At 34.8% G+C, this 62,464-nt stretch overlaps 1 protein-coding gene across 1 annotated transcript; it reads right to left on the bottom strand.

Moving 5' to 3' along the window:
• Positions 1-3,036: 3,036 nt before the first annotated feature.
• Positions 3,037-33,947, bottom strand: LOC143234697 (PDF receptor-like). The gene is made up of 12 exons (XM_076472255.1): positions 33,693-33,947; positions 30,778-30,891; positions 26,910-27,073; positions 26,565-26,668; positions 25,298-25,460; positions 21,075-21,228; positions 20,532-20,595; positions 20,034-20,103; positions 15,566-15,651; positions 14,988-15,171; positions 13,740-13,806; positions 3,037-4,513 (listed from the first exon to the last, which is right to left on the bottom strand). Exons 1-12 carry the CDS (start codon positions 33,760-33,762, stop codon positions 4,464-4,466), a joined length of 1,290 nt encoding a protein of 429 aa, XP_076328370.1. The 5' UTR covers positions 33,763-33,947; the 3' UTR covers positions 3,037-4,463.
• Positions 33,948-62,464: the final 28,517 nt, after the last annotated feature.

The raw sequence follows: 62,464 nt of genomic DNA, 5'->3' as shown, positions 1-62,464 counted from the left end.
GAGAGGTAATTCAGAAGTCTGCACAAGTTATTATCAGCTGGAGGTTATTGTCATTTACAATATGGATCATAAGAATGTACACTGGCTGAAACGATTTACAGCTGTGATGTATCACATTATGACCTTCGGGATGATATAAAAATGTATTATAGCTATTCCTAAGTTTAAAATACTTACCAAATTAAAGATAGCCAAACAGCAGCGTTGCATCAAAAAGGTTTTGTTCAGTTCCTCATATTTACAAACAGGACTGATTGTCACTTTTATAAAGCAACAAATGAGCTCCACAGTTTAGCAAATTTAAGTTTTCTCATGTGTCAGTAATAGACTTCCTTTTCTCGGTATTTTTGTTCATTGTTGAATCTACTGAGGATGTTAAACAGTCCTTTAGTATTATGTTTCGGAATTTCGCACAAAGCTATTCGAGGGCTATCTGTGCTAGCCGTCCCTAATTTAGCAGTGTAAGACTAGAGGGAAGGCAGCTAGTCATCACCACCAACCGCCAACTCTTCGGCTACTATTTTACCAACGAATAGTGGGATTGACCGTAACATTATAACGCCCCCACGGCTGGGAGGGCGAGCATGTTTGGCGCGACCCTCGAATTACGAGTCGCACGCCTTACGCGCTTGGCCATGCCAGGCCCCTTTAGTATTAGACAGGAGAGAATTTACTTGAAATACTTTATTCATGAATTACGTCTGTCTAGAAACTTTGAGAGACGTTTACATCTCCTAGCGATATAATCTCGAAACACAAATCAAAACTTCTGAGGCACATGCAGACTGCTAAAAATGCTTTTCAAGTATTGCATGTTTTTATATGCGAACTGCTTATCACCTAGTAGAGGAACCAATACAATATAAAAATATTTGGAATAATTTTATTATCATATACTACATTAAAATATTCAAACGTGAAATTACGACCTTATACTGAAATAGTAGTGTTATCACTATACTCAGTTCCACATGAGGGTAGGTATGCTGAATGATACAACTTGACAATTGATTCCTAATGAGTACAGTCTGTTCCCCTGTATATGGTTGGACAACATATGTTTTATGTTTAACAAAAATCTTGTTACGTGAAGTATAAAGATTGTTATGTAAAACGGCTGATAGAGAGATTTATGTAGAGGAACAAAGTTCAAACACTACATAAAGCTTTCTATCCGCATTTTTTACATATATTTTTTCTCTACAACTAAGTTTTCTCGTCATCACGAAAGATTGTTATTCCTTAAAAAGTTTTTGAAATACTTAATTTATATGGGTTATTAAATAAACTATGTACTGAGGTCAAGGGACTTGCACTAACGTTACAGCAGCTAAGCAACTGGTTTTTTAGAATGACTGTATACTGAGGTTATTGATGGGGATTGTACTAACGTTACAGGAGCTAAGCAACTGGTTTCTTAGAGTGACTGTATACTAAGGTTATTGATGGGGATTGTACTAACGTTACAGGAGCTAAGCAACTGGTTTCTTAGAGTGACTGTATACTAAGGTTATTGATGGAGATTGTACTAACGTTACAGCAGCTAAGCAACTGGTTTCTTAGAGTGACTGTATACTCAGGTTATTGATGGAGATTGTACTAACGTTACAGCAGCAACTGGTTTCTTAGAATGACTGAATACTGAGGTTATTGAAGGGAATTGTACTAACATTGCAGGAGCTAAGCAACTGATTTCTTAGAATGACTGTATACTAAGGTTATTGATGGGGATTGTACTTACGTTACAGGAGCTAAGCAACTGGTTTCTTAGAATGACTGTATACTAAGGTTATTGATGGGGATTGTACTTACGTTACAGGAGCTAAGCAACTGGTTTCTTAGAATGACTGTATACTAAGGTTATTGATGGGGATTATACTAACGTTACAGCAGCTAAGCAACTGGTGTCTTAGAATGACTGTATACTATGGTTATTGATGGGGATTGTACTAACGTTAAAGCAGCTAAGCAACTGGTTTCTTAGAGTGACTGTATACTGAGGTTATTGAAGGGAATTGTACTAACGTTAAAGCAGCTAAGCAACTGGTTTCTTAGAGTGACTGTATACTGAGGTTATTGAAGGGAATTGTACCAACATTACAGGAGCTAAGCAACTGGTGTCTTAGAATGACTGTATACTATGGTTATTGATGGGGATTGTACTAACGTTACAGGATCTAAGCAACTGGTGTCTTAGAGTGACTGTATACTGATGTTATTGATGGGAATTGTACTAACGTTACAGGAGCTAAGCAACTGGTTTCTTAGAATGACTGTATACTAAGGTTATTGATGGGGATTGTACTAACGTTACAGGAGCTAAGCAACTGGTTTCTTAGAGTGACTGTATACCGAGGTTATTGATGAGAATTGCACTAACGTTACAGGAGCTAAGCAACTGGTTTCTTAGAGTGACTGTATACCGAGGTTATTGATGAGAATTGTACTAACGTTACAGCAGCTAAGCAACTGGTTTCTTAGAGTGACTGTATACTGAGGTTATTGATGAGAATTGTACTAACGTTACAGCAGTTAAGCAACTGGTTTCTTAGAGTGACTGTATACCGAGGTTATTGATGAGAATTGTACTAACGTTACAGCAGCTAAGCAACTGGTTTCTTAGAGTGACTGTATACTGAGGTTATTGATGAGAATTGTACTAACGTTACAGCAGTTAAGCAACTGGTTTCTTAGAATGACTGTATACTAAGGTTATTGATGGGAATTGTACTAACGTTACAGGAGCTACGTTTTTTAGAATGACTGTATACTGAGGTTATTGATGGGAATTGTACAAAGATTATAGGAGCTAAGCAACTGGTTCATTAGAAGGACGATGTATTAAGGGTATTAAAGGGACTCTGTACCAGGGATAATATTGGGATAAATCAACAAAACACTTGAATGGACCAAGGCTATAAGAAAGAACATAATTATATGAATACTTGATGTTGATTATTTTCCTGAAATGGCTCGTTTTCATAATATCCGAACCGTACAGACTGTTGCATAAAAAACACTTCCAACAATTCATATTAATTATGTGCGTTTTATTGGAATTACAAAAACAAGTCAATTTGAAGATAATATTACAAACAATACAAATAGAAGTTTTAGTTAACAGGTATGAAGTACCCGAAATACAACATTCTTGGAAAGCTAAAATCGAAAGAAATAAAAATGAAATATACATAATATATGAATATAACAATTAATATTATCTTTTCATCCTTAATTTGGTAATTAAACATGTGATTAAATCAATTTTGTTTAAGTAGTCCACGAATGACACATGCAGAGAATAGTTGAACTGTACATAAAATTTGAAACCTTTACTGGTCTCAGTCATTAAATCTATACACTCTACCTGCACATGTATTTACTTTATTTCAATTCTTGTAGGTTTTGAATGTCAAGTGAACAGTTGAGAGAAAATGTTATTTTCAAATAGATGTAATTCTCCAGAAAATGGTATTTCTGTTACAAGTTTGTCTTAGTAAAATATAGTTTTTATTTGTAAGTAATGTTAAAGTAATAAGTGATAGCTACAACATCGTGGAAGTTGTTGATAAATTACAACTAAACAGAAATTTCTTCAGAAACTATTTTCTCTTATACAACGTGAAAATATTCGTAGTTGTTTAAGAAGACAACAATTGTTTTATAAATACCTGGAAAGTACTTGAATCTGTAGAACCCACGAGTAGTTAGTTAAACAGTAAACAGAGATATATTTATTCTGTTGAACAAGCAGTAGAATATGGTAGCAGGGTAATCCATACTTCAAGATAAAACAATCTAAATTTCTAATGTAAAATATCATGTTGTTTACTTCTTATATATAAAACTATATGTTGTTTAAAATCCATCTTCATCACAACAACAAATGAGAGATTCATACAGAAACACATCCATCTCTAGATACAAGGTCTTATTTTGAGAGAAAATCCTTTAAACGTGTAGGCGGGTGGGGAAGAAACAAACGTGTCCCGAAATTCCATCTACATAGGTATAAAACGAACTATATTGAATGTAAAAACAACACCACAATCCACTCATTTTAGTGATAAACCGTTACCAAGTGTACATACCCCTAGATCTTAGGGGCTACTCATGTCCTCTTTCCCCGTTACTGATGTCTGCTTACTCAAACGTTAATAAATAAATAACTACACAATAAAATGTCTCTTAATTAAACCTTTGTAACAACACATGAAAAGTCAACTCAAGTAATTAGGAATACATTATTAATATTTCACTAACCGATATTTATTTTAACAAACACACATGTTTTCCCCATTCTACTTCAAGTGGTTGAGTTGTAGGTTTGGGGTTTGATATTCCTGGTAAGCACGAGTTGTTACTCAGTGTCTAGCAAAAAAAACAACAAAAAAAACAGCACTTTTCAGGATTTTTCCTAAAGTTGCTTTCCACAATTTGCTGTGTCCTCCAGATGGAGCCTCTTATACGATTCTTTCTCCAGGAAGATGCTGCTCGTCTGATTGGTTACCTCCTGTATAAACAAAGACCGATGAAATATTGATATAACTAAATACAGAACGTGACAGTAGTTGAGCTAACTCAGTTCTTATTTTATAATTAAAAAAAAAACTGGAGACAACTAAGAATTACAGGAAATATTGTTGTTTCATTAGTTGTTTACAAACTGTAAGTTCTTTGTTTCATTAGTTGTTTACAAACTGTTAGTTCTTTGTTTCATTAGTTGTTTACAAACTGTTAGTTCTTTGTTTCATTAGTTGTTTACAAACTGTTAGTTCTTTGTTTCATTAGTTGTTCACAAACTGTAAGTTCTTTGTTTCATTAGTTGTTCACAAACTGTAAGTTCTTTGTTTCATTAGTTGTTCACAAACTGTAAGTTCTTTGTTTCATTAGTTGTTTACAAACTGTTAGTTCTTTGTTTCATTAGTTGTTTACAAACTGTTAGTTCTTTGTTTCATTAGTTGTTTACAAACTGTAAGTTCTTTGTTTCATTAGTTGTTTACAAACTGTTAGTTCTTTGTTTCATTATTTGTTTACAAACTGTAAGTTCTTTGTTTCATTAGTTGTTTACAAACTGTTAGTTCTTTGTTTCATTAGTTGTTTACAAACTGTAAGTTCTTTGTTTCATTAGTTGTTTACAAACTGTAAGTTCTTTGTTTCATTAGTTGTTTACAAACTGTTAGTTCTTTGTTTCATTAGTTGTTTACAAACTGTAAGTTCTTTGTTTCATTAGTTGTTTACAAACTGTTAGTTCTTTGTTTCATTAGTTGTTTACAAACTGTTAGTTCTTTGTTTCATTAGTTGTTTACAAACTGTAAGTTCTTTGTTTCATTAGTTGTTTACAAACTGTTAGTTCTTTGTTTCATTATTTGTTTACAAACTGTAAGTTCTTTGTTTCATTAGTTGTTTACAAACTGTTAGTTCTTTGTTTCATTAGTTGTTTACAAACTGTTAGTTCTTTGTTTCATTAGTTGTTTACAAACTGTAAGTTCTTTGTTTCATTAGTTGTTTACAAACTGTTAGTTCTTTGTTTCATTAGTTGTTTACAAACTGTTAGTTCTTTGTTTCATTAATTGTTTACAAACTGTTAATTCTTTGTTTCATTAGTTGTTTACAAACTGTAAGTTCTTTGTTTCATTAGTTGTTTACAAACTGTTAGTTCTTTGTTTCATTAGTTGTTTACAAACTGTAAGTTCTTTGTTTCATTAGTTGTTTGCAAACTGTTAGTTCTTTGTTTCATTAGTTGTTTACAAACTGTAAGTTCTTTGTTTCATTAGTTGTTTACAAACTGTAAGTTCTTTGTTTCATTATTTGTTTACAAACTGTAAGTTCTTTGTTTCATTAGTTGTTTACAAACTGTAAGTTCTTTGTTTCATTATTTGTTTACAAACTGTTAGTTCTTTGTTTCATTAGTTGTTTACAAACTGTAAGTTCTTTGTTTCATTAGTTGTTTACAAACTGTAAGTTCTTTGTTTCATTAGTTGTTTACAAACTGTTAGTTCTTTGTTTCATTAGTTGTTTACAAACTGTAAGTTCTTTGTTTCATTAGTTGTTTACAAACTGTTAATTCTTTGTTTCATTAGTTGTTTACAAACTGTAAGTTCTTTGTTTCATTAGTTGTTTACAAACTGTAAGTTCTTTGTTTCATTAGTTGTTTACAAACTGTTAATTCTTTGTTTCATTAGTTGTTTACAAACTGTTAGTTCTTTGTTTCATTAGTTGTTTACAAACTGTAAGTTCTTTGTTTCATTAGTTGTTTACAAACTGTAAGTTCTTTGTTTCATTAGTTGTTTACAAACTGTTAGTTCTTTGTTTCATTATTTGTTTACAAACTGTTAGTTCTTTGTTTCATTAGTTGTTTACAAACTGTAAGTTCTTTGTTTCATTAGTTGTTTACAAACTGTTAGTTCTTTGTTTCATTATTTGTTTACAAACTGTAAGTTCTTTGTTTCACTAGTTGTTTACAAACTGTTGGTTCTTTGTTTCATTAGAAACATATTTTGAGATTTAACTAATCAATAATCAAATTTAATTAAATGCTGCTATCAATAAAACAGTTCTGGGATTCTAACTATAATCTACCTTGGTGATCTATGAGTCATTTTGATTGAATTAAAGCCATGTAGATCATAGATGGCAGCACGCTACCGTCCATCATTCACCACTGGTGTGTGTGTGTGTTTTCTTATAGCAAAGCCACATCGGGCTATCTGCTGAGCCCGCCGAAGGGAATCGAACCCCTGATTTTAGCGTTGTAAATCCGTAGACTTACCGTTGTACTAGCGGTGGGCCCATTCATCACTGACCATCATCATTCACGCTGTTGGCTCGATTATTATTTTAGTCTTGTAAAAGGTTTTTTTTTGTTTGTTTGATTTTGAATTTCGCACAAAGCTACTCGAGGGCTATCTACGCTAGCCGTCCCTAATTTAGCAGTGTAAGACGAGAGGGAAGGCAGCTAGTCATCACCACCCACCGCCAACTGTTGGGCTATTCTTTTACCAACGAACAGTGGGATTGATCGTCACATTATAACGCCTCCACGGCTGAAAGGGCGAGCATGTTTGGCGCGAAGGGGATGCGAACCCGCGACCCTCATATTACGAGTCGCACGCCATAACACGCTTGGCCATGTTGTAAAAGGACCATGCTAACAAAGAGAAAGTTAACTGCGTTATCTGTCCGTAATGTAGCAGCGCTACATTAGAAGAAAGGCAGCTAGTCAATATTACCCAACGCCTACTATTAGGCTACTCTTTTATCAGTGAATAGTGGAATTAATCGTAATATTATTATACCCTCACGACTGAATGGGCGAGTATGTTCGGTAATGTGGACTCGGACATCATGAGGCCAACTTGGGGATTCATTATTACTCTTGTGACGCACCAGCAAGCAACGTTTTTATTTTATCAAGCTTCCTTTTAGGTACGAATACATTTCCTGACAAAGTTTTAAAAATATTTAAATTCAGATTGAAGAAGTAATTGTTCCAAGAAAACTAGACAGAAATCAACATATAATATAAAATAAAAAAACAAATAATTGTTTTTAATTATTTGCACCTCACACAAGTCAAGTCCTATTGTTTGTTTCTGGTTCTAACTGTTCTCTTAGTCTTTAAAATATTGTTCAAACATTTTCTTTTATCTCTTCTGTAAGAGACGTACGTTCCCTTCTAGTAATCTCCTTTTAAAATAATAATATATTTCGATTAACCCAAAATTGTAGCACTCTCGAACACAGATCACTCCTGTGGTAGAATTATTGATCTCGGAACTCGTGAAAATGGTTTTAATCCACGTGACATCACTTAATTTTCCACGCACTTTCAGCATTACAACAGTGTCAGTCGATCCCGTAAAGTGAAGAATGTAAGGTGCTGCTAACTAGCTGTCTTTCTTGTAGTCAGTAATTCAAATTACGGACATCGGTAGAGAACCCAAAAAACTATGTCAGGAATACAAGACACAAAAATGTACTTTGTGCAGTTTTGTGGAAAGTTGAAGCTAAATCCGTATGGACAGTAAGGTATGAACCCATTACACTTCTACAGTAAAGTCGAAAGTCATTTCAGTTAAAACAAAACTCTCTCAAGTTTCCCATCAATGACAAAACAATACCAGACTGAACAACCTACATGAATTTTACACTAAGACGAAAACATTAAAAATAGTATTTATTTAAAATGTTCTCATATTAGGATTAGAACTGGTAAAATATGTGAGAAACATACACTGAACTGTTCGTGATATGGAGCATGGTTTTTCAAACTGTGCTCCGCCATAGTTATCTGGGGCTCCGAGGAGAAATTTTAGAATGTTAATATTTTTTCTTAAAGCTATAGAATTGAATCAAAATACGCTGTACAAAAAAAGTAAAAAGTATTGAATAACAATAGTTTGCATCCAGCAAAGTTAAAACGACATCTGGAAACCAAACACTTCCAATTAAAAAATCAAACTTCCGAGTATTTCAAACGAAAGTGTTTACAATTAAATAGAAGAAAAGCTATATTTCGCTAGTTTGTCCATCAGGACAACAAAGGTGCTATTATTACTTCATATCATGTTATTTACCGTATTGCAAAGTTAGGTGAAGCTCATACTAGTGCAGAATATTTGATAAAACCAAGCGCAAAAGATTTGGTAGAGTGCACGATTGATGAGAAATTTCTTAAAAAAACATTAACTCTGTGCCTCTTTCTGACAACTCGGTTTCTCGAAGAATCAGGGATATGTCAGCAAATTGCTTAACGGAGTTAATAAGGAAAAGAGAGTCCATCTTTTTCCCTTCAGATGGATGAGTCAACAGACGTCGCAAGTTATACGATGTTGCTTGTGTTTGTTCGCTGTATTCACAAAACTAGTTTTGAAGAAGACATGTTTATTTGTAAACCTTTGCCTACTCAAACAACAAAGAAACATTTAAACTGATCGATTTATTTATCAAAGAGCATGAGATCCAATATCAGCTTTGCTTTAATAGTTGTAGTGATTGGGTTGCAGCTGTAACTGGAAAATTATCCGGCGCAGTGTCACGCATCAAAAATAAAAACCCGGACATCGAGAGTATCCACTGCTGTCTTTATCGTCATGCACTTACAATGATACGAATGCCAGAAGACTTAAAAGAGGTATTGGGATATGTCATAAAAGTAGTTAATTTTATAAAATCAAGACCACTCAATGCGAGGATTTTCAGTTTATTCTGTGAGAATATGGAAATTTCCATAAAAATTTGCTGCTTCATATTGAAGTCCGATGGCTTTATCAGAGTAAAGTACTTGCTCGGTTTTACGAACTGCATGAGGAGATAGTTTTCTTTTTTATCTGAATGCCATTTTGAAATTGCATACAAATTAAGGGACAAATGCTGGATATAGAAAGTGGCTTACTTTTCGGACGTATTTACCTATCTGAATGAAGTGAATGCTATAATGCAGGTTACCAGGGTAAATAAAGTTCAGAGTAAAATGAAAGCGTTTCAACGTAAGTTAAAACTTTGGGGTGAATGTATACTTATGGAAGAACTTGATTATTTCTAAAACCTCAGTGGTTTTTCACTTATGTTCAGAGTAAAATTAAAGCGTTTCAACGTAAGTTAAAACTTTGGGGTGAATGTATACTTATGGAAGAACTTGATTATTTCTAAAACCTCAGTGGTTTTTCACTTATGTTCAGAGTAAAATGAAAGCGTTTCAACGTAAGTTAAAACTTTGGGGTGAATGTATACTTATGGAAGAACTTGATTATTTCTAAAACCTCAGTGGTTTTTCACTTATGTTCAGAGTAAAATTAAAGCGTTTCAACGTAAGTTAAAACTTTGGGGTGAATGTATACTTATGGAAGAACTTGATTATTTCTAAAACCTCAGTGGTTTTTCACTTATGTTCAGAGTAAAATGAAAGCGTTTCAACGTAAGTTAAAACTTTGGGGTGAATGTATACTTATGGAAGAACTTGATTATTTCTAAAACCTCAGTGGTTTTTCACTTATGAGTAAAATTTCCTTAAATGAAGATACAACAGTTTCAGTCTTGCAGCACGTATCTGATTTGTGTACAACTACTGTGGAGTACTTCCCTCCTCATTTAGAAAAATTACTGTGGATTCAAAATCCTTTTGTCGACTCTGCCTTTGAAAGAGAAAGAACAGCTTATAGATATTTCAACTGATAACAAAAGTTCAGCAGAAAGAAATTACACAATTTTGGATTCAAATAGCCATGGAATACTTTGAAATAAGTAACAGGGCTTTGAAAATTGTGATGCGTTTTCCAACAACATATCTTTGTGAGCAAACATTTTCACTGTATACAGCTACATAGACCAAATTCAGAAACAGGCTTAAACCTGAAGATGATTTGTACTTAGAGGTAACAACCATAACCAAAAGCAAGCCCATTCAAAGCAGTAATAAATAAATCAGTACACTATACTTTTACTGATATCAATTTTGTGAGAAGAATTTTTTTAACAAGCAGAAGAAAATATGTTTCTTTAAATATTGATACTTTTAATAAATTTATATTTTAAAAGTTTGAAGTAAACTTTATCTGATGCTAGTGACCGATTGTTTTTATTGAAGTAAACTTTATCTGGTGTTAGTGACCAATTATTTCTATTGAAGTAAACTTTATCTGGTGCAAGTGACCGATTGTTTCTATTGAAGTAAACTTTATCTGGTGCAAGTGACCGATTGTTTCTATTGAAGTAAACTTTATCTGATGTTAGTGAACGATTGTTTCTATTGAAGTAAACTTTATCTGGTGCAAGTGACCGATTGTTTCTATTGAAGTAAACTTTATCTGGTGCAAGTGACCGATTGTTTCTATTGAAGTAAACTTTATCTGATGCTAGTGACCAATTGTTTCTGTTGGAGTAAACTTTATCTGGTGCTAGTGACCGATTGTTACTATTGAAGTAAACTTTATCTGATGCTAGTGAACAATTGTTTCTATTGAAGTAAACTTTATCTGGTGCAAGTGACCGATTGTTTCTATTGAAGTAAACTTTATCTGGTGCAAGTGACCGATTGTTTCTATTGAAGTAAACTTTATCTGGTGCAAGTGACCGATTGTTTCTATTGAAGTAAACTTTATCTGATGCTAGTGACCGATTGTTTCTATTGAAGTAAACTTTATCTGGTGCAAGTGACCGATTGTTTCTATTGAAGTAAACTTTATCTGGTGCAAGTGACCGATTGTTTCTATTGAAGTAAACTTTATCTGGTGCAAGTGACCGATTGTTTCTATTGAAGTAAACTTTATCTGATGCTAGTGACCGATTGTTTCTATTGAAGTAAACTTTATCTGATGCTAGTGACCGATTGTTTCTATTGAAGTAAACTTTATCTGGTGTTAGTTACCGATTGTTTCTATTGAAGTAAACTTTATCTGGTGTTAGTGACCGATTGTTTCTATTGAAGTAAACTTTATCTGATGTTAGTGACCAATTGTTTCTATTGAAGTAAACTTTATCTGATGCTAGTGACCAATTGTTTCTATTGAAGAAATCTTTATCTGATGTTAGTGACCAATTGTTTCTATTAAAGTAAACTTTATCTGATGTTAGTGACCGATTGTTTCTATTAAAGTAGACTTTATCTGATGCTAGTGACCAATTGTTTCTATTAAAGTAAACTTTATCTGATGCAAGTGACTGATTGTTTCTATTGAAATAAACTTTATCTGATGCTAGTGACCAATTGTTTTATTGAAGTAAACTTTATCTGGTGTTAGTGACTGGTGGTTTCTATTGAAGTAAACTTTATCTGATGCTAGTGACCAATTGTTTTTATTGAAGTAAACTTTATCTGGTGTTAGTGACTGATTGTTTCTATTGAAGTAAACTTTATCTGATGCTAGTGATCAATTGTTTCTATTGAAGTAAAATTTATCTGATGCTAGTGACTGATTGTTTCTATTGAAGTAAACTTTATCTGGTGTTAGTAACCAATTGTTTCTATTGAAGTAAACTTTATCTGATGCTAGTGACCCAATTGTTTTTATTGAAGTAAACTTTATCTGATGTTAGTAACCAATTGTTTCTATTGAAGTAAACTTTATCTGGTACTGGTAACCAATTGTTTCTATTGAGGTAAACTTTATCTGATGCTAGTGACCAATTGTTTCTATTGAAGTAAACTTTATCTGATGTTAGTAACCAATTGTTTTTCTTGAAGTAAACTTTATCTGATGTTAGTGACCAATTGTTTCTATTGAAGTAAACTTTATCTGATGCTAGTGACCAATTGTTTCTATTGAAGTAAACTTTATCTGATGCTAGTGACCAATTGTTTCTATTAAAGTAAACTTTATCTGATGCTAGTGAATAATTGTTTCTATTGAAGTAAACTTTATCTGATGCTAGTGACCAATTGTTTCCATTGAAGTAAACTTTATCTGGTGTTAGTGACCAATTGTTTCTATTAAAGTAAACTTTATCTGATGCTAGTGACCAATTGTTTCTATTGAAGTAAACTTTATCTGGTGTTAGTGATTGATTGTTTCTATTGAAGTAAACTTTATCTGATGCTAGTGACCAATTGTTTCTATTTTTAGTGTAAATATTTTTCTTTCTAATGTGAAGCTCCGCAGGTCTAAAATGTTTGTAAGCCCCTGATTTAAAGGTCTATGTAACAGAAAACATTAACAATGTCATATCCAGCACACGAAACGTATATGGATATTGCCATATAGAAATGGTCGGAGTACGTGTGGTTTGCTGTGACCCTTATGTTGTATCTACAAGTGCATGATCTTCCGAGGTCTTTAAAACTTAAAACCAGCTAAAGATAAAATGAAAGAGTGTAAAAAGCCAGTAGTTAATACTTAAAAACGACCTCGTATTTCGAACACAACTTTTGATGAAACGTTGTAAATGTACATTTCTGACTTGATAAAACTAGTAAGGAGTGTCAGATTGAGTGGAAAATTCTTTACTACGTTTTTGACCTTACTTTCAGATATACAGACGCAAAATTTTAAAAACAAAATAATAAAAATAAGAAGTTACCTTACTTAAACTGTAGAGCAACAGTGCCACATTAATTAGGATCTTTTCATTTGGAAACACTAAGCCTAAATTTCCTACATGTACACTGTTCAACTCTTTCACCAGACTACGAGAAGGTCAACTTATATATCTAAACTACTCACCTCTTCAAGTTGGTCACAAGAAGGTCAACTTATATATGTACACTAGTCACATCTTCAGCTAGGTCACTAGAAGGTCAACTTATATATCTAAACTACTCACCTCTTCAAGTTGGTCACGAGAAGGTCAACTTATATATGTACACTAGTCACATCTTCAGCTAGGTCACTAGATGGTCAACTTATATATGTACAGTATTCACATCTTCAGCTAGGTCACTATAAGGTCAACTTATATATGTACACTAGTCACATCTTCAGCTAGGTCACTATAAGGTCAACTTATATATGTACACTAGTCACATCTTCAGCTAGGTCACTAGAAGGTCAACTTATATATGTACACTAGTCACATCTTCAGCTAGGCCACTAGAAGGTCAACTTATGTATGTACACTAGTCACATCTTCAGCTAGGTCACTAGAAGGTCCAATTATATATGTACACTATTCACATCTTCAGCTAGGCCATGAAAAGGTCAACTTATATATGTACACTAGTCACATCTTCAGCTAGGTCACTAGAAGGTCAACTTATATATGTACAATAGTCACACGTTAAGTTATATATGTACACTACTTACCTCTTTCACCAGACCACGTGTAGGTCAACCTAAAGGATCTCCAACACTTAACGACAGCGGCTTTCACCTAAATGTCGAAAACAATACTACGGTCAACGTTCGAGTTCCTTGTACGCAAAGACATAACAGTAAGAGAGATAAGCTAAGACAACTACCAAGTGTGGATTTAAACAGTTTTAAAACACAAGGTAAACCCTGATACTGATTAAAATAATTAACTAGTTTCAAGTGTTTTGATTTCTCCTGAATGATAGTTTTATTACACTCTAGGCTAAGATACTAAAGACATCGATATACATTAATAACTACTACACGTTACACTTTCTTATTGTGTGTACATATACATATTATTGTTATTCTAACTGTCTTGCATTATTCTATTAGTTCATGAATTTAAAATTAAATCTTTTAATTTGCCTCTAACTGGATATCACTGGAGGTAACGCGGAAAACAACTTAAAGCTTAAAGTCACTGCACTCCTACACTATTACACTCTAATAAGCCTTGTAAGTATATCCAAGTTGGTATACTCCATTATATCATGCGTTAAGTTTTCACTTAATCTCTATGTAGAAGCTTTCTGTGATTATTAGAGTTTATAACCTTGAGAAGATAATTAAAGAGTTGATCATAACTGAACTAGATAGGTACTTACAAGAAGCTGATCACAACTGAACTAGTTATGTACTTGCAGGTAGTTGATCATAACTGAACTAGTTAGGTACTTATAGTTATTTGATCACAACTGAACTGGTTATGTACTTATAGTTATTTGATCACAACTGAACTAGTTAGGTACTTACAGGTAGTTGATCACAACTGAAATAGATAGGTACTTATAGTTAGTTGATCACAACTGAACTAGTTATGTACTTACAGGTAGTTGTTCACAATTGAACTAGTTATGTACTTGCAGGTAGTTGTTCACAACTGAACTAGTTAGGTATTTACAGGTAGTTGATCACAACTGAAATAGATAGGTACTTACAGGTAGTTGTTCACAACTGAACTAGTTATGTACTTACAGGTAGTTAATCACAACTGAAATAGATAGGTACTTACAGGCAGTTGATCACAACTGAACTAATTAGGTACTTACAGGTAGTTGTTCACAACTGAACTAGTTATGTACTTACAGGTAGTTAATCACAACTGAAATAGATAGGTACTTACAGGCAGTTGATCACAACTGAACTAATTAGGTACTTACAGGTATTTGTTCACCTGTTTCGTGTACAGACACTCACCTCATGATTAATGAAACAGTATAATAGAGCAAGAACAAAGCCCTGGGAAGAAGACAGAAGATGGGTAGAATACGCCCATACGCCAAACTCCACAGCTGATTTATCGAGTGGGGCAGGGATAACCTGTAGAACAGAAGTGATGCCTAGCAAAGGCAGAAGAAACAGAGCAGCTCTCACTGCAACCCTGTAACAGGAAAGTGAAAGATATACATACATAATACTGTTTCACAAGGAACTCAAAGATTTCCATTTAAAATAACTCCAGTAAAAGCACAAACATTTCAAACTTGTGTTTATTTTGTATCAATGTTTAAGAGCCTTAAATTTACTTTTTAGACTATCAATTAGACTATTCTCCCATCTGAACTTCATGAATGTTAGACTAACATTGTTCTATTGTCTACATGAAGAATTTAAGACGAACGTTTGTTTCATAGGGAACACAAAACTATTACACATTTTACACGTAAGACTGTTTTACGATGAACCTTAGGAATGTAAGACTTCAAATTATTTTACACGGAATCTCAAGGAATATGACTTAAGCTTGGTAGACATTAAACCTCAAAACAACTTACTTAATCTTTTGAATCTCGGTATTGTTTGTGTTGTGAACCTTCATAAAGATGATACAAACAACGTTGAGAAGGACAACCAGGTTCACCTGTGAAGAAGAAGGAAAAGGAAAGTAATGTGTCACAGGTAAAATCAAACTGAGTCACAGGTAAAATCAAACTGTGTCACATGTAGTGATACTGAACCAAACTGTGTCACAGCTAGTGATACTAAACCAAACCGTGTCTTAGGTAGTGATACTAAACCAAACTGTGTATTAGGTAGTGATACTAAATCAAACTGTGTCACAGGTAGTGATACTAAAACAGTGTCACAAGTAGTGTAACTAAACCAAACTGTGTCACAGGTAGTGATACTAAACCAAACTGTGTCACAGGTAGTGATACTAAACCAAACTGTGTCACAGGTAGTGATACTAAAAACCAAACTGTGTCACAGGTAGTGATACTGAACCAAACTGTGTATTAGGTAGTGATACTAAACCAAACTGTGTATTAGGTAGTGATACTAAATCAAACTGTGTCACAGGTAGTGATACTAAACCAAACTGTGTATTAGGTAGTGATACTAAACCAAACTGTGTCACAGGTAGTGATACTGAACCAAACTGTGCCACAGGTAGTGATACTGAACCAAACTGTGTCACAGGTAGTGATGCTAAACCAAACTGTGTCACAGGTAGTGATACTAAACCAAACTGTGTCACAGGTAGTGATACTGAACCAAACTGTGTCACAGGTAGTGATACAAAACCAAACTGTGTCACAGGTAGTGATACAAAACCAAACTGTGTCACAGGTAGTGATACTGAACCAAACTGTGTCACAGGTAGTTATACAAAACCAAACTGTGTCACAGGTAGTGATACTGAACCAAATTGTGTCACAGGTAGTGATACTAAAACAAATTGTGTCACAGATAGTGATACTGAACCAAACTGTGTCACAGGTAGTGATACTAAACCAAACTGTGTCACAGGTAATGATACTAAACCAAACTGTGTCACAGGTAGTGATACTAAACCAAACTGTGTCACAGGTAGTGATACTAAACCAAACTGTGTCACAGGTAGTGATACTGAACCAAACTATGTCACAGGTCGTGATACTTAACGAAACTGTGTCACAAGTGGTCATACTATACGAAACTGTGTCACAGTTCGTGATACTAAACCAAACTGTGTCAAAAGTCGTGGTACTAATGCAAACTGTGTCACAGGTAGTGATACTAAACGAAACTGTGTCAAAAGTCGTGATACTAATGCAAATTGTGTCAAAAGTCGTGATACTAATGCAAACTGTGTCAAAAGTCGTGATACTAATGCAAACTGTGTCACAAGTCGTAATACTAAACGAAACTGTGTCACAGGTAGTGATACTGAACCAAACTGTGTCACAGGTCGTAATACTAAACGAAACTGTGTCACGGCTCTTGATGCTAAACCAAGCTGTGTCAAAAGTCGTGATACTAATGCAAACTGTGTCACAGGTCGTGATACTAAACGAAACTGTGTCACAGGTCGTAATAATAATGCAAACTGTGTCACAGGTCGTAATACTAAACGAAACTGTGTCACAGGTACTGAACCAAACTGTATCACAAGTCGTGATACTAAAACAAAGTGTGCCACTGATTTAATCACTGAATGTTAAATGAGAAACACTATATTGTATTCATCGTTGTAGTTATAATATCGGTAGGAACTTAATATTCGAATCATACACAGATGACTTTTTGTGTAAAACAATACAATGGGTAAATAAAACTTAAAAATGAAATAGTTCTGTAGTTGTGTTACTGCATAATGGTTTAAAGACATGAACTTAAGATGGTGAACCATGAAGTTGAAGTTACATTTGTAACTATGAGTGGTGTCAACCCCACTTTATGAGATACTCTCTTCCTTTTCTTGAATTGAAAGTAAAGTGGTAGATTTTGCTTCCTGTCTTCGGTACCAGAATCTACTTGTTACGCCACAACGTAATCTTATTTTTCTTTGTTTGTAATAAACTGATTTCTTACTCACTTCGGGTAAACGGAAGCAGAAAAAAACAAAACATAAAAACCAAACTTAAGAACAAAAGTGTTGACGTCAAATGTCTCGTGTAATATGGAGAACACTTTTCATCCATCATAAGATTTGTTGTTAGGTAACGTTAGGGTACCATTTCCTGCACGAGCCTTAATGCGTGAAAAACTAATCAAACTTAAGAAATTCCAATTTCCTATCAGCGAATACTAACTTCATCAGGGCATCCTTAACGTAGGAATCACAGTTCTTCGTGAGGGAGGTGTTACGTGATGAAATGGTGTCAGCCACCACCGCCACCTTCTGTATTTGTTCATATATTATAAATGTCAAACCTACTTCTTAGACACTGTCACTGTTACGAAGCCTGTTTCGTTCAAAATAATTCATCAACATAACTGTTAAATCAGAACTATAAACACAGAGTTAGTGGCCGTTTAAACAACAAGGTAGATAAAAAAAATCCACTGTGAATCAAACATTAGCACTTTACTGTAACTTGGACTGTCGCTATAATTACTGTTCCTATGATTATAAGGTAGTTTTACTGTTCCTATGATTATAAGGTCGTTTTACTGTTCATATGATTATAAGGTCGTTTTACTGTTCCTATCATTATAAGGTCGTTTTACTGTTCCTATCATTATAAGGTCGTTTTACTGTTACTATGATTATAAGGTCGTTTTACTGTTCCTATGATTATAAGGTCGTTTTACTGTTCCTATGATTATAAGGTCGTTTTACTGTTACTATGATTATAAGGTCGTTTTACTGTTCCTATGATTATAAGGTCATTTTACTGTTCCTATCATTATTAGGTCGTTTTACTGTTCCTATCATTATAAGGTCGTTTTACTGTTCCTATCATTATAAGGTCGCTTTACTGTTCCTATCATTATAAGGTCGCTTTACTGTTCCTATCATTATAAGGTCGCTTTACTGTTCCTATCATTATAAAATCGTTTTACTGTTCCTATCATTATAAGGTCGTTTTACTGTTCCTATGATTATAAGGTCGTTTTACTGTTCCTATCATTATAAGGCCGCTTTACTGTTCCTATCATTATAAGGTCGTTTTACTATTCCTATCATTATAAGGTCGTTTTACTGTTCCTATCATTATAAGGTCGTTTTACTGTTCCTATCATTATAAGGTAGTTTTACTGTTCCTATGATTATAAGGTCGTTTTACTGTTCCTATGATTATAAGGTCGTTTTACTGTTCCTATCATTATAAGGTAGTTTTACTGTTCCTATCATTATAAGGTAGTTTTACTGTTCCTATGATTATAAGGTAGTTTTACTGTTCCTATCATTATAAGGTAGTTTTACTGTTCCTATCATTATAAGGTAGTTTTACTGTTCCTATGATTATAAGGTCGTTTTACTGTTCTTATCATTATAAGGTCGTTTTACTGTTCCTATCATTATAAGGTAGTTTTACTGTTCCTATCATTATAAGGTCGTTTTACTGTTCCTATGATTATAAGGTAGTTTTACTGTTCCTATGATTATAAGGTAGTTTTACTGTTCCTATGATTATAAGGTCGCTTTACTGTTCCTATCATTATAAAATCGTTTTACTGTTCCTATCATTATAAGATAGTTTTACTGTTCCTATGATTATAAGGTAGTTTTACTGTTCCTATGATTATAAGGTCGTTTTACTGTTCCTATCATTATAAGGTCGTTTTACTGTTCCTATCATTATAAGGTAGTTTTACTGTTCCTATGATTATAAGGTAGTTTTACTGTTCCTATGATTATAAGGCCGTTTTACTGTTCCTATCATTATAAGGTCGTTTTACTGTTCCTATCATTATAAGGTCGTTTTACTGTTCCTATGATTATAAGGTAGTTTTACTGTTCCTATGATTATAAGGTAGTTTTACTGTTCCTATGATTATAAGGTAGTTTTACTGTTCCTATCATTATAAGGTAGTTTTACTGTTCCTATGATTATAAGGTAGTTTTACTGTTCCTATCATTATAAGGTAGTTTTACTGTTCCTATGATTATAAGGTCGTTTTACTGTTCCTATCATTATAAGGTAGTTTTACTGTTCCTATCAGTATGGCCAGGTGGTTACGGCACTCTACTCGTAATGTCAGGGTCGCGGGTTCGAATCCCCGTCATACGAAAAATGCTCGCCCTTTCAGCCGTGGGGTCGTTATAATGTGACGGTTAATCTCACTATTGGTTTATAAAGAGTTGGCGATGAGTGGTGACGACTTTCCCTCTAGTCTTACACTGCTAAATTAGGGACGGCTAGCGCAGATAGCCCTCGTGTAGCTTTGAACGAAATTCACAACAAACACGTATAAAGTTTTTTACTGTTCCTTTCTATTAGGAGTCATATAATTTAATTTTTCAAGGGGATTCTACATATATTATAGTATTGTTCCAAATGTATTTTATGTTACAATTTGTTAATCACTTACCAAAATACAGAAAACTCTTGGACCTTCGAGGATCCAGAAATACGAGTTAAATGGATAACCCCACCAACAGCTGAAAAATTATAGAAGATATATAATTATCTTAACAATTAGCTGTTACTAATAATTCAGTAGTTGTTACAGAATGATTGAATTGTTAGATAAAACAATAAGTAAAAACATTTTGATTAAATTAGTTTTATCATGACATATCTTTGATGTTTTGTATTTAGTATTTTGAGCATGAAAAATACTTTATATCTGTTATCGTGCTCACACAGCTTTGGATCATGTATCTGTAGCCACGACCAGAACGACAATCGGGAGACATTTATACACTATGTGGAAACAGCACTTTTACACTTGCATTTTAAGTATTTCTGTGAAACACATTTATTTTTTCTGAAATAAATGTTTATAATAGTTTATTGTAGAAAAATAGTTAGTGAAAAGTATCTTAGTCGAAAGATATTGGATCAACAAGAAGGAGAATGAACGTACACAGTTTCTGAATGATATGTAACCATGACAACAGTCCACGTACCAACCAGAATTAGAGGAAACCCTGAAAGGAAAAGATAAAAACAAAGAGAAACTTTAAACCTGATAATAAATTGTTTTACGTCTTACATATACTATTAACATATACAATTACTTTTACATACTGTGCACAGCATAGTTTACTAGTTAAATTAATTAGATGTTTTAAATTTCAATTATTCATCGTAGCCAAAAAGAAATATGTCTAAACCGAATTTTAAATAGTTCATCCAGGTAAATAATTCACAAGAATAAATCAATAGTCTCAACGTTGCTTATTTTGAAATTCTTATGGACTGTTGTTGAAATATAAGACATTTGGAAGCACCATACATTCCCAGTCTGGTTTGTTAGGAATGTAAGCAATCCAATAATTTTAAACAATACTGCTAAGATTAGCACGATACTGATTTTTAAAGAATTCTGATTTGTAATGAATGTTAGATACAAGACACTTCTCCATAAAATTCAACGTTATTTTATGGTAATAAGAAAACGACTTACCCCATCCAATAGCATGGTAGACACGAAACTTGACATTGTCTGGGAAAACCACAACTATGTGAGTGTGAATTTGAACGCCCTCTAGTAGCATCCACGTAAAAACAGCCGTTCGTGTGTATTCTAGGAGTACGTAAAAAGATTCACACAACACGGGCTGTTGGATACGAGTAAAAAAAAAAAACGCATGTTAAAGTTCCTCCAACATCTAAACGTTTTAAGATGTTTTCAGTTGTTTGATTTAAAATTTATAGAACAAAGTAACTGATTTACTGTTTGTTTGCAAAATGTTCCTAATTATACTTCACACGGGATGGTATAGACAGACTTTTTACTGAGATCTAATAATCTATATCAATATTATTTATTACTATTATAATATATATTTTATATTTGTAACAAACTAATTTAAAATTTATGGAAGGATATTACGGTATTTTTTAAAAAATGTATAAATATGTTACATGAGTTGATAGAAATATTGATCAAGGTCGTAATAAAATTGGGACCAAATGTTAGGAAGTCGAAAACCTTATAAACAACATTATAATACAATGAAGACAAATAAATACGCTTTGTTAGTTGTGTTATTGGTGAGTACTAAAGCATGGAAAACAAACTGTAACAAAATCAGAAGGTATATCTGTTGTAGAATGCCCAAGGACATACGTAAATTTAAAAATAAGTTATCACAACATGGCGTTGTGCAGGACTTCATTAGCCTGACTTTGTGACACGACATTCTTCTACACTTAAAATACTTTTCTTTGTCAACATTCATTTTGACGTCATCAGATAACCGAAATAAGAGACTCTGGCTGCCATTAAGCTCCTCACCCTTCATAGGGGCTGTGAAACTAAATCTCACTTGATAACTTTACACAAGTTAAGCTTTGTTCGACTAGTTGGTTTGATTTAAATTTTTGCGCAAAACTATACGAGGACTATCTGCGCTAACTGTCCCTAATTTAGTTGTGAAAGACTACACAGAAGGCAGCCAGTCATCATTTAATGGTGAAAGACTACACAGAAGGCAGCTAGTCATCATTTAGTGGTGAAAGACTACACAGAAGGCAGCCAGTCATCATTTAATGATGAAAGACTACACAGAAGGCAGCTAGTCATCATTTAGTGGTGAAAGACTACACAGAAGACAGCTAGTCATCATTTAATGATGAAAGACTACACAGAAGGCAGCCAGTCATCATTTAGTGGTGAAAGACTAAACAGAAGACAGCTAGTCATCATTTAGTGGTGAAAGACTACACAGAAGACAGCTAGTCATCATTTAGTGGTGAAAGACTACACAGAAGGCAGCTAGTCATCATTTAGTGGTGAAAGACTACACAGAAGGCAGCTAGTCATCATTTAATGATGAAAGACTACACAGAAGACAGCTAGTCATCATTTAATGATGAAAGACTACACAGAAGGCAGCTAGTCATCATTTAGTGGTGAAAGACTACACAGAAGACAGCTAGTCATCATTTAGTGGTGAAAGACTACACAGAAGGCAGCTAGTCATCATTTAGTGGTGAAAGACTACACAGAAGGCAGCCAGTCATCATTTAATGGTGAAAGACTACACAGAAGGCAGCCAGTCATCATTTAATGATGAAAGACTACACAGAAGGCAGCCAGTCATCATTTAATGGTGAAAGACTACACAGAAGGCAGCCAGTCATCATTTAATGGTGAAAGACTACACAGAAGGCAGCCAGTCATCATTTAATGGTGAAAGACTACACAGAAGGCAGCCAGTCATCATTTAATGGTGAAAGACTACACAGAAGGCAGCCAGTCATCATTTAATGATGAAAGACTACACAGAAGGCAGCCAGTCATCATTTAATGGTGAAAGACTACACAGAAGGCAGCCAGTCATCATTTAATCTGTGAAAGACTACACAGAAGGCAGCCAGTCATCATTTAATGGTGAAAGACTACACAGAAGGCAGCTAGTCATCATTTAGTGGTGAAAGACTACACAGAAGGCAGCTAGTCATCATTTAATGGTGAAAGACTACACAGAAGACAGCTAGTCATCATTTAATGGTGAAAGACTACACAGAAGGCAGCCAGTCATCATTTAGTGGTGAAAGACTACACAGAAGGCAGCTAGTCATCATTTAGTGGTGAAAGACTACACAGAAGACAGCTAGTCATCATTTAGTGGTGAAAGACTACACAGAAGGCAGCTAGTCATCATTTAGTGGTTAAAGAGTACACAGAAGGCAGCTATTCATCATTTAATGGTGAAAGAGTACACAGAAGGCAGCCAGTCATCATTTAATGGTGAAAGACTACACAGAAGGCAGCTAGTCATCATTTAGTGGTGAAAGAATACACAGAAGGCAGCTAGTCATCATTTAGTGGTGAAAGACTACACAGAAGGCAGCTAGTCATCATTTAATGGTGAAAGACTACACAGAAGGCAGCTAGTCATCATTACCACCCTTATGGCCCAGCATGGCCAAGCGCGTTAAGGCGTTCGACTCGTAATCCGAGGGTCACGGGTTCGAATCCCGGTTGCACCAAACATGTTCGCCCTTTCAGCTGTGGGGGCGTTATAATGTGACGGTCAATCACACTATTCGTTAATAAAAGTGTAGCCCAAGAGTTGGCGGTGGGTGGTGATGACTGGCTATCTTCCCTCTAGTCTTACACTGCTAAATTAGGGACGGCTAGCGCAGATAGCTCTCGAGTAGCTTTGCGCGAAATTAAAAAAAACAAAACAAACAAATCATCACCACCTACGCCGACTCTTGGACTACTGTTTTACCAACAAATAGTGGGATTAATCGTCACTTTATAACGCACCCAAAGCTGAAAGGGCGAGCATATTTGATGGGATAGGGATTAGGACCCGAGATCCTCAAATTGCAAGTCAAGCGCCCGAACCACCTGATCTTCAACAGACTGATTTTGTTAAGTGTTACCTTTATAGTTGTCGGGGTTTCATTATATGTCTGCATGAGAATTCTTTTACAGCAGATGTCTGTGATTTGCTAGCGATAAATTCGAACAATAAACTGACAGCACACAATGTGCTTGCTTCAAAATAATATATTCAAAACAAGTCAAACGTGTGTTCAAAAATTCTTTACAGTATCAGATATCACACTTGTATCTAAAACTAACTAATTTTCTTTCGTTGTCAAAAGCTCACCCAGGATGATTCAGTTAGTTTGGAATCCAATCGACAAGACGAATTATTTTTCTTCATTTTATCAATGATTTCCGAGCGCGTAAGGCGTGCGACTCGTAATCCGAGGGTCGCGGGTTCGCGCCCGCGTCGCGCTAAACATGCTCGCCCTCCCAGCTGTGGGGGTGTTATAATGTGACGGTCAACCCCACTATTCGTTGGTAAAAGAGTAGCCCAAGAGTTGGCGGTGGGTGGTGATGACTAGCTGCCTTCCCTCTAGTCTTACACTGCTAAATTAGGGACGGCTAGCACAGATAGCCCTCGAGTAGCTTTGTGCGAAATTCCAGAAAACAAACAAACAAACAATCAATGATTCATTCGCTTACGTTACACCGTGGGTAACCATAGTTACATCTAGTACTTTAAATTATTGTCTCATTTTCATTAAAGTCAGTACAGATGGGTTCAGTTACTTTAGAATATGTTTTAACAAGATAAATTAATCTCCTAGTCTCTGTTAAAATGTGAAACTCGCTTTTTAAAATATCACATCTTAGAGAGAACCACTTATACACCGCATGATTTCATGTTTCATTTCCTTAAATAATTTCCTGCACTTCGCTTTTTCTCTTCTCATTTAGTTCTACTTAATTTTTGTTCGCCTACGTTCGTCCACTGAGGCCTCAAATCTTCTGTAGACTTCGTGAGCAATGCTGTAATCACTAATATTCATTTAAGGTGATAACAAAAATACCAATAAATTCACATCAACAGTACACAACAACTGAACTACATACACAACGTAGAACTAGTAACGAGTTACACAACCATATGTCATAATTATAACATATAAAATAACTACTTTTAATAAGTAAACAATTATTAAATATTAACTCACAAACTAAAGTATAATGTTTACACTAAAGACTGTTCTGTATCTAACAATATCCTGCCCACAGCTGATCGTGTGGAATATGTTTAGGGTTATTACAGCTTGAAACGAGGACCTTCGACTTGTTTTCGTGGCTGCACGTGATTCAGGAAAAAAATAATTAACGTTTAATTCAGGTGGTTTACTTACCGTTGTTTCTATACTGAAGTGACCTCTAGCGACATTACCGTTATCCCTTACCGCTCCACGAGAGATCCACTGATCAATGTAGAGTACCAGGCGCACCAATACCTGAGTAGACATTGCCAGAAATAGATATTTGTGAATTGTATTCCGTCTGTTCCGAAGAGAGCTGTTCCAAAGACGAAACGATTTTAGAAAAGAGAATTCAAAAGATATATTAACAACAAATAATCAACAAAAGATGTAATTACGTGTAATAAGTAGACTTAGAAATAACACTTAAGTAGCTTGACACATAATAACCAAGTTAACACATAAAAAGTTTGACACATAACAAGTAACTTAGCACATAAGTAGCTTGACACGTATAACTAAGCTATCACATAAAAATAGTTTAACACATAACAAGTAACTTAACACAGAAGTCGCTCGACACAACAAGTTCAACCACAATATCTTTACTCAGAATAATTTAACTAAGTTTACATATTATTTCTCTACCTTAACGAGATGTGAACCATAGTTTTGAGAAATAAAAACACAAATCGTAACATCTCCCTTTATAAACCATTAAAATAATGTATTATTTTTTTGGCATGGCTGTTTAATTCAGTAAGTAATCCTTCATTGTATTAGTCATAGCAATATATACGTGTGTGTGTACGCATGCACACGCACAACAACTGGCTCAAGACAGACATAACTATATTAATATACAACCACTGAAGCATGCTAAACACTAAGTTTATACTAATTACTCAGTAGAACTGCTAGGTTTTGATACCTATAATAACATAATTACAACTTCCATTGTTCCACATAACACCTCTTTAGTAAGCATATCATAAACAGTTTGAGCTCCAGTTGATATTAATGAAGGCTGTTATAAATTTATTATTTTAACTTCTTCTTACAAGCTCTAAATTTCAATAAATTGTGCAGTTTTAATAACTGTTTGTTAATTATCGAGAAATTTAAAATATTAAGTTTAAAAATAACAATGAAATAATAGTTTCTCGACACTTACCAGAAGGACGAGGATGTCGCCGACGTCATATTTAACTTTAAAACCCCGTATGTATTTAAGAATTAGAAATTAGTAGTAGTAGTAGAATAGAAGTTATCACGAATTAATCATAGAAACAAATAAGTTACTGTGGATATTAAATTGCCAGCCGTTTATTCTTTGTTATACTCATCTCTTTCAAAGTATACTATTCTTTCAATTTTTATCCTGTGATCGCTGTTCATCTATACCGACATTTTCTCTTACCGGAACCGCGCAAAGATGAATATGGATGCCAGCAGCGCCACCAACGATATAAGAAGACAGATTATTTCCATTATACGAGTTCCTTCAGCTAGCTGGAGTTTCCTCTGAAATTTTTTAAAATAACAAGTGTATTCTCTTTCTCTATATTTACCTTAATCACGCGAATCGACTGTTACTTTATGGATCAGACAGGATATTACACTAAGAATGTTCATTTTAAAATGCAACAAACCTTACTAATTTTGTAATATGACCTTAAAGATAAAACTTATTTTATCATTTCGCTGGAAATGACGATATCCTATTTCTTGTAAAACTACTGTACAATATTCATTTTTTTCTTACCTCTACGTCTTCTTTAGAACTACTATGTAGTTTATCCAAAAGGTATCGAACTTGGTCAGTAAAGCAAGCAGAATAGTTTGTCCAGCCAATTCCTGACGTGTCCGCATTTTGTAGTTCTCGGGCTGCCCAATGACCGTCACTGTTACACCTACGAGTCGCAAACCCTACATTATAAAAGAGGTTTTCCAACAAGAAAATACATAAGTGACAATGTATTAGAACACAGAATGTGATGATTGTGTTGAAAGTTATATACAGCTGATAGTATTAGTAAATAACAGTGATATTCCCTATGTTAGGCTTATTTAATAGTAAACCTTACGAATCTACCAAATCTAACAGTGACATTCCTTATGTTAGGCTTGTTTAATAGTAAGCCTTACGAATCTACCAAATCTAACAGTGATATTCCCTATGTTAGGCTTGTTGATAGTAAACCTTATGAATCTACCAAATCTAACAGTGATATTCCGAAATGATAACGAAAAATAACCAGGGACGGTCAGAAACTACTGTTTCTCTTCACCCCACGCGCGGCGAAAGTAAATTTGTCAACGGATTACGAGACTGGTGAACTGAACTAAAGTGGCTAGTTATTTATTAGTCTGGAGTGGTGGTCGCAGATGACCCTGAAATTAATATATTTGTGTGACTATTTGAGGAGCATCGGAACCAGCTGCGAAGGAAGCCCGCGAGACGGGGAGAGATCGAAGACTGCGGCGAGAGGTTCAGCACCCCATTCACATCAGCTCGAAGGTTTTTTTGACGTAAATGTGGTTGAAGAGAGTCGAGACGAGCAGAGAGATGCAAACAATACGTCAGCACAGTTAAAACTCACGATATAAATTAACCAGAATTTTGTCTATGTTAGGATTGTTTAATAATTAGCCTATAAATCTACCAAATCTAACAGTGATATTCCCTATGCTAGACTTGTTCAATAGTAAGCCTTATGAATTTACTAAATCATAAACAATATTATTTTTTCAGCTTGATTATAGGTTTCATGTTTTGTCAGCAACTCAATATATTTTACCCTTAGTGTTTTCACCTTACTAAAAGCATTAATATAACATCAACGTTTTTTGTTATCATGTTGTTTATTTTAATAACAATCTTTTCTTATTGTAATGTTTATTACTTTAATTGTTTTGTTTGTTTGTTTTTTGGAATTTCGCACAAAGCTACTCGAGGGCTATCTGTGCTCGCCGTCCCTAATTGAGCAGTGTAAGACTAGAGGAAAGCAGCTAGTCATCACCACCCACCGCCAACTCTTGGGCTACTCTTTTACCAACGAATAGTGGGATTGACCGTCACATTATAACGCCCCCACGGCTGGGAGGGCGAGCATGTTTGGCGCATCGGGGATGCGATCCCGCGACCCTCAGATTAAGAGTCGCACGCCTTAACACGCTTGGCCATGTCGGGCCCATTATTTTAATAACAAACTTTTCTTGTTATCATGTTGTTTATTTTAATATGAAACTTTTCTTGTCATTGTGTTCGTTATTTTAACATGAAACTTTTCTTGTTATCGTGTTCGTTATTTTAACATGAAACTTTTCTTGTTATCATGTTCGTTATTTTAATATGAAACTTTTCTTGTTACCATGTTCGTTATTTTAATATGAAACTTTTCTTGTTATCATGTTGTTTATTTTAACATGAAACTTTTCTTGTTATCGTGTTCGTTATTTTAACATGAAAATTTTCTTGTCATCGTGTTCGTTATTTTAATATGAAACTTTTCTTGTTATCATGTTCGTTATTTTAATATGAAAATTTTCTTGTTATCATGTTCGTTATTTTAACATGAAACTTTTCTTGTTATCGTGTTCGTTATTTTAACATGAAACTTTTCTTGTTATCATGTTCGTTATTTTAATATGAAACTTTTCTTGTTATCATGTTCGTTATTTTAATATGAAACTTTTCTTGTTATCATGTTGTTTATTTTAACATGAAACTTTTCTTGTTATCGTGTTCGTTATTTTAACATGAAAATTTTCTTGTCATCGTGTTCGTTATTTTAATATGAAACTTTTCTTGTTATCATGTTCGTTATTTTAATATGAAAATTTTCTTGTTATCATGTTCGTTATTTTAACATGAAACTTTTCTTGTTATCGTGTTCGTTATTTTAACATGAAAATTTTCTTGTTATCGTGTTCGTTATTTTAACATGAAACTTTTCTTGTTATCATGTTCGTTATTTTAATATGAAACTTTTCTTGTTATCATGTTGTTTATTTTAACATGAAACTTTTCTTGTTATCGTGTTCGTTATTTTAACATGAAAATTTTCTTGTCATCGTGTTCGTTATTTTAATATGAAACTTTTCTTGTTATCGTGTTCGTTATTTTCCATGAAACTTTTCTTGTTATCATGTTCGTTATTTTAACATGAAACTTTTCTTGTTATCGTGTTCGTTATTTTAACATGAAACTTTTCTTGATATCATGTTCGTTATTTTAACATGAAAATTTTCTTGTCATCGTGTTCGTTATTTTAACATGAAACTTTTCTTGTTATCGTGTTCGTTATTTTCCATGAAACTTTTCTTGTTATCATGTTCGTTATTTTAACATGAAACTTTTCTTGTTATCGTGTTCGTTATTTTAACATGAAACTTTTCTTGTTATCATGTTCGTTATTTTAACATGAAACTTTTCTTGTTATCATGTTCGTTATTTTAATATGAAACTTTTCTTGTTATCATGTTCGTTATTTTAATATCAAAATTTTCTTGCTATCGTGTTCGAATAATTAATATTTGCATGTTAACTTTCGGTTCACTTTGGATATACAAAATATTGTGTCATAAAAACAAAACGAGAAAGAAAGATTCCACTGACATCTGTACAGCAGCCATGTGGGTATTGATGTTAGAAGACATGTTTGTTCACTGGTCTCGGATAAGTGAAGTGCTCTGTGTTTGTGTGTTATGTTATTAATAAGAAGTCGCCTCCAGACAACAATGAAAACAACTGTTGCTACTTGTTGGCATTGCAACATGACTTTCTGGCTTTAGAATCAATTTAATAACTCATTTTTCCTACTCAGGTTACTAGCAAACAAGCATTCTCAGGAAATTACATGGTTCTAGACATCTATACCGTCAACAGTGTGATTATTGGCTCGAAGCCCGTGATAATAAAACGAAGCTATTTTTACATCAGGCTGATGTCTGCGTCACGTTGACGTATGGGAAAACTATGGTATTCAAGAAGTTTAGTAAACATGGAAACTACGGATTTCTTGTAAATCTCCCGTCAAGCACCATGAGCGGTAGAATCATTATGTCTGACAGTATGGAGATCTATAATATACACGTGAGCTAGCAACTATCCATCAAAATCGAAATTTATCAATAAATAACACCGTCACCCCTAGCTTCACACTGATGTGTTTCAATGAATAACACCGTCACCCCTAGCTTCACACCGATGTGTTTTAATGAATAACACCGTCACCCCTAGCTTCACACCGATGTGTTTCATCAAATAACACCGTCACCCCTAGCTTCACACCGATGTGTTTCATCGAACAACATCCTTACTCCTTGGCTAAAGAAAACTATATCGTTGTAAAACAATAACTGTTTCAAACCAGCATTGTTGTGTACAGTGTAATGTTAATAAAACAAAATGTTAACGACTTACTTGAAGTGATAAGACCCTTCAGTGGGGACAAGACACAGTGTAATGTTAATAAAACAAAATGTTAACGACTTACTTGAAGTGGGGGACAAGACACAGTGTAATGTTAATAAAACCAAATGCTAACGACTTACTTGAAGTGATAAGACCCTTCAGTGTGGTTCAAGACACAGTGTAATGTTAATAAAACAAAATGTTAACGACTTACTTGAAGTGATAAGGCCCTTCAGTGGGGGACAAGACAAAAGTATTGAACTGTCTGCTTTGATCGGAGGCCAGCACAAAAACCCGTCCCAAACAGCCTCGCAATAGCTACGACTCGCTGGAAATTGTACACAAGTAAATTAAAATGACACAAAGATAAATCAATTAAGATTATAATCAGTTGATAAACGTATCTATTATACTAGATCAAAACAAAAGTTAATATTTTGCATTTCATCCGTTCATTAATCCATATTATTATGAGGTTTTTAAAACTTTCTGTATATAGAAGTATAAATATGTATATATATTTAAGTGGAGTTATAAGATGCTTAGCTTCGTATAAGGTCATTATTTGTCATTTTAAACTTTATAAAAGACGTCCCACTTGTCTTTACGCAATTTCATACTATGTATGTTATCCTACTAACGTATTTGGATAAATAATCGTTAAGTGTTAAAATCAGCTAACGAATATCGTAGAGCGCACTAGCAGTATCCATGTATAGAGGGCATAAACACCTGTATTAAAGCAATATAAAAATTATCTAAATTCCACCTCTACAGATCATCAGAAGCTAGATTTGAAGAGTTATCTGATAGAGTAGCTCTATCTCCCGTATATATGCCGCTTTTCAGTTAATCAGAGCGTCCCAAAATAGAAAACTGGCAAATAGCCAAAACTGAGAATTTTTAATTTTCGTTTATCACTATAATCTTTCAATAAGCCTAGGATCTACCTAGTTCTAGCAGTAATTATTTGATAAAGCAAAGCAGACTTCACGATCTCTGACTACCTATTTGATTATTATTCTATGCATAATTTATAAAATTAGAATGTACTCTGTAACATAGTGACAAATGTACGCCATCTTATACAAATAAAAGTAAACAAGCAAGTATTAAGAAAATTTTTATCGCTAAATAAAAGAGCTATGGAAGACTGGCTACTGAATTTGAAAAACGAAACCAAAGAAGATAGTGATGGAAGTGAACATGTTTCTTGATCCAGCTAATGATCACATAACAGACTGAGTCGTCTCAACTTTACATGTAGAATAGAATCCCTAAATTACTGACTTCCCAAATTGTCTATCAAAAGATGGTGTTTGAATAGAATCTCACCTTTCACTTTAAAATACTAGTGTTTATAAATATTTTACATTAGAGTAACAATTATGATGAGAAATTTAGTGGTGTTCGTTTTCTCAGTGATGAAGCCAGTAATGTAAAAAATTTATTTTCCATATAACGTTGTGACGACTTAGTCTGCTATGTCATTATTAGTCGATCAAGTAATGTGCTCACTTTCATAACTTTCTCGTTTGGTTCCATTTGTCAAGTTCAATAGCTAAACCTACTTAGATTTTTCATTTAGAAAACAACAACAAAAAACTTGTTATTAAAGGTGTGTATACAAAAAATTTAGTTGAAATGTCTATTTAAATCTAACAGTCTTTCTTTAAATTTGGGGATAAACTTTCTGAATTGCGGTCACCGTTTTATTTTAGTTCTTGTCCATGCAATGCTATATTGATCCAACGTAACGTCAATGTGAATGAAAGACAATGCTAGCCTAAGATCCCCATAAAGTCAAGTGTAATTTAACATACCCTAACAGGTCGTGACATTGTTTTTAACACGTTAACAGGTTGTGACATCGATTTTAACATTGCCTTAACAGGATGTGACACTGTTCTCTACTCTGATTGGTTCTCATAAAGGGTTAATGACGAACAAAAGAAAGGTTGGTTATGCACAAGATGAGACCCTGGATCAATATTAAAGAAGGTGATCATTTACAAAATGAGACTTTGGATGGATATTAAAGGTGATCATTCATAAGATGAGAATCTGGAGCAATATCAAAGAAGGTGATCATTCACAAGATGAGATCCTGGATCAATATTAGAAAAGGTGATCATTCAGAAGAATGGACTTTGGATGAATATTAAAGAAGTTGATCATTCACAAGATAAGACCCTGGATCAATATTAAGGAATGTGATCATTCACAAGATGAGATACTGGATGGATATTAAAGAAGATGATCATTCACAAGATGAGACCCTGGATCAGTATTAAAAAAGGTGATCATTCACGAGATGAGACCCTGGATCAGTATTAAAAAAGGTGATCATTCACGAGATGAGACCCTGGATCAGTATTAAAGAAAATGTTTTTACTTTTATAAACAATGTGCCAGTCAATACTGATATTCAAACCAGTGTGTACTGAGTAAAATTCCTTTTCAGTACATATGAGGAGTTTCACATATTATTGTAATAAATTCATCTTCAGTTTCTTTTATATGACGGTTTGGGCATTGATACAAATAAATGAAACGAACCAACATATTACGCGACAAACATTGATAACATACGTATACTCGCTATTCTACTTGTTCATTTGAAAGCCGTCTAAAACACGACATTAGATAAAAAAGTTTGATAAATATGTAAGTCAGTCTCGTTTCTCTTTTCTTTAATTATGTTCCACTTCTATCCTATAGATGGTGCAGGTAGCATGCAAGAGGAAAATTCAATAATTACATGTTTTATAATATTCTTAAAACAACTTACCGTTAACAACAATATTATGTTAAATACATGATTTATAATACTATTAAAACTACTTACAATTAACAAATATAGTTTGTTAAATACATGATTTATAATACTATCAAAACTATTTACAATAACCAACAATAGTTTGTTAAATACATGATTCATAATACTATTAAAATAACTTACCATTAATAACAATAGTTAAATTCATGATTTACAATGCTATTAAAACTACATTCACTTTACAACAATAGTTTGTTAAGTAAATTATTTATAACACTATTAAAACTACTTACAATTAACAACAATAGTTTCTTAAATACATGATTTATAATACTATTAAAACTACTTACCGTTGACAATAATAGTTTGGTAATAGTTCTTACACTCCTCTTCGTTTAAAAAACCCCATGAGTTCGTCATGTTTGTTGTGACTACACGACCAGAGACACTGTTAGCAAATGAACGACAGCTTTTACCTGCTTCTCGTCAGTTCAAATGTCACAGTCACGTTATCAACTTTCTCTTCGATTTGACTGCTAACCTCTGTCAGCCAATCAGCGTGAAGGTCTTTCTCGATCATGTTATCACTATTAAAAGATAACAGGTTCGATAGTTGAGGGCGTTAACGTCCTTAAAGAAGGCCCCAGGTTTCTTCTGACTTTAGGCCAATCACTGACTAGCTCTACCTGGGATTTTAAAAATAACTTCATCCTGGGATTTTTTACTGTAAACACTCTATAGTCAAATTTAGAAACAAATCATAAAGTAAATCTATTATTCTTTATTTATGTTGATGTAAATTTATTGTTCTTTATTTATGTTGATATTAGTGAATTATTCACCAAACGACGATTCATGAAACACAAACATAGACCTAAAACCAACTCAAGTTTATCACATGAAAACATAGACCGAAAACCAACTCAAGTTTATCACATGAAAACATAGACCGAAAACCAACTCAAGTTTATCACATGAAAACATAGACCGAAAACCAGCTCAAGTTTATCACATGAAAACATAGACCTAAAACCAACTCAAGTTTATCACATGAAAACACAGACCTAAAACCAACTCAAGTTTATCACATGAAAACATAGACCTAAAACAAACTCAAGTTTGTCACATGAAAACATTCGAGAATATTTGCCACACTTACTATTTCCAGATTACTCTGCAATATTAAACCTCAGTGATGTCGAGAAACCCACTTGTTGAGAAATTTATATGCAAAAACGGCTCGTTTGGGTTGAGAAAATATTTTTCGAAGAAGGTCGAAACGTTGTTCGCTCTTCTATGTAAAATATTTTCTCAACCCAAACGAGCCGTTTTTGCATATAAATATTAAACCTCGTTGATAAATATATATATCCACTACCTCTTCATCTGTGCTGGCTGATAAATGTGTATATGTCTTACATATTTATTAGTTCTACCTGATTTGTTTTAAATTTCGCGCCAAGCTACACGAGGGCTATCTGCGCTAGCCGTCCCTAATCTAGCAATGGAAAACTTGTCAGCTAATCATCATCACCCATCGCCAACACTTAGCCTACTTTTTTACCAACAAATAGTAGAATTGACCGTCACATTATAACGTCCTTTCAGCCGTGGTCGTTCTACCTGATAAATCAGTATATTTAATAAGTGTACATTAGTTCTACCTGATAAGTATGTATATGTATTTTATGTTCATTAGTTCTACCTGATAAATATGTATACGTATTTTAGGTTCATTAGTTCTACCGGATACGTATACATATATATTTTAGGTTCATTAGTTCTACCTGATAAGTATGTATATGTGTTACATTATCATTAGTTATAGCTAATAAATAAGTATATGTATTTTAGGTTCATTAGTTCTACCTGATAAATATGTATATGTATTTTATGTTCATTAGTTCTACCTGATAAGTATGTATATGTATTTTATGTTCATTAGTTCTACCTGATAAGTATGTATATGTATTTTAGGTTCATTAGTTCTACCTGATAAATATGTGTATGTATTTTAGGTTCATTAGTTCTACCTGGTAAATATGTATATGTATTTTAGGTTCATTAGTTCTACCTGATAAGTATGTATATGTATTTTATGTTAATTAGTTCTACCTGATAAGTATGTATATGTGTTTTATGTTAATTAGTTCTACCTGATAAGTATGTATATGTATTTTAGGTTCATTAGTTCTACCTGATAAGTATGTATATGTATTTTATGTTCATTAGTTCTACCTGATAAGTATGTATATGTATTTTAGGTTCATTAGTTCTACCTGATAAATATGTATATGTATTTTATGTTCATTAGTTCTACCTGATAAATATGTATATGTATTTTAGGTTCATTAGTTCTACCTGATAAGTATGTATATGTATTTTAGGTTCATTAGTTCTACCTGATAAGTATGTACATGTTCGTTACTGCTGACTGATGAGATAACCAGAATTTTTTCAGTGGTATAAGTAAGTTTTCATACATCCTTTATTGTCTATTGCTGGTAGACGCTAACATTACATTATGGAACGTAAGGTAAGTAGCAGCACAGTTGTGAACATTCAGCTATATTTTTCTTTGCGAATCTCTCAGATTTAGCGTTCTGTGGGACTGGTTCTAAATGTTTAATGAAGGAGAATTATTGTTCCCTCCCCTTGTGGTTTCACGATGTACAGTGTACAGATAGTAAAGAACTAAATACCTACAACTTGTTTACTTTCATATCCGTGATTTATCTTGGGCTTACATAATACAGTCAGTCAACAAGTATAGGAATGTTTCCAGAACAGAAAGCTTTGCCCAGGAAGTCAGTCTAACATTTTAGAAGAAGTGGCGAGTTAAAGAAGAACTGCAAAGCAAACGACGTAAAACAAATAATATTTTAATAAACATTCAAAGTGAGATGACGTGATGCACTTCTTTCTGCCCATTCGGCGTCTTTGTTATGTAACAATACCTACATCAAACCTTAGTTTGTGGAGCACTTCAACAGGTGATTATGACGTATTACAACTAGGACCTACATCGAACCTTAGTTTGTGGAACACTTCAACAGGTGATGTATGACGTATTACAACTAGAATCTACATCAAACCTTAGTTTATGGAACACTTCAACAGGTGATGTATGACGTATTACAACTAGGACCTACATCAAACCTTAGTTCATGGAACACTTCAACAGGTGATGTATGACGTATTACAACTAGGACCAACATCTATCCTTAGTTTGTGGAACACTTCAACAGGTGATGTATGACGTATTACAACTAGGACCTACATCAAACCTTAGTTTATGGAACACTTCAATAGGTGATTATCACGTATTACAACTAGGACCTACATCAAACCTTAGTTTATGGAACACTTCAACAGGTGATTATGACGTATTACAACTAGGACCTACATCAAACCTTAGTTTATGGAACATTTCAACAGGTGATTATGACGTATTACAACTAGGACCTACATCAAACCATAGTTTATGGAACACTTCAACAGGTGATTATGACGTATTACAACTAGGACCTACATCAAACCTTAGTTTGTGGAACACTTCAACAGGTGATTTATGACGTATTACAACTAGGACCTACATCAAACCTTAGTTTATGGAACACTTCAACAGGTGATTATGACGTATTACAACTAGGACCTACATCTATCCTTAGTTTGTGGAACACTTCAACAGGTGATTATGACGTATTACAACTAGGACCTACATCAAACCTTAGTTTATGGAACACTTCAACAGGTGATTTATGACGTATTACAACTAGGACCTACATCAAACCTTAGTTTATGGAACACTTCAACAGGTGATGTATGACGTATTACAACTAGGACCTACATCTATCCTTAGTTTGTGGAACACTTCAACAGGTGATTATGACGTATTACAACTAGGACCTACATCTATCATTAGTTTGTGGAGCACTTCAACAGGTGATGTATGACGTATTACAACTAGGACCAACATCTATCCTTAGTTTATGGAACACTTCAACAGGTGATGTATGACGTATTACAACTGGGACCAACATCTATCCTTAGTTTGTGGAACACTTCAACAGGTGATTATGACGTATTACAACTAAAACCTACATCTATCCTTAGTTTATGGAACACTTCAACAGGTGATTATGACGTATTACAACTAGGACCTACATCTATCCTTAGTTTGTGGAGCACTTCAACAGGTGATTATGACGTATTACAACTAGGACCTACAACGAACCTTAGTTTGTGGAGCACTTCAACAGGTGATTATGACGTATTACAACTAGGACCTACATCGAACTTTAGTTTATAGAACACTTCAACAGGTGATTATGACGTATTACAACTAGGACCTACATCGAACTTTAGTTTATGGAACACTTCAACAGGTGATTATGACGTATTACAACTAGGACCTACATCGAACCTTAGTTTGTGGAGCACTTCAACAGGTGATTATGACGTATTACAACTAGGACCTACATCTATCCTTAGTTTATGGAACACTTCAACAGGTGATGTATGACGTATTACAACTAGGACCAACATCGAACCTTAGTTTGTGGAGCACTTCAACAGGTTATTATGACGTATTACAACTAGGACCTACATCTATCCTTAGTTTATGGAACACTTCAACAGGTGATGTATGACGTATTACAACTAGGACCAACATCTATCCTTAGTTTATGGAACACTTCAACAGGTGATTATGACGTATTACAACTAGGACCAACATCTATCCTCAGTTTGTGGAACACTTCAACAGGTGATTATGACGTATTACAACTAAAACCTACATCTATCCTTAGTTTATGGAACACTTCAACAGGTGATTATGACGTATTACAACTAGGACCTACATATATCCTTAGTTTGTGGAGCACTTCAACAGGTGATTATGACGTATTACAACTAGGACCTACAACGAACCTTAGTTTGTGGAGCACTTCAACAGGTGATTATGACGTATTACAACTAGGACCTACATCGAACTTTAGTTTATAGAACACTTCAACAGGTGATTATGACGTATTACAACTAGGACCTACATCGAACTTTAGTTTATGGAACACTTCAACAGGTGAATATGACGTATTACAACTAGGACCTACATCGAACCTTAGTTTGTGGAGCACTTCAACAGGTGATTATGACGTATTACAACTAGGACCAACATCTATCCTTAGTTTGTGGAACACTTCAACAGGTGATTATGACGTATTACAACTAAAACCTACATCTATCCTTAGTTTATGGAACACTTCAACAGGTGATTATGACGTATTACAACTAGGACCTAAATCTATCCTTAGTTTGTGGAGCACTTCAACAGGTGATTATGACGTATTACAACTAGGACCTACAACGAACCTTAGTTTGTGGAGCACTTCAACAGGTGATTATGACGTATTACAACTAGGACCTACATCGAACTTTAGTTTATAGAACACTTCAACAGGTGATTATGACGTATTACAACTAGGACCTACATCGAACTTTAGTTTATGGAACACTTCAACAGGTGATTATGACGTATTACAACTAGGACCTACATCGAACCTTAGTTTGTGGAGCACTTCAACAGGTGATTATGACGTATTACAACTAGGACCTACATCTATCCTTAGTTTATGGAACACTTCAACAGGTGATGTATGACGTATTACAACTAGGACCAACATCGAACCTTAGTTTGTGGAGCACTTCAACAGGTTATTATGACGTATTACAACTAGGACCTACATCTATCCTTAGTTTATGGAACACTTCAACAGGTGATGTATGACGTATTACAACTAGGACCAACATCGAACCTTAGTTTATGGAACATTTCATCAGGTGATTATGACGTATTACAACTAGGACCTACATCGAACTTTAATTCATGGAACACTTCAATAGGTGATGTATGACGTATTACAACTAGGACCTACATCGAACCTTAGTTTGTGGAGCACTTCAACAGGTGATTATGACGTATTACAACTAGGACCTACATCTATCCTTAGTTTGTGGAACACTTCAACAGGTGATTATGACGTATTACAACTAGGACCTACATCTATCCTTGGTTTGTGGAACACTTCAACAGGTGATTATGACGTATTACAACTAGGACCTACATCAAACCTTAGTTTATGGAACACTTCAACAGGTGATGTATGACGTATTACAACTAGGACCAACATCTATCCTTAGTTTATGGAACACTTCAACAGGTGATGTATGACGTATTACAACTGGGATCAACATCTATCCTTAGTTTATGGAACACTTCAACAGGTGATTATGACGTATTACAACTAGGACCAACATCTATCCTTAGTTTATGGAACACTTCAACAGGTGATTATGACGTATTACAACTAGGACCAACATCTATCCTTTGTTTGTGGAACACTTCAACAGGTGATTATGACGTATTACAACTAGGACCTACATCAAACCATAGTTTATGGAACACTTCAACAGGTGATTATGACGTATTACAACTAGGACCTACATCTATCATTAGTTTGTGGAGCACTTCAACAGGTGATTATGACGTATTACAAATAGGACCTACATCAAACCTTAGTTTATGGAACACTTCAACAGGTGATTTATGACGTATTACAACTAGGACCTACATCAAACCTTAGTTTGTGGAACACTTCAACAGGTGATTTATGACGTATTACAACTAGGACCTACATCAAACCTTAGTTTATGGAACACTTCAACAGGTGATTATGACGTATTACAACTAGGACCTACATCTATCCTTAGTTTGTGGAACACTTCAACAGGTGATTATGACGTATTACAACTAGGACCTACATCAAACCTTAGTTTATGGAACACTTCAACAGGTGATTTATGACGTATTACAACTAGGACCTACATCAAACCTTAGTTTATGGAACACTTCAACAGGTGATTTATGACGTATTACAACTAGGACCTACATCTATCCTTAGTTTGTGGAACACTTCAACAGGTGATTATGACGTATTACAACTAGGACCTACATCAAACCTTAGTTTATGGAACACTTCAACAGGTGATTTATGACGTATTACAACTAGGACCTACATCAAACCTTAGTTTGTGGAACACTTCAACAGGTGATTATGACGTATTACAACTAGGACCTACATCTATCATTAGTTTGTGGAGCACTTCAACAGGTGATGTATGACGTATTACAACTAGGACCAACATCTATCCTTAGTTTATGGAACACTTCAACAGGTGATGTATGACGTATTACAACTGGGACCAACATCTATCCTTAGTTTATGGAACACTTCAACAGGTGATTATGACGTATTACAACTAGGACCAACATCTATCCTTAGTTTATGGAACACTTCAACAGGTGATTATGACGTATTACAACTAGGACCAACATCTATCCTCAGTTTGTGGAACACTTCAACAGGTGATTATGACGTATTACAACTAAAACCTACATCTATCCTTAGTTTATGGAACACTTCAACAGGTGATTATGACGTATTACAACTAGGACCTACATCTATCCTTAGTTTGTGGAGCACTTCAACAGGTGATTATGACGTATTACAACTAGGACCTACAACGAACCTTAGTTTGTGGAGCACTTCAACAGGTGATTATGACGTATTACAACTAGGACCTACATCGAACTTTAGTTTATAGAACACTTCAACAGGTGATTATGACGTATTACAACTAGGACCTACATCGAACTTTAGTTTATGGAACACTTCAACAGGTGATTATGACGTATTACAACTAGGACCTACATCGAACCTTAGTTTGTGGAGCACTTCAACAGGTGATTATGACGTATTACAACTAGGACCAACATCTATCCTTAGTTTGTGGAACACTTCAACAGGTGATTATGACGTATTACAACTAAAACCTACATCTATCCTTAGTTAATGGAACACTTCAACAGGTGATTATGACGTATTACAACTAGGACCTAAATCTATCCTTAGTTTGTGGAGCACTTCAACAGGTGATTATGACGTATTACAACTAGGACCTACAACGAACCTTAGTTTGTGGAGCACTTCAACAGGTGATTATGACGTATTACAACTAGGACCTACATCGAACTTTAGTTTATAGAACACTTCAACAGGTGATTATGACGTATTACAACTAGGACCTACATCGAACTTTAGTTTATGGAACACTTCAACAGGTGATTATGACGTATTACAACTAGGACCTACATCGAACCTTAGTTTGTGGAGCACTTCAACAGGTGATTATGACGTATTACAACTAGGACCTACATCTATCCTTAGTTTATGGAACACTTCAACAGGTGATGTATGACGTATTACAACTAGGACCAACATCGAACCTTAGTTTGTGGAGCACTTCAACAGGTTATTATGACGTATTACAACTAGGACCTACATCTATCCTTAGTTTATGGAACACTTCAACAGGTGATGTATGACGTATTACAACTAGGACCAACATCGAACCTTAGTTTATGGAACATTTCATCAGGTGATTATGACGTATTACAACTAGGACCTACATCGAACTTTAATTCATGGAACACTTCAATAGGTGATGTATGACGTATTACAACTAGGACCTACATCGAACCTTAGTTTGTGGAGCACTTCAACAGGTGATTATGACGTATTACAACTAGGACCTACATCTATCCTTAGTTTGTGGAACACTTCAACAGGTGATTATGACGTATTACAACTAGGACCTACATCTATCCTTGGTTTGTGGAACACTTCAACAGGTGATTATGACGTATTACAACTAGGACCTACATCAAACCTTAGTTTATGGAACACTTCAACAGGTGATGTATGACGTATTACAACTAGGACCAACATCTATCCTTAGTTTATGGAACACTTCAACAGGTGATGTATGACGTATTACAACTGGGACCAACATCTATCCTTAGTTTATGGAACACTTCAACAGGTGATTATGACGTATTACAACTAGGACCAACATCTATCCTTAGTTTATGGAACACTTCAACAGGTGATTATGACGTATTACAACTAGGACCAACATCTATCCTTTGTTTGTGGAACACTTCAACAGGTGATTATGACGTATTACAACTAGGACCTACATCAAACCATAGTTTATGGAACACTTCAACAGGTGATTATGACGTATTACAACTAGGACCTACATCTATCATTAGTTTGTGGAGCACTTCAACAGGTGATTATGACGTATTACCACTAGGACCTACATCAAACCTTAGTTTATGGAACACTTCAACAGGTGATTTATGACGTATTACAACTAGGACCTACATCAAACCTTAGTTTGTGGAACACTTCAACAGGTGATTTATGACGTATTACAACTAGGACCTACATCAAACCTTAGTTTATGGAACACTTCAACAGGTGATTATGACGTATTACAACTAGGATCTACATCTATCCTTAGTTTGTGGAACACTTCAACAGGTGATTATGACGTATTACAACTAGGACCTACATCAAACCTTAGTTTATGGAACACTTCAACAGGTGATTTATGACGTATTACAACTAGGACCTACATCAAACCTTAGTTTATGGAACACTTCAACAGGTGATTTATGACGTATTACAACTAGGACCTACATCTATCCTTAGTTTGTGGAACACTTCAACAGGTGATTATGACGTATTACAACTAGGACCTACATCAAACCTTAGTTTATGGAACACTTCAACAGGTGATTTATGACGTATTACAACTAGGACCTACATCAAACCTTAGTTTATGGAACACTTCAACAGGTGATGTATGACGTATTACAACTAGGACCTACATCTATCCTTAGTTTGTGGAACACTTCAACAGGTGATTATGACGTATTACAACTAGGACCTACATCTATCATTAGTTTGTGGAGCACTTCAACAGGTGATGTATGACGTATTACAACTAGGACCAACATCTATCCTTAGTTTATGGAACACTTCAACAGGTGATGTATGACGTATTACAACTGGGACCAACATCTATCCTTAGTTTATGGAACACTTCAACAGGTGATTATGACGTATTACAACTAGGACCAACATCTATCCTTAGTTTATGGAACACTTCAACAGGTGATTATGACGTATTACAACTAGGACCAACATCTATCCTCAGTTTGTGGAACACTTCAACAGGTGATTATGACGTATTACAACTAAAACCTACATCTATCCTTAGTTTATGGAACACTTCAACAGGTGATTATGACGTATTACAACTAGGACCTACATCTATCCTTAGTTTGTGGAGCACTTCAACAGGTGATTATGACGTATTACAACTAGGACCTACAACGAACCTTAGTTTGTGGAGCACTTCAACAGGTGATTATGACGTATTACAACTAGGACCTACATCGAACTTTAGTTTATAGAACTCTTCAACAGGTGATTATGACGTTTTACAACTAGGACCTACATCGAACTTTAGTTTATGGAACACTTCAACAGGTGATTATGACGTATTACAACTAGGACCTACATCGAACCTTAGTTTGTGGAGCACTTCAACAGGTGATTATGACGTATTACAACTAGGACCAACATCTATCCTTAGTTTGTGGAACACTTCAACAGGTGATTATGACGTATTACAACTAAAACCTACATCTATCCTTAGTTTATGGAACACTTCAACAGGTGATTATGACGTATTACAACTAGGACCTAAATCTATCCTTAGTTTGTGGAGCACTTCAACAGGTGATTATGACGTATTACAACTAGGACCTACAACGAACCTTAGTTTGTGGAGCACTTCAACAGGTGATTATGACGTATTACAACTAGGACCTACATCGAACTTTAGTTTATAGAACACTTCAACAGGTGATTATGACGTATTACAACTAGGACCTACATCGAACTTTGGTTTATGGAACACTTCAACAGGTGATTATGACGTATTACAACTAGGGACCTACATCGAACCTTAGTTTGTGGAGCACTTCAACAGGTGATTATGACGTATTACAACTAGGACCTACATCTATCCTTAGTTTATGGAACACTTCAACAGGTGATGTATGACGTATTACAACTAGGACCAACATCGAACCTTAGTTTGTGGAGCACTTCAACAGGTTATTATGACGTATTACAACTAGGACCTACATCTATCCTTAGTTTATGGAACACTTCAACAGGTGATGTATGACGTATTACAACTAGGACCAACATCGAACCTTAGTTTATGGAACATTTCATCAGGTGATTATGACGTATTACAACTAGGACCTACATCGAACTTTAATTCATGGAACACTTCAATAGGTGATGTATGACGTATTACAACTAGGACCTACATCGAACCTTAGTTTGTGGAGCACTTCAACAGGTGATTATGACGTATTACAACTAGGACCTACATCTATCCTTAGTTTGTGGAACACTTCAACAGGTGATTATGACGTATTACAACTAGGACCTACATCTATCCTTGGTTTGTGGAACACTTCAACAGGTGATTATGACGTATTACAACTAGGACCTACATCAAACCTTAGTTTATGGAACACTTCAACAGGTGATTTATGACGTATTACAACTAGGACCTACATCAAACCTTAGTTTATGGAACACTTCAACAGGTGATGTATGACGTATTACAACTAGGACCTACATCTATCCTTAGTTTGTGGAACACTTCAACAGGTGATTATGACGTATTACAACTAGGACCTACATCTATCATTAGTTTGTGGAGCACTTCAACAGGTGATGTATGACGTATTACAACTAGGACCAACATCTATCCTTAGTTTATGGAACACTTCAACAGGTGATGTATGACGTATTACAACTGGGACCAACATCTATCCTTAGTTTATGGAACACTTCAACAGGTGATTATGACGTATTACAACTAGGACCAACATCTATCCTTAGTTTATGGAACACTTCAACAGGTGATTATGACGTATTACAACTAGGACCAACATCTATCCTTTGTTTGTGGAACACTTCAACAGGTGATTATGACGTATTACAACTAGGACCTACATCTATCCTTAGTTTATGGAACACTTCAACAGGTGATTATGACGTATTACAACTAGGACCTACATCAAACCTTAGTTTATGGAACACTTCAACAGGTGATTTATGACGTATTACAACTAGGACCTACATCTATCCTTAGTTTGTGGAGCACTTCAACAGGTGATTATGACGTATTACAACTAGGACCTACAACGAACCTTAGTTTGTGGAACACTTCAACAGGTGAGTATGACGTATTAAAACTAGGACCAACATCTATCCTTAGTTTATGGAACACTTCAACAGGTGATTATGACGTATTACAACTAGGACCTACATCGAACCTTAGTTTATGGAACACTTCAACAGGTGATTATGACGTATTACAACTAGGACCTACATCGAACCTTAGTTTGTGGAGCACTTCAACAGGTGATTATGACGTATCACACTTAGGACCTACATCGAACCTTAGTTTGTGGAGCACTTCAACAGGTGATTTATGACGTATTACAACTAGGACCTACATCAAACCTTAGTTTATGGAACACTTCAACAGGTGATTATGACGTATTACAACTAGGACCTACATCTATCCTTAGTTTGTGGAGCACTTCAACAGGTGATTATGACGTATTACAACTAGGACCTACAACGAACCTTAGTTTGTGGAGCACTTCAACAGGTGATTATGACGTATTACAACTAGGACCTACATCGAACTTTAGTTTATAGAACACTTCAACAGGTGATTATGACGTATTACAACTAGGACTTACATCGAACAATAGTTTGTGGAGCACTTTAACAGATAATGTATCACGTATTACAACTAGGACCTACATCGAACTTTAGTTTATGGAACACTTCAACAGGTGATTATGACGTATTACAACTAGGACCTACATCGAACCTTAGTTTGTGGAGCACTTCAACAGGTGATTATGACGTATTACAACTAGGACCTACATCTATCCTTAGTTTGTGGAGCACTTCAACAGGTGATTATGACGTATTACAACTAGGACCTACAACGAACCTTAGTTTGTGGAGCACTTCAACAGGTGATTATGACGTATTACAACTAGGACCTACATCGAACTTTAGTTTATAGAACACTTCAACAGGTGATTATGACGTATTACAACTAGGACCTACATCGAACTTTAGTTTATGGAACACTTCAACAGGTGATTATGACGTATTACAACTAGGACCTACATCGAACCTTAGTTTGTGGAGCACTTCAACAGGTGATTATGACGTATTACAACTAGGACCAACATCTATCCTTAGTTTGTGGAACACTTCAACAGGTGATTATGACGTATTACAACTAAAACCTACATCTATCCTTAGTTTATGGAACACTTCAACAGGTGATTATGACGTATTACAACTAGGACCTACATCTATCCTTAGTTTGTGGAGCACTTCAACAGGTGATTATGACGTATTACAACTAGGACCTACAACGAACCTTAGTTTGTGGAGCACTTCAACAGGTGATTATGACGTATTACAACTAGGACCTACATCGAACTTTAGTTTATAGAACACTTCAACAGGTGATTATGACGTATTACAACTGGGACCTACATCGAACTTTAGTTTATGGAACACTTCAACAGGTGATTATGACGTATTACAACTAGGACCTACATCGAACCTTAGTTTGTGGAGCACTTCAACAGGTGATTATGACGTATTACAACTGGGACCTACATCTATCCTTAGTTTATGGAACACTTCAACAGGTGATGTATGACGTATTACAACTAGGACCAACATCGAACCTTAGTTTGTGGAGCACTTCAACAGGTTATTATGACGTATTACAACTAGGACCTACATCTATCCTTAGTTTATGGAACACTTCAACAGGTGATGTATGACGTATTACAACTAGGACCAACATCGAACCTTAGTTTATGGAACATTTCATCAGGTGATTATGACGTATTACAACTAGGACCTACATCGAACTTTAGTTTATGGAACACTTCAATAAGTGATGTATGACGTATTACAACTAGGACCTACATCGAACCTTAGTTTGTGGAGCACTTCAACAGGTGATTATGACGTATTACAACTAGGACCTACATCTATCCTTAGTTTGTGGAACACTTCAACAGGTGATTATGACGTATTACAACTAGGACCTACATCTATCCTTGGTTTGTGGAACACTTCAACAGGTGATTATGACGTATTACAACTAGGACCTACATCAAACCTTAGTTTATGGAACACTTCAACAGGTGATTTATGACGTATTACAACTAGGACCTACATCAAACCTTAGTTTATGGAACACTTCAACAGGTGATGTATGACGTATTACAACTAGGACCTACATCTATCCTTAGTTTGTGGAACACTTCAACAGGTGATTATGACGTATTACAACTAGGACCTACATCTATCATTAGTTTGTGGAGCACTTCAACAGGTGATGTATGACGTATTACAACTAGGACCAACATCTATCCTTAGTTTATGGAACACTTCAACAGGTGATGTATGACGTATTACAACTGGGACCAACATCTATCCTTAGTTTATGGAACACTTCAACAGGTGATTATGACGTATTACAACTAGGACCAACATCTATCCTTAGTTTATGGAACACTTCAACAGGTGATTATGACGTATTACAACTAGGACCAACATCTATCCTTTGTTTGTGGAACACTTCAACAGGTGATTATGACGTATTACAACTAGGACCTACATCTATCCTTAGTTTATGGAACACTTCAACAGGTGATTATGACGTATTACAACTAGGACCTACATCAAACCTTAGTTTATGGAACACTTCAACAGGTGATTTATGACGTATTACAACTAGGACCTACATCTATCCTTAGTTTGTGGAGCACTTCAACAGGTGATTATGACGTATTACAACTAGGACCTACAACGAACCTTAGTTTGTGGAACACTTCAACAGGTGAGTATGACGTATTAAAACTAGGACCAACATCTATCCTTAGTTTATGGAACACTTCAACAGATGATTATGACGTATTACAACTAGGACCTACATCGAACCTTAGTTTATGGAACACTTCAACAGGTGATTATGACGTATTACAACTAGGACCTACATCGAACCTTAGTTTGTGGAGCACTTCAACAGGTGATTATGACGTATCACAACTAGGACCTACATCGAACCTTAGTTTGTGGAGCACTTCAACAGGTGATTATGACGTATTACAACTAGGACCTACATCAAACCTTAGTTTATGGAACACTTCAACAGGTGATTTATGACGTATTACAACTAAAACCTACATCTATCCTTAGTTTATGGAACACTTCAACAGGTGATTATGACGTATTACAACTAGGACCTACATCTATCCTTAGTTTGTGGAGGACTTCAACAGGTGATTATGACGTATTACAACTAGGACCTACAACGAACCTTAGTTTGTGGAGCACTTCAACAGGTGATTATGACGTATTACAACTAGGACCTACATCGAACTTTAGTTTATAGAACACTTCAACAGGTGATTATGACGTATTACAACTAGGACTTACATCGAACAATAGTTTGTGGAGCACTTTAACAGATAATGTATCACGTATTACAACTAGGACCTACATCGAACTTTAGTTTATGGAACACTTCAACAGGTGATTATGACGTATTACAACTAGGACCAACATCTATCCTTAGTTTGTGGAACACTTCAACAGGTGATTATGACGTATTACAACTAGGACCTACATCTATCCTTAGTTTATGGAACACTTCAACAGGTGATTATGACGTATTACAACTAGGACCTACATCAAACCTTAGTTTATGGAACACTTCAACAGGTGATTTATGACGTATTACAACTAGGACCTACATCTATCCTTAGTTTGTGGAGCACTTCAACAGGTGATGTATGACGTATTACAACTAGGACCTACAACGAACCTTAGTTTGTGGAACACTTCAACAGGTGATTATGACGTATTAAAACTAGGACCAACATCTATCCTTAGTTTGTGGAGCACTTCAACAGGTGATTATGACGTATTACAACTAGGACCTACATCTATCCTTGGTTTGTGGAACACTTCAACAGGTGATTATGACGTATTACAACTAGGACCTACATCAAACCTTAGTTTATGGAACACTTCAACAGGTGATTTATGACGTATTACAACTAGGACCTACATCAAACCTTAGTTTATGAAACACTTCAACAGGTGATGTATGACGTATTACAACTAGGACCTACATCTATCCTTAGTTTGTGGAACACTTCAACAGGTGATTATGACGTATTACAACTAGGACCTACATCTATCCTTAGTTTGTAGAGCACTTCAACAGGTGATTATGACGTATTACAACTAGGACCTACAACGAACCTTAGTTTGTGGAGCACTTCAACAGGTGATTATGACGTATTACAACTAGGACCTACATCGAACTTTAGTTTATAGAACACTTCAACAGGTGATTATGACGTATTACAACTAGGACTTACATCGAACAATAGTTTGTGGAGCACTTTAACAGATAATGTATCACGTATTACAACTAGGACCTACATCGAACTTTAGTTTATGGAACACTTCAACAGGTGATTATGACGTATTACAACTAGGACCAACATCTATCCTTAGTTTGTGGAACACTTCAACAGGTGATTATGACGTATTACAACTAGGACCTACATCTATCCTTAGTTTATGGAACACTTCAACAGGTTATTATGACGTATTACAACTAGGACCTACATCAAACCTTAGTTTATGGAACACTTCAACAGGTGATTTATGACGTATTACAACTAGGACCTACATCTATCCTTAGTTTGTGGAGCACTTCAACAGGTGATTTATGACGTATTACAACTAGGACCTACAACGAACCTTAGTTTGTGGAACACTTCAACAGGTGATTATGACGTATTAAAACTAGGACCAACATCTATCCTTAGTTTGTGGAACACTTCAACAGGTGATTATGACGTATTACAACTAGGACCTACATCTATCCTTAGTTTATGGAACACTTCAACAGGTTATTATGACGTATTACAACTAGGACCTACATCAAACCTTAGTTTATGGAACACTTCAACAGGTGATTTATGACGTATTACAACTAGGACCTACATCTATCCTTAGTTTGTGGAGCACTTCAACAGGTGATGTATGACGTATTACAACTAGGACCTACAACGAACCTTAGTTTGTGGAACACTTCAACAGGTGATTATGACGTATTAAAACTAGGACCAACATCTATCCTTAGTTTGTGGAGCACTTCAACAGGTGATTATGACGTATTACAACTAGGACCTACATCTATCCTTGGTTTGTGGAACACTTCAACAGGTGATTATGACGTATTACAACTAGGACCTACATCAAACCTTAGTTTATGGAACACTTCAACAGGTGATTTATGACGTATTACAACTAGGACCTACATCAAACCTTAGTTTATGGAACACTTCAACAGGTGATGTATGACGTATTACAACTAGGACCTACATCTATCCTTAGTTTGTGGAACACTTCAACAGGTGATTATGACGTATTACAACTAGGACCTACATCTATCATTAGTTTATGGAATACTTCAAGAGGTGATTATGACGTATTACAACTAGGACCTACATCGAACTTTAGTTTATGGAACACTTCAATAGATGATGTATGACGTATTACAACTAGGACCTACATCGAACCTTAGTTTGTGGAGCACTTCAACAGGTGATTATGACGTATTACAACTAGGACCTACAAAGAACTTTAGTTTATGGAACACTTCAACAGGTGATGTATGACGTATTACAACTAAGACCTACATCGAACCTTAGTTTGTGGAGCACTTCAACAGGTGATTATGATGTATTACAACTAGGACCTACATCGAACCTTAGTTTGTAGAACACTTCAACAGGTGATTATGACGTATTACAACTAGGACCTACATCGAACCTTAGTTTGTGGAGCACTTCAACAGGTGATGTATGACGTATTACAACTAGGACCTTCATCGAACCTTAGTTTGTGGAGCACTTCAACAGGTGATTATGACGTATTACAACTAGGACCTACATCGAACCTTAGTTTGTGGAGCACTTCAACAGGTGATTATGACGTATTACAACTAGGATCTACATCGAACCTTAGTTTGTGGAGCACTTCAACAGGTAAGATATGCAGTAACCAAAGAAAGTACCTGTTGGCTCTTGGTCGTTGTGTTACTGTGTACAGAATTTTTCCACTGCAATATTTTCAGAAGCCAAAATTGTTAGTTATTCTTATGAGCTAAAAATAGTTCTGTCTTAAGCACGAGACATTCGGTATCACGATTTGTGGTGTGCGAAAGTGACGTCATATTCACAGATAAATAAGGAAAGTCCCGGGAACGGTGTTTGCGCGTGATGAGGTGTCATATGTGATTGATTATCGAGCTCTAACTTCATTTCCGCGTCTCGTGGCTTAAAGGGCATCTACAACAAAGTTCCTCGGATCTCGGAGACAGGATTAACATACATGCGTACATCATATAAGTAAATACTTGTGTTTATAAAAAAAAAACAGCATTCTCAATCCAATCACAACAGTTGTTAGTAACAACAAGAATTACTTTGAAATATCAGTGACATCTTGTTAATTCGAATGCATTTGTAGTGAAGTATTTATTTCGGGTTATCATGCCCCCCCCAGTGGCTCAGCGGTACGTCTGCGGACTTACAACGCTAAAACCGAGTTTCGATACCTGTGATGGGCAGAGCACAGATAGCCCATTGTGTTGATTTGTGCTGAATTCAAAACAACAACAACAACACTGGGACGTCCGCATGTGGGAACGAATAATTATCGGTATTTCGTTCATATTCGATAAATCTCTGGGTGAGAATCAATGTAAAAGATGCCCAACTAAAACTTACAATAAATTTACCATCGTATTCGGTACGTGTCATAAGAAACTGTACAAACTGTTTAACTAAAGTTGAATATTGTGTTAATTTATACAAGAAATCAATTCGTGTTTCTAGTTACATTCCATGCTCTAAGTGAAACGATGTAACAATGAAAATATTTATACTGGTCTTAACGTTGTACATAACATGACTGGTCTTCTGTTGTGACACTCTGACTTGACACGACTGGTCTTCTGTTGTGACACTCTAACTTGAAACGACTGGTCTTCTGTTGTGACATTCTGACTTGACACGACTGGTCTTCTGTTGTGACACTCTGACTTGACACGACTGGTCTTCTGTTGTGACATTCTGACTTGACACGACTGGCCTTCTGTTGTGACACTCTGACTTGACACGACTGGTCTTCTGTTGTGACATTCTGACTTGACACGAGTGGTCTTCTGTTGTGACACTCTGACTCGACACGACTGGTCTTCTGTTGTGACACTCTGACTTGACACGACTGGTCTTCTGTTGTGACATTCTGACTTGACACGACTGGTCTTCTGTTGTGACATTCTGACTTGTCACGACTGGTCTTCTGTTGTGACACTGACTTGACACGACTGGTCTTCTGTTGTGACACTCTGACTTGACACGACTGGTCTTCTGTTGTGACATTCTGACTTGAAACGACTGGTCTTCTGTTGTGACACTCTGACTTGACACGACTGGTCTTCTGTTGTGACATTCTGACTTGACACGACTGGTCTTCTGTTGTGACACTCTGACTTGACACGACTGGTCTTCTGTTGCGTCACTCTGACTTGACACGACTGGTCTTCTGTTGTGACATTCTGACTTGACACGACTGGTCTTCTGTTGTGACACTGACTTGACACGACTGGTCTTCTGTTGTGACACTCTGACTTGACACGACTGGTCTTCTGTTGTGACATTCTGACTTGACACGACTGGTCTTCTGTTGTGACACTCTGACTTGAAACGACTGGTCTTCTGTTGTGACACTCTGACTTGACACGACTGGTCTTCTGTTGTGACACTAACTTGACACGACTGGTCTTCTGTTGTGACATTCTGATTTGACATGACTGGTCTTCTGTTGTGACACTCTGACTTGACACGACTGGTCTTCTGTTGTGACACTCTGACTTGAAACGACTGGTCTTCTGTTGTGACACTCTGACTTGACACGACTGGTCTTCTGTTGTGATACTTTGACTTGACACGACTAAAATCAATACGGTTTCTTCTTTATACCAGATCAGCTGCTATTGTTAATACCGTGTTTTGTTTATACCAGATCACTTGTTATCATTAATACGGTTTCTTGTTTACAGCAGAATAGCTGCTATCGTTAAGACAGTTTCTTGTTTATAGCAGATCAGCTACTATCGGTCTCTTGTTTATATCAGAATAGCTGTTATCGTTAAGACAGTTTCTTGTTTATACCAGAAAAGCTGTTATTGTTAATACGGTCTCTTGTTTGACAATTTGTACACTCAGTCATTAACATATTTAAAGTTAACAATAAATAAATCTTAAATACCATTGTTTCTAGTAGGTTCATCTTAAACAGTTTCATAAAACCTCTCTCCCTTATGGTTTGACTATAAAAGTTTCCAGTCTATGTCTGATATTTGCCCTAAATAAGATAGGCCCATCTTTAGAAAGCGCTCAGGTTATGCGGTTTTCATCCATTTCTAACCATGTTTCACTAATAACCATTATTCTATTCCAAACAGTGCCCTGAAGTCATCCATTTTACTTTTTATACTTCTAGCATTTCAGTTACAAATAAGATGTCGGTGCCCAACTCTGTAAAACGTTCCTACGACAACAAACGTACCATTAGAAAGGACGACATCTCACGCTTCCAACAGAAACACAACTAAACAGCTTAGCACTAGCCCAACTTGTCCGCCGTTACCAAATAGCTTCTCAAAATAACACGCACGTAATGTGTTATTCAAATTTTCTTTCACTGTGATTGGATTTCTCTCGCTCAGGGAGAACGATCTAATCTTTTTTTTGCATTATAAAATAACACACCAAACAAACAAGAAATGTTCGGCAGAAATCACAGTCGATAGAATGTTGACATAGTTTGTTAATGACAAATACACAAATATTACTTTTGTGTTAAAATTAACTTTTCGTCGTACTAATACCACAATGTTTAGGTAAACAACCACACGACTTTCTTAGTGTTTGGGCAATTACAATGAGTAACTTTGTATATAATTTAATCATATGTATGTTTAGATATGGTGAAAGTAATAAGAGAAAGACATTGAACTAAGTATGTTAAAACAAGAATCAGGAGCTACATAGTGCCTGTAAAATAATAATTATGAAGTGAACAGTGAGTTTATTAGATGAAACAAAAGTTCTAATTTTAAGGGTCAGTTTGTTCATCATTATTAACAGCCTTGTTTAAAATGTACAGAGTAAATATTAGAAGACAACAACAACAAAACAAATATTTTTATCATTTTATTAGGTAAACTATTATATCCTTATACTATTTGATACCCATAGAATTCCAAGAACTATAATGTTATTTTCTTACAATGTATCGTAATCCACCATACTCTACTATGTACTTATTGTACTCTATCATCATCTACTATGTACTTATTGTACTCTATCATCATATACTATGTACTTATTGTACTCTATCATCATCTACTATGTACTTATTGTACCCTATCATCATCTACTATGTACTTATTGTACTCCATTATCATCTACTATATAGTTATTGTACTCTATCATCATCTACTATGTACTTATTGTACTCCATCATCATCTTCTATGTACTTATTGTACTCTATCATCATCTTCTATGTACTTATTGTACTCTATCATCATCTACTATGTACTTATTGTACTCTATCATCATATACTATGTACTTATTGTACTCCATCATCATATACTATGTACTTATTGTACTCCATTATCATCTACTATGTACTTATTGTACTCTATCATCATCTACTATGTACTTATTGTACTCCATCATCATCTGCTATGTACTTATTGTACTCTATCATCATCTGCTATGTACTTATTGTACTCTATCATCATCTACTATGTACTTATTGTACTCCATCATCATATACTATGTACTTATTGTACTCTATCATCATCTACTATGTACTTATTGTACTCCATTATCATCTACTATGTACTTATTGTACTATATCATCATCTACTATGTACTTATTGTACTCTATCATCATCTACTATGTACTTATTGTACTCTATCATCATCTACTATGTACTTATTGTACTCTATCATCATATACTATGTACTTATTGTACTCCATCATCATATACTATGTACTTATTGTACTCCATTATCATCTACTATGTACTTATTGTACTCTATCATCTACTATGTACTTATTGTACTCTATCATCATCAAACGTTAATTTTATGTTTAAGTAGTTTTAATGAATTATTCACTGGTTTAGCTTACGTTTAAGAAGTTTTAATAATTTATTCACATCTACTATGTACTTATTGTACTCCATCATCATCTACTATGTACTTATTGTACTCTATCATCATATACTATGTACTTATTGTACTCCATCATCATCTCCTATGTACTTATTGTACTCTATCATCATCTACTATGTACTTACTGTACTCCATCATCATCTACTATGTACTTATTGTACTCTATCATCATCAAACGTTAATTTTATCTACTATGTACTTATTGTACTCCATCATCATCTTCTATGTACTTATTGTACTCTATCATCATCTACTAAGTACTTATTGTACTCTATCATCATCTACCATGTACTTATTGTACTCTATCCTCATATACTATGTACTTATTGTACTCTATCATCATTTATTAAGTACTTATTGTACTCTATCATCATCTACTATGTACTTATTGTACTCCACCATCATCTACTATGTACTTATTGTACTCTATCATCATCTACTATGTACTTATTGTACTCTATCATCATCTAGTATGTACTTATTGTACTCTATCATCACCTACTATGTACTTATTGTACTCTATCATCATATATTATGTACTTATTGTACTCTATCATCATCTACTATGTACTTATTGTACTCTATCATCATCTACTGTGTATTTATTGTGCTCCATCTTCATCTACTATGTACTTATTGTACTCTATCATCATATACTATGTACTTATTGTACTCTATCATCATATACTATGTACTTATTGTACTCTATCATCATCTGCTATGTACTTATTGTACTCTATCATCATATACTATGTACTTATTGTACTCTATCATCATATACTATGTACTTATTGTACTCTATCATCAGTAAGTTCTGTATACACACTGAGTCGTGTACTAAAACACTGAACAAATTATTGGACGTGTATTGTTCTGATTGTCGAAGATTGATAAAGGTGGCACGTGTTTTTTGGTAGACAATCAACTGTAGTGGACATGTTCATAATTTTAATTATGTTCAGTTTAGTTTAGTTCTTTAGTCTGTGTTTTTTGTTATTCTGTGAGTTTAACGAAGTGAAACACTGAGAACAGATTAACCTGAAAAAAGCTGTTATGTAAAGTGTTGCTAAACTAAATATAACAGGATTATATCAGTGGTACACTAATTAAACGTTTTAACAGGAGTGTATCAATGGTATAATAACAGTAAGTTTTCACAGGATCATTTCAGTGTTATGTTAATGGTACGTTTTAACGGTAGATGTAGATGATGCATTTGAACACCACGTTTTAATGGTGTTTTATCATTGTTAAATGATTAGCATTTTAATTGTACAGAAGTAAGTTTTAACAATGGTATATCATTTGTATATTGGTGATAAGTTTAACGGTATTGTATTAATGATGTATTAGTAACAGTGGTATATTAATAAAATCTCTTAACAGTGTTGTATTAATGATATATTACTAACACCTTTTAACAGTGTTATGTTTATGGTATATTAGTAACAATTATGTGTTAGTAATAACCGTATTTACAGCCTGTACAATCGTTTATTATATTGAAAACAGTTTTGTTATAGCAAAGTCACGTCTAGCTTTCTGCTGTGACCGCCGAAGATAATTATTAAAACCTTCGATCAGGTGTCTTTATAAAAGAATAATAAACAAAGATAGATAATTATTTCTTTAATTCAACTTAGAATAATTCTTATGGGTTTGTTTGTTTTTTACATTTTTAGAACACTAATAAATACCTGAATTTTTTAAATGTTTTCTACCAAGAAACTGGCACTTTTATATTTTCTGTCATCTTTCATAAAGATGCATTTATAATATTATGCGGTATATTAAATTAACATGCACATTGCGAAAATCACGGTTTTCTCTTTATATTCTACAGGATACACACTTGGTAAGTTTATAATATCTGTCTCAGAAGACGAGAATCACTAGCATGGATTGGCATCAACGTCTTAACAAAACAACAAAAAACAAATCAACAATCAAATATTGGATAAGATACGCCATCTATTGAAAATCTTGTAAATTAAACACTCTTCAGCTGCTTTTCAAAATCTACTCTTACCTTCAGAAAAAAAATTATAAAATATTATAATTCGTTAAGATACGACTGCGAGTGCATTATAAAACATCTTAAATAAACATATCTAATAATATAAACATACTTTAAAAGAAAAAACGTAAATACAGTTAAACCACTGAACACAGAAGAAGAAAATCATGTTTATTATACAAAAACAATACCAAAGATAACGACAAGAACATGATGTTTAATACATAACAACAATACCAAGAATAACGACAAGAACATCATGTTTATTATATATCAAAAATACCAAGAATAACGACAAGAACATCATGTTTAATACATAACAACAATACCAAGAATAACGACAAGAACATCATGTTTAATACATATCAAAATACCAAGAATAACGACAAGAACATCATGTTTATTATATATCAAAATACCAAGAATAACGACAAGAACATCATGTTTAATACATAACAACAATACCAAGAATAACGACAAGAACATCGTGTTTATTATATATCAAAAATACCAAGAATAACGACAAGAACATCATGTTTATTATATATCAAAATACCAAGAATAACGACAAGAACATCATGTTTAATACATAACAACAATACCAAGAATAACGACAAGAACATCATGTTTAATACATAACAACAATACCAAGAATAACGACAAGAACATCATGTTTATTATATATCAAAAATACCAAGAATAACGACAAGAACATCACGTTTATTATATAACAACAATACCAAGAATAACGACAAGAACATCATGTTTATTATATATTAAAAATACCAAGAATAACGACAAGAACATCATGTTTAATATATAACAAAAATACCAAGAATAACAACAAGAACATCATGTTTATTATATATCAAAAATACCAAGAATTACGACAAGAACATCATGTTTATTATATAAGAACAATACCAAGAATAACGACAAGAACATGATGTTTATTTTATAACAAAAATACCAAGAATTACGAGATGTACATCATGTTTCTTACATAACAACAATACCGGGGATAACGGCAAAAACATGATGCTTATTATATAATAACAATACCAAGAATAATAACAAGAGCATCATATTTATTATGTAAGAACAATACGATGAATAAGGACAAGAGCATCATGTTTATTATATATGAACAATACCAAGAATAACGAGAAGAGCTTCACGTTTAATATATAGGAAAAAACCAAGAATAACGACAAGAACATCATATTTATTATACAATAACAATACAAAGAACAACGACAAGAGCGTCATGTTTTTATGTAACAACAATACCAAGAATAATGAGAAGAGCATCATGTTTATTGTATAACAACAATACCAAGAATAATGAGAAGAGCATCATGTTTATTGTATAACAACAATATCAAGAATAATGAGAAGAGCATCATGTTTATTATATAACAACAATACCAAGAATAATAAGACGAGCATCATGTTTATTATATAACAACAATACCAAGAATAATGAGAAGAGCATCATGTTTATTATATAACAACAATACCAGGGATAACGACAAGAATATCATGTTTATTATATAACAACAATCCCAGAGATAACGACAAGAACATCATGTTTATTATGTAACAACAATACAAGATATAACGACAGGAACATCATGTTTATTATGTAACAACAATACAAGATATAACGACAGGAACATCATGTTTATTATTTAACAACAATTCCAGGGATAGAAAGAACGTGACTGTTGTACTAGTCATTGCAGTGTTATATTTTTTGTGTTCAAAATTATAAAAGATTGTTTTGTTACGTACACAAGAGATCCATGTTCTGCTGCTTTGTAATCTAATCATTTTATGGATGCTGTGAATACTTTGAATTATCTTTATTGTCGTTGTCCTGTATTTCGTTAAATCCCCTTACAGGAAGCTACCTATTGTTTTTTATTAAATATATAATAAACTGAAAGCTCGCAGAATGAGAAATAGGATTTGATTCGCGAGAAGAGTATACTAATAAATACTAGTTAGAAATATGAAATTTAACAAACGAAAAATAAGTTCGAAAATTACGTTGAATTCTTTATTTAATCTTTAAGCCTTTCAGTTAAATGCTATTAGGCTGCATCAGTATCGGAGAAATCCTTATTGCATGAGGTGCGTCAGTTGTTTTTTGTTCTAGCGTATTTAACTGATAGCTGAGATTGTGATATATTTCTTTTCCTCACATTTCAGTGTGTAGCAGAGAGGAATTTTTTGTTTTGTTTGTTTGGGAATTTCGCACAAAGCTACTCGAGGGCTATCTGTGCTAGCCGTCCCTAATTTAGCAGTGTAAGACTAGAGGGAAGGCAGCTAGTCATCACCACCCACCGCCAACGGATAGTGGGATTGACCGCACATTATAACGCCCCCACGGCTGGAAGGGCGAGCATGTTTGGCGCGAGTCGGGCGCAAACCGGCGACCCTCAGATTACGAAGTGCACGCCTTAACGCGCTAGGCCATGCCGGGCCACTAGCAGAGAGGAACATATTCAGGTTAGAGAATGAAATCTTGAAAATATTATCTCAAATCTACAATATAATGACGTTACAATATAATATACAATATAATGACTTATAGTTTTTATATAAATAAATACATTATGACATTTTCTGGAAATTATTATTTTTGTATCGCTCATTGTTGCAATTTTTCAGCTGTTTTTTTAAAGCAGTGTTATAATCGTTGGTGTTATACCACGACAACATTATAAAGTGATGAAATGTACGTGTGTTCTTTTATAGCAAAGCCACACGGAGATATCTACTGCGGCTACTGAGAGGAATCGAACCGCTGATTTTAGCGTTGTAAATCCGTAGACTTACTACTGTACTAGCGATAGGGTGTGAAGTGTAACTTCAAAAATTATAAATGTATTTTATCTTCGAGTGTCAGTAATGAGTGAACAAGATGTTCATCATTATCATTACTAGAGTCGAGGTCAGCTTTTAATTAATAACTTGCCCTTAGAAGTGTATACATGTCATCACACTTTCAAGAAATAAATGGTATTTATGGAACATCGCAATTTTGGTCAATTTTTTACAGGTTTGTGTTTTTAAAGAGCTTGCTTTCTTTGGCACAATTCCAATAGCTTAGTAGATTGGTGCAGATGTGATGGTGTTTATAATATATGACGATTGGAATAGAGAGGGGGTGTGAAGTAACTTATTGTGAGAGGGAGAGGGGCTATTGTGACCCTCCTGTTGTTTTGAGGCCAATATACACATCCAGTTACTGTTACCATTTATCAATCTGATAGTCCACCAACTTCTTGCATATTCTGCTGTAATCATGATGTCCCAATAATTATCACCATACCTATGAAGTTTCTTTATTAAAAGTGGATAATAATTATTCTTAAGAGAGACATAAATGTTATCGGATGTTATCACTGTCTAATGAATAAATGGGATTTTCGGCTGAAGGGTGGCTGTTATTACAGCAAAGGTGAAGTCGTAATATATATATATATATATATATATGCACAGCTGGCCAAATTCTTTAGGCCAATGAACATAAAGAAAACATATGCATTTTGCGTTGTTAGACTCAACCAATTATTTGAGTAGAGCTTTGAAAGATGAATCTAAGAAAAGGGAAAATAAAAATATGAAACGTTTTTAGTATTTAATAGGAAAATGTGAACACTACAAAATTAACCTAAATACTAAATGGTCTAAAGTGTTTAAGACTAAACTGAAACGAAGCGTTAATCGGTAAACACGTAACAAAATTTAGTCATTTGTGTTCAAGCATTAGCATTGTCAACATCTCCCACTGACATCTCCTGTGTTACATTGGCTAAAAAGTTGACAGAGTTTGAACGTGGCAGAATTGTCGAGCTGCAAAAGTAAGGTCTCTCGCAACGTGCCATCGCTGGTGAGATTGGAAGTAGTGAAACTGCTGTTGTAAATTTCTTAAAAGACTCTGAGGGATACGGAACGAGAATTTCAAGTGGTTGGCCCAAGAAAATTTCGCCGGCGTTGAGCAGGAGTATTCGACGGGTTGTCAGGCAAGACACCAGCCGATCGTCGAACCAGATTAAGGCCCTTACGGACGCAGAATGCAGTTCAAGAACAATAAGACGGCATCTACGAGAGAAAGGTTTTAAAAACCCTAAACGTCTTCAAAGGTCACGTCTCCTTCCACACCACGAAATAGCTCGGTTAAACTTTGCTGAGAAGAACCAAACATGGGACGTAGAAAAGTGGAAGAAGGTTTTGTTCTATGATGAGAAAAAATTTAACCTGAATGGTGCAGATGGCTTCCAATGTTACTGGTACGATAAGGACATCCCACCGGAGACATTTTCTACACGGCACAGTGGTTCCATCATGATCTGGGGTGCTTTCTCCTTCCATGGAACAATGGAGCTTCAGGTTATACAGGGGCGTCAAACAGCAGCTGGCTACATTGGCATGATGGAGAGAGCATCCTTATTGACTGAAGGCCCTCGCTTGTGTGAAAATGACTGGATCTTTCAGCAGGACAACGTTGCAATCCACAATGCCCGCAGGACAAAGGACTGTTTCATGGCGAATAACGTGATTCTTTTGGACTATCCAGCGTGTTTACCTGAACTAAGCCCCATTGAAAATGTTTGAAGGTGGACGGCAAGGTACGTATAT

This window comes from Tachypleus tridentatus, chromosome 12 (genome assembly GCF_004210375.1).
Source record: "Tachypleus tridentatus isolate NWPU-2018 chromosome 12, ASM421037v1, whole genome shotgun sequence".
Taxonomy (NCBI): Eukaryota; Metazoa; Arthropoda; class Merostomata; order Xiphosura; family Limulidae; genus Tachypleus; species Tachypleus tridentatus.
Note: the sequence above shows the minus strand (reverse complement) of the source record. Positions and strands in the feature narration are given on the sequence as shown.

Bases quoted from the DNA above. Each gene is read 5' to 3' on its own strand.
- LOC143234697 (XM_076472255.1), bottom strand. From the start codon at position 33,762: ATGACGAACTCATGGGGTTTTTTAAACGAAGAGGAGTGTAAGAACTAT. The intron at 21,229-25,297 runs GTAAGTAAACCA...CGTATCCAACAG, and splicing joins ACTTCAGTATAGAAACAACG to CCCGTGTTGTGTGAATCTTT. The intron at 13,807-14,987 runs GTGAGTGTCTGT...TTCGACATTTAG, and splicing joins ACTGTTTCATTAATCATGAG to GTGAAAGCCGCTGTCGTTAA.